Source organism: Henckelia pumila, chromosome 2 (assembly GCF_033568475.1).
Source record: "Henckelia pumila isolate YLH828 chromosome 2, ASM3356847v2, whole genome shotgun sequence".
NCBI classification, from domain to species: Eukaryota; Viridiplantae; Streptophyta; class Magnoliopsida; order Lamiales; family Gesneriaceae; genus Henckelia; species Henckelia pumila.
The window spans coordinates 16,192,301-16,264,118 of record NC_133121.1 but is presented as its reverse complement, the minus strand read 5'-3'; the positions used below and the strand labels follow the sequence as shown (position 1 = coordinate 16,264,118).

At 34.9% G+C, this 71,818-nt stretch overlaps 6 protein-coding genes across 10 annotated transcripts; 2 read left to right on the top strand and 4 right to left on the bottom strand.

Moving 5' to 3' along the window:
* The first annotated feature begins 40,666 nt into the window (after positions 1-40,666).
* Positions 40,667-41,238, top strand: LOC140877161 (uncharacterized). Its single transcript, XM_073280688.1, has one exon. It carries the CDS (start codon positions 40,693-40,695, stop codon positions 41,101-41,103), a length of 411 nt encoding a protein of 136 aa, XP_073136789.1. The 5' UTR covers positions 40,667-40,692; the 3' UTR covers positions 41,104-41,238.
* Positions 41,239-43,017: 1,779 nt separating this feature from the next.
* LOC140884031 (26S proteasome regulatory subunit 4 homolog A) lies at positions 43,018-46,238 on the bottom strand. The gene is made up of 6 exons (XM_073290699.1): positions 45,665-46,238; positions 45,095-45,340; positions 44,413-44,582; positions 44,108-44,324; positions 43,855-43,995; positions 43,018-43,338 (listed from the first exon to the last, which is right to left on the bottom strand). The coding sequence occupies exons 1-6, from the start codon at positions 46,139-46,141 to the stop codon at positions 43,255-43,257; spliced, it is 1,335 nt and encodes a 444-aa protein (XP_073146800.1). The 5' UTR covers positions 46,142-46,238; the 3' UTR covers positions 43,018-43,254.
* An 838-nt stretch (positions 46,239-47,076) lies between these two features.
* LOC140884030 (uncharacterized) lies at positions 47,077-55,049 on the bottom strand. Of its 4 annotated transcripts, none has more exons than XM_073290696.1 (19): positions 54,906-55,049; positions 54,721-54,797; positions 54,544-54,611; positions 54,289-54,400; positions 53,349-53,417; positions 53,102-53,263; positions 52,936-53,009; positions 52,546-52,648; positions 52,144-52,186; positions 51,238-51,300; positions 50,688-50,917; positions 49,616-49,736; positions 49,449-49,543; positions 48,624-48,734; positions 48,331-48,501; positions 48,103-48,246; positions 47,861-48,006; positions 47,591-47,756; positions 47,077-47,327 (listed from the first exon to the last, which is right to left on the bottom strand). In XM_073290696.1, exons 1-18 carry the CDS (start codon positions 54,912-54,914, stop codon positions 47,602-47,604), a joined length of 1,953 nt encoding a protein of 650 aa, XP_073146797.1. In that variant the 5' UTR covers positions 54,915-55,049; the 3' UTR covers positions 47,077-47,327; positions 47,591-47,601. The 4 variants fall into 4 exon arrangements, with proteins under 4 accessions (XP_073146797.1, XP_073146796.1, XP_073146798.1 ...); XM_073290695.1 differs by having other exon boundaries at positions 47,078-47,346; XM_073290697.1 differs by having other exon boundaries at positions 47,079-47,346; positions 54,544-54,609; positions 54,689-54,797; positions 54,906-54,991.
* A 1,483-nt stretch (positions 55,050-56,532) lies between these two features.
* Positions 56,533-58,732, top strand: LOC140882294 (tetraspanin-18-like). The gene is made up of 6 exons (XM_073288220.1): positions 56,533-56,756; positions 57,027-57,126; positions 57,693-57,773; positions 57,855-57,959; positions 58,264-58,452; positions 58,601-58,732. Exons 1-6 carry the CDS (start codon positions 56,533-56,535, stop codon positions 58,670-58,672), a joined length of 771 nt encoding a protein of 256 aa, XP_073144321.1. The 3' UTR covers positions 58,673-58,732.
* A 4,471-nt stretch (positions 58,733-63,203) lies between these two features.
* LOC140883122 (monothiol glutaredoxin-S10-like) lies at positions 63,204-65,859 on the bottom strand. 2 transcript variants are annotated; one of them, XM_073289466.1, is made up of 5 exons: positions 65,377-65,858; positions 65,154-65,227; positions 64,273-64,347; positions 63,869-63,895; positions 63,204-63,550 (listed from the first exon to the last, which is right to left on the bottom strand). In XM_073289466.1, the coding sequence occupies exons 1-5, from the start codon at positions 65,658-65,660 to the stop codon at positions 63,477-63,479; spliced, it is 534 nt and encodes a 177-aa protein (XP_073145567.1). In that variant the 5' UTR covers positions 65,661-65,858; the 3' UTR covers positions 63,204-63,476. The 2 variants fall into 2 exon arrangements, with proteins under 2 accessions (XP_073145567.1, XP_073145568.1); XM_073289467.1 differs by lacking the exon at positions 64,273-64,347 and having other exon boundaries at positions 65,377-65,859.
* An 818-nt stretch (positions 65,860-66,677) lies between these two features.
* Positions 66,678-68,212, bottom strand: LOC140877276 (probable indole-3-pyruvate monooxygenase YUCCA5). Its single transcript, XM_073280818.1, has 3 exons — positions 67,516-68,212; positions 67,042-67,413; positions 66,678-66,914 (listed from the first exon to the last, which is right to left on the bottom strand). Exons 1-3 carry the CDS (start codon positions 68,185-68,187, stop codon positions 66,678-66,680), a joined length of 1,281 nt encoding a protein of 426 aa, XP_073136919.1. The 5' UTR covers positions 68,188-68,212.
* Between the last annotated feature and the right edge of the window lie 3,606 nt (positions 68,213-71,818).

Genomic DNA, 71,818 nt, shown 5'->3' with positions numbered 1-71,818 from the left:
AACCACAATCCTTCGACTGCTTTCAATCTGTACAAGTTCAATGTGTACTATCATATGCTATATAGCACACAATTGTATCCATCATTCCAAAAGTTTCACCACACGATCAAATAATTAATAAACTCAAAATTCAAGTGTCGTTATTCTTTATATCTTTCGAATAAAATCTGAAGCTCCCAACTAAAAATCCTAAACCCAAGTTCCGAGCATTTACCCTTGAAGAAAATCAACACTATCAATGCTTATTTTACAAGTATATAAAACTTTATTGTGTGACTTAATATTATAATATATATATATATATATATATTTAGATTTAAAAAAATGTATATTTATTTTAAAATGTTTTTTAAAAAACCGCCACAATATTATTTTTTATAATGAGATATAAACATTACTTGTGATACGATCTGTCCATATATGTAATATTTTATTTAATGATATTATATATCTTTATTAAAATGTTGTGCATATATGCATACATTGAGTTAACAAATTTTAACTCAACAAATTTAATTGAGATAATTTCACAACTTCTTTTAACTAAAATTTTTTAATATCATTCATCTATCACATATAGTTCTAATTTTCGTAAAACATTTTAAATAAAATTGTTATTTCAGTTCTTTAAAAATGTATTGATTGAATTGTCATTCATTAGTAATATAACACATATAAATATTTTATTTATTGTATTTTTAAGAGAATTTTAATACAATGATTTTAAAGTTAAAATAAAAAATAAAAATTGTGGCCACATCCTATATATTGTAAATTCATCTTTATTTCAACAAAGTATGTTCTAAATTCTAATCATGTTATTTGCATTAATATTAATATTTTTTATTTGTCCACTCAAACTAAAACTAGATAAAGCCACATAAATTAAATGAACATATTCGTGAGCATCCGAAACGAGCCAAGACCAAGCTGGAGCTCGCGAGCCTCATAAACGAGCCGAGCTCGAGCCCACACCAGCGACCCTCCTAAACGAGCCGAGCCCGAGCCTATTAACAAACATGTTTGCGAGTTCACGAGCCGAACATCCTTAAACTCAAGCTCGGCTCGTGAAAATTTTCGAGCTCAAAATCAAGCTCGGGCTTGACTCGATAAGCTTACCGAACAAGCTCGAACGAGCTTTTTACCGAGCCGAGCTCCGAATAGATCGCAAACCGTTCGGTTCGTTTACATTCCTATCAGTGCACCCGTGCCCAAAACAACTCCGATTGCCTTGAAATTTTCTCGGTATCGTCTCAAAAATGCAAATCCAACGATGTATCATATGATACAAATTTCAATCTCGGTAGCTGAAATCATGAAAATGGCCGGGCCACACCCTAAGGTGTGGGGGATAAAAAATGTATATATATATATATATGACATAAATAATAACAATATTTGTAAAATAAATAAGATCATATAAGCACACAAGGCACTGCCCTTGGGGTGACGTGACATAGAACTTCCCGAAATACAAATACTTTTGGATGATTATTATTATTTTATTTTTTTGACTAAGATATTTATAATTTGACTTTCAAGTTTCAAGCGAAAATTCGTTTTTTTTTTCTAAAAATAAATATATGTGAAAAAGTAAAAATTTACGATAAAAAGTAAATACTCCAAAACTCAAAATATATCAAACTCTACACTTTATAATATTTTTCTCTCAACTCAATTGTATTTTTCATCACAAATGAAGACCTATTTATAGATCCACATTTGAGATTAGTCCAAAAATTAATACATCATCATCTACATCATCACACACTAATTTTCAACATTTTACAACTCATTATTCAACATTCAGTATTCAACAATAATAAAATAATATATTTTCAATACTCCTCCTTGTTATGATGATCGTCATATGATGATTGTATTTATTACGTGTTTTATGCTTCCTCGTTAAAAACCTTACTAGGAAAAACCTAGTGGGTTAAAAACCATAGCAAGAAAAAAAGAGTGCAGCCACGTAAACTCCCCCTCATGTTAACACAAGTGATTCTTCACATATTCCGTAGATTGCGCATCCCAATGTTATATATATGCTTTCTGAATATTGTCGTAGGAAGTGCCTTTGTGAAGAGATTTGATGAGTTCTCACTTGATTGAATGTAACAAATATCAATATCTTTGTTATTCTCAAGTTCTTGAGTGTAGGCAAAGAACTTTGGGGGGATATGTTTGGTTCTGTCACTTTTGATGCATCATTCTTTCATTTGAGCAATACATGCAACATTATCTTCATACAGCGTCACAGGCTTCTTGTCTACTGATAATCCACAAAAAATTTGGATATGTTGTGTCATTGATTTTAGCCAAACACATTCACGGCTTTCTTCATGTAGCGCAATAATCTCAGCGTGATTTGATGAAGTTGTTACGAGTGTTTGTTTCTGTGAACGCCAAGAAATTGTTGTGCCTCCACGAGTAAATACATATCCGGTTTGGGAACGTGCCTTATGTGGATCAGATAAATATCCAGCATCAGCATAACCAATGATACTTTGATTGGTGTCTTTTGAGTACAAAAGTCACAAATCTGTCATTTCTCGTAGATAACGGAATATATGTTTAATTCCGTTCCAGTGCCTCTTTGTTGGATATGAACTGAATCTTGCCAATAAATTTACAGCAAAAGATATATCAGGTCTAGTGCAATTTGAAAGATACATAAGGGCACTAATGACACTTAGATATGGTACTTCTGGACCAAGAATAACTTCATCATCTTCACATGGACGGAATGTATCATTTTCTATGTTTAATGATCTTACAACCATTGGAGTACTTAATGGATATGATTTATCCATATTAAAACGTTTAAGGATCTTTTTTGTATAATTTGTCTGGTGAACAAAAATTCCACATTCTTTTTGTTCGATTTGCAAACCCAGACAGTTTGGTTTTCCCAAGATCCTTCATTTTGAATTCTTCAAGTACATAATAAATTCTTGAATTTCTTTATTCGTTTCAATGATATTTAAATCATCAACATATACAACAATAATTACACATCTGGATGTTGTTTTCTTGATGAAAACACAAGGGCATATTGGATCATTTACATATTCCTTTTTCATCAAGTGCTCACTTAGCCGATTATATCACATTCGGCCGTATTGCTTCAACCCATATAATGATCTTTGCAATTTTACAGAATAAAATTATCTGGGTTTTGAACTTTGTGCTTCAGACATCTTAAATCCTTCAGGGATTTTCATGTATATATCACTATCAAGTGATCTGTATAAGTAAACTGTAACAATATCCATAAGACACATTTCCAAACTTTTATACACGGCCAAACTAATCAAATATCGAAACGTAATTGCATCCATAACAGAAGAATACGTTTCTTCATAATCAATTTCAGGCATTTGAGAAAAACTTTGTGCAACAAGTCTAGCTTTATATCTTGCTATTTCATTTTTCTCATTTTGCTTTCGAATAAAAACTCATTTATATCCAACAGATTTTACACCTTCAGGTGTGAGGACTATAGGTCCAAATGGATGGCATCTTTCCATTTGGCCCAATCATGACGAGTTTTACATTCACCAAAATATTTTGGTTCATGATCATCATTTTCATTTATGATGTCACAAGCCACATTATAAGAAAATATCTCACCAATATCTTTTATGTCTTTTCGGTTCCATATTTTTCCAGTATTAATATAATTGATAGAGATTTCACGATTCTCGTCAGTTTGTGGTTCTGACAGAACATTTTCATCATCAGGTGTTTCTTATGGAACACAATTTTCTATTTTATGATCATCGTGTTTCTCTATGCCTTTTTTTTCGAGGATTTTTATCCTTGGAACCGACTGGCCTTCCACGCTTCAAGCGTTTTATGACATCATGAGTGTCTTCAATTTGTTTCTTTGGAATTTCAATTCGAGCAGGGGCATTTACTACATGTATATATGATTTTGTTACCCCTTTTGTGTCTGCAAATGCATCTGGCATTTGATTTGCAATTCTTTGCAAGTGCACAATTTGCTGTACATATTTCTCACATTGTTTGATCCTTGGATCCAAATGTAACAATGATGGTACATACCATGTGATTTCTTTTTCGATGTGTTTCTTTTATCCCCTAACATTGGGAAGATTTTTTCATTAAAATGACAATCAACAAAACGTGTTGTAAACACATCTCCTGTCTGAGGCTCAAGATATCGAATGATTGATGGACTATCATAACTGATATAAATACCGATTTTTCTTTGAGGACCCATTTTTGATCGTTGAGGTGGTGCAATAGGGGCACGTACACCATATATCCAAAAATTTTCAGATGAGAAATATTTGGTTCTTTACCAAATGCAAGCTGCAATGGGGAGAATTTATGATATGCACTTGGTCTGATGCGAATTAATGCCGCAACATGTAAAATTGCATGTCCCCATATAGAAATAGGGAGTTTTGTTCTCATAATCATTGGTCTAGCAATCAGTTGTAGACATTTAATCAATGATTCAGCTAATCTATTCTGTGTATGAACATGAGCAACAAGATGATCAACAGTAATTCTCATTGACATACAATAGTCATTGAAATTTTGGGAAGTAAATTCTCCAGCATTATCAAGTCTTATTTTCATTGACATTTAATCATTGGTCTAGCAATCAGTTGTAGACATTTAATCAATGATTCAGCTAATCTATTCTGTGCATGAACATGAGCAACAAGATGATCAACAATAATTCTCATTGACATACAATAGTCATTGAAATTTTGGGAAGTAAATTCTCCAGCATTATCAAGTCTTATTTTCTTGATTGTATAATCGGGAAATTGATTTCGCAATTTTATTATTTAAGCCATTAATCTTGCAAATGCCACATTCCGAGTTGACAATAAGCATACATGTGACCATCTGCTAGAAGCATCGATCAATACCATAAAATATCGAAATGGTCCACATAGTGGATGAATTGGCCCACAAATATCACCCTGAATACGTTCAAGAAATATGGATGATTATGTTTGGATTTTAGCTGGCGATGGTCTTATAATAAGTTTTCTAAGAGAACATGCTTTACATTGAAACTTACTATTCTGATAGATCTTCTGGTCTTTCAATGGATGACCATGTGTATTTTCAATAATTCTTCGCATCATTATTGAATCAGGATGTCCTAATCGATCATGCCAATTGTTTAATATTGAAGAACTATTAACCACCATATTTGATTCTATTGGCCTTATATGTGTATAATGCAATCCAATAGGGAACATTGATAATTTTTCAACCACATATTTCTTTCCTGATTTATATGTGGTAAGACACATATATTTCTGATTTCCATCAGTTATCGTCTCAGTATCATACCCATGAGAATATATGTCATTGAAACTCAACAAATTTCTTTTTGATCCTGGTGAATATAAAACATCATTTATCAAAAATTTTGTACCATTAGGTAACAAAAAATGTGCTTTTCCACAACCTTCAATCAAGTCTACAGGACCTGATATTGTATTCACCATTGTTTTTGTTGGTTTTAATTACAAAAAATATCTTTTATCTCGGAGAATAGTGTGTGTTGTACCACTATCGGGTATGCAAACTTTCATGGGTTTATCTTTGCTCATAGCATTTTTCATACTTCAAAAAAATGCAATAAAGAAAATCAAGGATAATATATATATGCAAAGTATAGCATGTTTTATAAGAATGCATGAAAAATATAGCATGTTACATTTCAGTCCCACCAATATATTAATCAATATTCTCGAAATCATTTGAAAAAATCGGCAGCATTGAAATAAGTTGAACCACTTAAATGGTTATTGTTTTTCAACAAAATTGGTCTTTTTTTCTTTCCCCTTTATCGATACTTTAAAGAGCTTACATAAGTGCTCAGGGGTACGTGACCAATGTCTTGGAGTGCCACATTTATAACAAACACTCTCATATTTTTTTAGTGATTTTATTTTCACTCATATTTTCATGCTGCCTTTTTGGGTGGTTTGTGAAGTTCTTTTGAGATTAGTTATTGAAGTAACTATCTCGATTATTTTCATATACACGGACGTAACCACGACCGCAATCATTTCTACGTCCACGTTCATGACCACATCCTCGACCTCGACCTCGACCAAAATCTAGTTTATACCTTTGATTTTGGTTTTCATTTTTACTTCCGACATTTGCTTCTGGAAATGCCGTAGATACATTGGGTCGGGATTGATGATTTCTCATTAACAATTCTTTGTTCTTTTCTAGTGATATCGAGAGCAACAAATTTAAGTTTTGTCAAATTTGACATGGTGGTACTAGAAAAATAACAATGCATTTTATAAGTTAATTTCCATTAAAATGACAATACAAAATAATGGATAAACGACGAGTACAAGTATGTTTAAAAATTGATGAAAATTGTGCGGTAGATAATCGTCGGTGAGTACAAAACTCGTGAGCATGATGATCATAATCGTTATGAAAAATAGCCTTAGAAATACCATCATCTTCATCTTCAAAAAAACCGAGGAGAAAATATTTTGAGAGAAAGAGTGAATTTTGGTGTGATTGAAAATGAGTTTGAGTGAACATAATTATAGGCTAAAAACTAGCCGTTTTGTTATTGTTTGTTACCGTTGGGGGTAAGGAAAAAAATCGAGTATGTATTGAATAAAAATTCGTGATAATCATGTGATGTATATAATGATAATCATAATTAAATACTTATGTATATCATATCACATTATTATAAGGTCGGTGCTGTAGACATCCTTTTATATAATATTGTGAAATTATACAAATATAATTAGTATAAAGTCTGATATAGTATATCATATCACATTATTATAAGATCGGTGTCACAAACAGCCTTTTATATAATTTTGTGAAATTATACAAATATAGTTAGTATATATACATATATATATTAAATATATATCATATCACGTTATTGTTTAAAAACCTTAGAGGCTTTTATACTTGTCGTATCCCTTACTGGGAGTGTGGGATGTCGTCTTAACATCCTCCCAGGATTTATAACAAGTTTTTAAAAACTAATTTTTTTTGATCATTTCTGATAATAACATGATATTATATATTAAATATATACATAACAAATAAATAAATAATAAAATAAATATTCTTACTTTTGTTACCTTTTTCTTGTGTTTTGGAGCTTGGAAAAATATGGAGGACTTTTAGAACTTCGTGCTGATAACGTGTTGTGAAAAATTAAAAAATTACGGTAAAAAGTAAATACTCCAAAACTCAAAATATATCAAACTCTACACTTTATAATATTTTTCTCTCAACTCAATTGTATTTTTCATCACAAATGAAGACATATTTATAGATCCACATTTGAGATTATTCCAAAAATTAATACATCATCATCTACATCATCACACACTAATTTTTAACTTTTTACAACTCAATATTCGACAACAATAAAATAATATATTTTCAATAATATACATATTATGGAGACTACGAATTATTTTGATGGACTTTTTGTCCTTAATCAGTAGTAGTAAATGTTTTTGTCTTTTTTCCGTAACATCTAAAAAAACACATATTCAATATATTTGTTTACACCAAAACCCAATTCAATGTCGTTATAAAAAAAAACAAATAAAAAATTATTCAATCTCACATATCAATTTTGTGAAATGACTTTCTCACCATTGAAAAATATTATTTTTATGTTATGAACATTATTTTTCACTACAAATATGGATCGGATCAATCTATCTCAAATATATAGATTATTGTGACCGTCTTACAAGAAACCAATTCAAATAATAATTGTCTTTCAAAGAGAAGAAAACATCATGTGAGCAGATCAAGAAAACATTGAACATTGCCGTCAAGTAGGTGTCTAAATTGATGAAGTACTAGGTGAGCATTTAACCAGATGTCAAAAATTCGATTTTCTTTGTCAACATCGTCTTGGAATACTCTGTCACATTAGCTAAACATGTCTAATGCGGTTTATCTGGCTAACGTATTTACAGACATCATTTAAAACAAAGCAAAACAAAACCATCGAACATTTAGTAGATTTCATTGTTTTATTATATGTGATTTATATTTTCTGTTTTCACGTCATTCATTTTAGTTTTTCATAAAATCTTCGTTGCTATGTTGTATTATTTAATTTTAAATAAAGTTGAACTTAAAATGAAATTTTAATATTAAATTAATTGGACTCGTCATTACAAACTGCCATTAATATCAAAATATATACACAAATTCAATATGAAATAAAAAATAGTTATCGAAAAATTAATAAATTTAATTAATTTAATTAAAGGTAAACTTAAAAACAAATATATTTATTTATTTATTCAAATTTCAAGGAATGGACCGAGGTGAGGGGTCACGTAGATTTAGGTGCAGATGCTTCGAGTATATTGGTTGATCAAACGGCGAGCCTATAACATGTTATTAAAACAATATGCTAACGTGTTACTTTTCTATATAATTTTTATTTGTTACGATATACGTCATTAAAACGGCGAGTCAAAATAAAATAAATTTATTATCTTAGCTCTCTGCAAATTTTTCGTCATTATTTATCTGCATATACGTACAACTGATGCTTTGTTTACTGATACCGAGAGACAGATAAGTTAGGGCTTGGCTTTATTTTTAGTATGCTTTTGGAGGTGTATTTTCAAATTATGGGGATAATATGAATTTTTTTGTACATAATTGCTTTTGGAGTAAAATTATTTTTGTTGCAAAACTATGGACATTTATATTGAAAATATGTGTAATGATTATTTGATAATGCGCGAATTTTTAATTTCTATTATGCAACTATGTAAAATATATTTATATTTTATTGTTGTTGGTTTGGGAGAGAGGATAATATTAATGGAGTCTCTAACTTGAAGCTTATCTCAAATTTAGGACTTTGAATACCGTATAAAGTGTAATTTGTTGTGAGATATGAGTAATATTGATTTATTTAGTGAGATCGAATAATTATTGTCATCTTTAATCCTTCCTGCAGAGAATCATGATCTTTACTTGATTGAAAATTTGAAAGGTTTAAAAATAAGAACTGTATTTAGGTACGGTCAAAAAGAGTTAAGCATAACACTAGAGTTTATGAACTCTTGGTCAGAGATTATGAGTTCAATTACACTTATCAACATTTTTCTTTGACTAGTCTGTCACACAGGGTTTAACTAGTGTGATTTACCTGACTAATGTAGTCTGCAGGCTTTGCGTTAGTCCGGGATTACCCAGTGCGCATCGAAAGGTAGCGACTGCGGATTTCCACGTCATAAAAAATAATAATAATACACAAAAAAATTTATGAAATGGATCTCATATTTGATCCAATTCAAAAAAAAACATTTTATTTTTTTATTATAAATATATCCTTCTCATAGACCTACTCATTATATATATATATATATATATATTCTCGATATCCTACTTTAAAGGTTCGTTTGGAGTGAGTGATAAAATAAATAATATAGAGATAAGTAATATATTGTAATAAAAAATAAATAAAAAATGATAGTTAATATAAGATTTGATTTGATTGATAGATTATGGTTTGTTTGATTTGATTGATTATATTTTATATAAAAATAGTAAATTACCATTTTATTATTTTAATAATTAATAAAATATAAATAATATTATTTATAATGATAATATAATAATTTAAATTCAATGATTTGATTGATGTAAGATAAATAATTAATGATTTGATTGATGTGACATAAATAATTGAAAGATGGATAAATAAATAGCAAAAAAAACATGAAACTAGATAAGATTATTTATACATAGATTAATAATATGTAACTTCAAACGGACTATTTTTGTTATTTTTAAAAAGTTTACTCAAAAAGTAATACATTCCAATCCTTCTGATTACAGAAATGAGACATCTGATTCCATAGAGTATGTTAAAAAAATTGTAATTAGCCATTTTGGTAAGACAAAAACAAGATTTATATAAATGATAAAGATTAATGTTATGCATGGGTAAAATCTATGTGTATATATATATATATACACACACGTGGGCCTCTGACTCATGTGGGATGGGGTCCCCTTCGGGGTCAACCCTTTTTTTTTTTTTTTTTTTTTAAAAAAAAAATGGAATGTCATTTGGACAAATTTAATGGGCAATTTAGGAAGAGAGAAATTTTTGGGCCTATATTGGCCCATTGGACTTTTTATTAGATCGGGATTTTTATACTACTAGGGTCAATGCAGCAGGATCCATTGTTCTCTTTCACCTTAATTTTTTATTTTATTTTTTGAAAAGTCTGTCACCTTAATTTTTACTATGAGCTGATTTTATATATTTTTTAAAACAAAGTGGTTCCACAGTATCCCTATATTTAGAAGTTTTTAAATGAAAACACCAACTTGTGCGATAATATTCTGTATGTTTATTTGGGGTTATTAGAATGAGATAATATTATTAGTTTTTAAATGAAAACACCAACTTGTGCGATAATATTATGTATGTTTATTTGGGGTTATTAGAATGAGATAATATTATTAGTTTTAAATAATCCTGACATGATTGATTCGGGTGTCGTAAACTGCTTTTTCGATGAGATCGGTTTGGGTGAGAATGCAAATTTCTCAAACTGATTGGCACTGTAGCAGTTGACTCCAGAATCTTTTAAATTGAGTTCAGTTGAAGTTGGTCAACTGAACAATTTTCTTTTCACGTGTGTCGATGTTAATTGACAAACAAAAATATTATGTGTAGAATGATGTTGATTAAAAGATTAGAACTAATGATCAAATGTCTTGATTTGAGGAGTGAGTTAGTGAGAGTGCTCGACTTAAAGTAAAACAATAAATAAAATGTGCAAGTGTTTGTTTCTAGATGTTCGGAGCTAAATCTCCTACGTCACTCCTTCTTTCACCTCGAAAGGATTCACTTTAGAAGAATTTGACTATTACAACACTTTACAACAGCCCACTTCAAGACTAGGACTTACACACTATTGCCTATCCCAGAACTCTTAGACTAAAAAACTCAGCCCTCGACTGATTATTGTTACAAGAAGGTTTGCAGCACCTCAACTGATAAACACAAATACAATACTTATATTACAACTCAACACTTAAGCATAAAGTGATCCAAATGATCTAATGCAATGATATGCTTTCTTCTGTTCTTCGGTTCTGGATGTATACTTTTGAAGTAAGCTTTGAACTGCTTGACTGTTCGTATGTGAGTAAACTGAAAGTGTTCAGTTTACCTCTGATAGCTTGAATATATGCGTGATTTCTTTTCTAACGAGCCGGATGCTTTTTCAAGTATTCCTTGATATATATTTATACTTGACGGGCAACGAATCTTTCATATTCAAACTAAGGCCGTTAACTTGTCTTTTCCTCGTACATTCTCTGACATGATAGTACACTGTTCTGCTCTGGATTTGCAGCGTTAGCTGTGTACGGAAAAGTCTATCCACGAGAGTTAGTTTGAGTCTGTCTTGATTACGCAGTCTCTTGGATGGTTTAGTGGCTCAATTTTTTAGTCTGGGTAACTCGGTTTTGGCTTTAAAGCAGTTTGGCTTTCGGACAGTTTGGCCTTGAGAGAGACTGATTTAGTTTAGCTCCTAAACTGAATGCAGTTTACAAAGTGAACTTAGTTTGACTCGACTGCTTGATGATTTTATTCAGGCTCTGATCAAAGTCATCTTAGTTTATCTATGTAGTTTTTCTTGAAAGCTTGTTCAATCTTCTTCTTCAGTCTTGCTCGTGTAGTTTCGACAACATCAAAACTACTTGTACTCAAACAATTTCCCTCTTTTTGATATTGTTGAAACTTTTGTTATGTATCTTTTTTTTTTGTGAATATAGCATTATCTCTCATTTAATGCTGTCCCTTAACGCTTTAGTTAGGAATGATGGACTTGATGGAATCAGTTTGGCTCGTCATCTTTTCCTGAGTTGAATCTCGATTGTCATTATTTGTGGGAGTTGATCTACTCATTTTGCCTTTATCAGTTGACCACTTCAACGCGTCTTCATTCCCGTCAGATAATGATTTCACTGTAAAAGTTATGTTGAGAATCGTGTTGTATCTTCGTATTCTTAAGAGTACCTGAAGTGTTCATAAGAAAATGTGAACATGTGTGCGACTCTTCGTATGCTAAAAAATATCTATAAAATAGATATCAAAAATATTTTATTTCATTTAAGATGTAAGCAAAAATGGAAGTACAAAAGAAGAAATATGAAGAATATGTCTCTGTTAAGACGAAATTTGTAAGAGCTAAGGTGAAGTCATTGCAGTCAGTTGCTACACCTCTTCCGCAAGAAGAGGACAAATGACTTGAAAAGTACAAGCAACGAATTGGTACTTCCAAGTGTGAAGATGTCTTCATCTCTGAAGGTGTCTTCCTCCTGATGTTCATGAAATAACTTCAGATTCTGAATAAGATAAATGCTACTACGGAGTTCCAAGAAACATCTACCGGTGAACTGGGAACCTTGATGGGCTTGTGGATGATGACAATAGAATGGAAAATAGATATTGTACAATATCATCTATAAATAAAATATATTTCTATTTACTCTATTGTTCCATTTATTTCAATTCATGCAAAATACTTTCATATGATCGAAACTGACTTTGCACAACCATCTTAGCTGTTGTGAAGCAAACTGAATTAATAAATCTAACTAATTCTTAAAATTTAAAAGATAAGGAAAAGAAAGCTTAGTTTTGAATCAAGATATGTGATTCGGTTGCTGTCTTCAAGATTTAAGTAATCCTCTCAGGATTTGTGTGACTGAAGTTCCCCTTTACTTCAGTTTTCCTCTAAAACTGATTTTTTTTTTAGTTTCTATTTACTTCAGTTTGGAAAACGATATCATTATACCTCTTTGATTTCTCAATATTTTTATGCCCAAAATGATTTCATGAGTCCTTCTGTACCTCTCACCTGTAAACACAAAATCGAACAGTACTATGGTACCCAAGTCTACGTGGGTCCTCGATTAATTAGTTTTTTACGAATCCATACTATGATTAACCGAACTGGCCTATCATTGAATTTATCCCATAAGGTTTGTGATTTTAAATAATGTGTATCAAACTATGAGTGATAGATAAGTGCATTTTGTATGCATTAGTTTGTGATATTTTTATGTCTATTTTTTGTGCATTCATATTGTTTTTATGTGTTTTTATGTGTTTTAGTGCATGTGTTTGTATTTCACTCTCCCGGTTGATTTTGTAGAAAAATGGATTTTTGAAGAATGAATTGCGGAGCATCTTTGGTCCAAAAATCATTTTTAGTTTTAGAGAATTCCAAATTCAATCTCCACCTTTCAGATTATAAAACAAGATGTTTTAAAGCTGCTTTCCAAATTTCAGCTCGATCCAACGGCTAAACTCGAGATATGAATTTTTAAAAATTATCGCTTGCAGCAGAAATTGTGTGGCGCGCGAGCAAAAATTGAACTCGAGCGCGCGCGAGTTACATCTCCATAAACCTGTTTTTCATTGCACGCGCGAGCGAGAATTTCACTTGCTCGAGCGCGGGTTCCGGCATCAGATTGTTCCGAAAGGTCCTTGTGTTGGAAGAAAATTAATTGGTATGGGTTTCAGACCATATAAATAAAAGATATATCATATTTTTAGGGTTCCGAAGTTCCAGAACGCAGACAACGCAAGGGAGGCGGCTACAAGGCTTGGGAGAGAAGATTTCTCTTTTCTTTTCTTCGTCTTCTTTATTTTATTTTTGAATTCTAGTTTTAATTATTGAGTAATTTATTTTCAACCAAGAGGGCGTGATTGTGCCAAACAAATTCATGTAAAAAACTTGGATGTTTGTTTGGGATTTTTCAGAGTTGATTTTATTTTATTGATTGTCAGATGTATATTTGTCTTGTGAATAGTCTGATCAACTGTTTGCTTGAATGTTAATCGATTCCAAGTTGACAGAGGAGGTATTGATTTCGATCACTCTGATAATTAACACATGATAAAACCGACTAGAAATATAATTCGGTTTCAGTGTGCGGTTTAGGTGAAACTGAATTTTCACAAATATTTAATGCATTCAAATTTGATTAGAATTACAAAAGATTAATCCGTCAATATTTGAGTAGGTTTGATTGTTCTAAAAATAAACCTTTGAACAAGTTAGGAGAATTCCCGTAATCTAAGATTAAATCTGAGTCTAGAATCGACTATATGTTACATGATTTGTTTGGTACCTGCGTGTGTTTTGGTTGTCTCTATTTAATTTAATTTATTTTTTTTCTATTTTAATTCTTATTATTTTTAGTAATCAAATTTTTATTTAATTCGTTGCATCCTTCTTTATTATTTTTGTTAGATTAAGTAAAATAATTAAATCTTGAGAATTGACAACAGTCCCTGTGGGATCGATACTTGGACTCTCTGTTCACTTTCTTATTACTTGACATAGTGTACTTGCTAATAAATACCGAATTAAGCGGTCAAGTTTTTGGTGCCGTTTCCGGGGACTGTTTAGTTAATATCAAGATAGATTATTTGTTTGAGACTAGAAATTTTTTTTTTGTTATTTATTTATTAATTTTAATTTTTTTTTATTGTGAGGTACTTGGAGATGAATCATCGACAAGTGTTCACATGGTTTGGCCAACAATACTCAGAGCCATTCTATGCTGCTTGGGGGAGATTATGATTTGGCTAACAGGTTTCGATGTCATGATTTTTCGAACTACACTCTAACTCAAATTTTTTATGGTGGGTTAGATGAGCTAACAAGAAGTTTGATAGATTATGGAGCTTGGGCAACTGGCATAGGGCGTTTTGAGGATCATATGGCTCAGTTGGAGAGCTTTGTGCGACAGCATACAGAGATAAATCAGAAGTTCTTAGAAAGCCACAACAACTCTTTGAGTTTCTTGGATGAGCAGATCGCGCTTCTCATGGAATCAGTTCCTGTTACTCGCCAAGAGAATGAAGTGATTTGCTTTGATCAATTAGTAGAAACTTCATGGGAAAGTGATCCTGCAGCAGAACTTGAGCCAGATCAAGAGAAAATATTTTTTGAGGAATCTTCATGTGAAGATGAGCTAAAAGTGACAGTGGAGGAGGAAGAAACATTCAAGGCGGAGGACTTAAACTCTTTAATGGTCTTTACATGTGCACCATTAGAAGATCTGTTCTTTCCATTGACGCCAACTCCACAGTATTTCATCCTCTATGAGCTTCAGCCTAGAATTGGAGTCTCACTCCATAATAATCAATTTATGCCGAGTATTGTTGGACCGATGAGCTTTCAATGCATATATCACGCCAAGCTTGAGGGCGTAGAAAATCAAGATCCATACGTAGAGTCCTATGATTCTTACTATGGGCGGTAGCCGCTCTTTGATGACTGCTTTTGCATAGTCGGGCTGTAGAATATAAACTTAGCGCTAACTGGGAGGCAACCCAGTATTCTTTCCCTTGATCTTTTAGTTTAATTTTTGGTTTTTGTTTATTTATATTTGATTTTTGTTCTTTCCCATGCCAGTTTGCCGTGAATGCCGATTCACCCAGTCTGCTACTGTCACCTCAAAAGATGTCGCTGCTAGAGTGTGAAGAGGAAGAGAACGATGGAGATTCCAGCGAATTAACCAGGGGAGTTTCAGTTTTCAGTTTCATTCTGTTTTTGTTGTTCGTCTTGCATTTGTTCTTTGTTTGTGCATACTGGTTGTGTTTCTAGAGCATTGAGGGCAATGCTTTGGATAAGTATGGGGAGGGGGGTAGATTAGTTTGTTTATTTTGTTGTTTTGCATTCATTTGGTCTAGTTTATTGCATATAGTTCGTATTCATGCATATCATTATATTTTGTGTTTGTGTTTGTGTTGTGTGAATAAATATAATGATGACTGTTGGCCTATGGTGATGGAATTGTTAAAAAAAAAATTAATGTTGCTTTTGATTAAACATGAGAAAATGTTGGTTGAATCGTGAATCATTTTTAAGCACGCATGTTAGACTGGTGTAGTGTAGCGAAGTAATTGATGAAGTTCGTGTTTATTTGACCATTGCATGACAATAGGTGTTTGTTGATCATGATAGTGTTTTTGGATTCCCGATGATTGTTAGACATTGCATGTATGATCTTGGGTGCACCTAGAAAATTTTTGAAATATTTTGGTAGAAACATAAGTTAAATCCATCCGGGTTACGAGTAAGGGATTGGAATCCTAATCCTTGTTCTTGACTAAGTATGCGAATTTAATGGGGTTTAAAAAATTTTGAATTTTTTTTAAAAATAATAATTCAATCCGGGCTTGGAAAATGGTTGAAATTCTAATCAATTCTTCCATGGCTAAGTTTGCGGGTTTAATGGGATTGTAGCTCCATCCGGGCTATAGACGAGGGGATTGAAATTCGAATCCTATATTAGTTATAGTTAAGTTTGCGAGTAATTGTTGGGGCTTAAAAAAAACCGGGTGCAAAATCCGATGGTGCGTAATTAATTTAAAAAAAGTGCATGTTTTTGTTTGAGATTGTTGGGATGAAGGAGTGCTAGATTGTGACACTTTCACTGAACTGTCATAGGTCGCTAAGCATTCTTAAGACATATTCTTTTGAAGTTGCATGAAACTAGAATAATATGACGCGCACACACGTTTACGTTAAACTGACAGTGTATTGTGGTCAATTAGAATTTTGTGGTTTTTAGTTGTTGAAGTTGAAACTTATCGGAGGCTATGTTATTCATGATTCATTCTTACTTATGTCGTTGTTTTCATATTGCTTGTTGCATTGTTTGTCTTGCTCGAGGACGAACAAGGTTTAAGTATGGGGGTGTTGATAAGTGCATTTTGTATGCATTAGTTTGTGATATTTTTATTTCTATTTTTTGTGCATTCATATTATTTTTATGTGTTTTTATGTGTTTTAGTGCATGTTTTGTATTTCACTCTCCCGGTTGATTTTGTAGGAAAATGGATTTTTGAAAAATGAATTACTGAGCATCTTTGGTCGAAAAATCATTTTTAATTTTAGAGAAATCGAAATCCAATCTTCATCGTTTATATTATAAATCAAGATGTTTTCAAGCTGCTGTCCAAATTTCAGCTCGATCCGACGGCTATAACTCGATATATGAATTTTTCAAAATCATCGCTCGCAGTAGAAATTGTGTGGCGCGCGAGCGAGAACTGAACTCGCGCGCGCGCGAGTTACAACTCCAGAAACCTGCTTTTCATTGCGTGCGCGAGCAAGAATTCCACTTGCTCGAGTGCGGGTTCCGACGTCAGACTGTTTCGAAAAGTCCTTATGTTGGAAGAAATTTAATTGGTATGGGTTTCAGACCATATAAATAGGATATATATCATATTTTTTAGGGTTCCGAAGTTCCATAACGCAGACAATGCAAGGGAGGCGGTTACAAGGCTTGGGAGAGAAGATTTCTCTTTTCTTTTCTTTGTCTTCTTTATTTTATTTTTGAATTCTAGTTTTAATTGAGTAGTTTATTTTCAACCAAGACGGTGTGATTGGGCCAAACAAATTCATGTAAAAAACTTGGATGTTTGTTTGGAATTTTTCAGAGTTGATTTTATTTTATTGATTGTCAGATTTATATTTGTCTTGTGAATAGTCTGATCAACTGTTTGCTTGCATGTTCATCGATTCCAAGTCGACAGAGGAGGTATTGATTTCGATCACTCTGATAATTAACACATGGTAAAACCGACTAGAAATAGAATTCGGTTTCAGTGTGCGGTTTAGGTGAAAACTAAATTTTCACAAATATTTAATGCATTCAAATTTGTTTAGAATTACCAAAAATTAATCCGTCAATATTTGAGTAGGTTTGATTGTTCTAGAAATAGACCTTTGAACAAGTTAGGAGAATTCCTGTAATCTAAGATTAAATCTGAGTCCTGAGTCGACTATATGTTACATAATTTGTTCTATACCTCCGTGTGTCTTGATTGTCTCTATTTAATTTAATTTATTATTTTTCTATTTTAATTCTTATTATTTTTAGTAATCAAATTTTTATTTAATTCGTTGCATCCTTCTTTATTATTTTTGTCCAGATTAAGTAAAATAATTAAATATTGAGAATTGACAACAGTCCCAGTGGGATCGATACTTGAACTCTCTGTCCACTTTACTATTACTTGACGTAGTGCACTTGCTAGTAAATACCGAATTAAGCGATCAGTGATGTGTATAATGATGAGCATTGTGATGTGGGTGATGTGTTCTTGAATATGCTTGTGATTAGTGTGTGATTTCATCTTTCCCTCATCATGAATCTTTCTATATATTTTTGGATCAAGACTTCTGCAGGGTCTATGGTTGCCTTTTTCCTTCATCGAGATGTGTTTGAATTGACTGGATTTTCAGTCTTGCTTCACGCAAGAGCTCTTTGGCGCATATTCAATTCCAAACTTTCGGACATTGTTCTAAGTTCAACAATTTCATCATTCTGTTGAGCAATACTACTCTAATCATGCGCCAAACTGGGTTTGACAAAGTTAATATACTTTCTATTGCACATATTCTGTTTTGGTTTAGCACTTGTCTCAGTTGGCATGCATTCCATGTCACTAAACTCGAGACCAGCTTTGTCTGCAATAGGCTTTTGTGACTCTTTCAATTCTGTCAACAAAACTGAGGACTTATTCGAAGTTTGAATCAGCTCAGTCATCCTCATATTCTCTAATTTTAACTGTCGACTCTCAACTTGTAGGTTATCATTCTTAGACTTGAGCTTAGCAATCTCTGCCTCTAGACTAATCTTGTCAACTGACACCTCCTAGTCGGGTTCAGTTGAGCAGAGTGGCAAGTCATTTGGCTTTGCTTTGACTTTCTCAAATTCTAAGCACAGTCTTTGATACTCGTTAGCCATTTCATGCAGTGCTTCAGCTAACTTCTCTCATGTAAAATTATTGGAGTTAAAATCAAATACATGTCCACTCATGGAAGGTTGCTCTGGTGCTTGGTTAATGATGGTTGGTTGATCATCATGAGCCATGAAGCAACTTTCTTCATTTATGTTCGTGACTTTAATTGAGCAGCAGAACATGCTTCAGCAATCTTGGCGGTGAAGTTGTCAACAGTTGTGTTCCAGAAGCTCTTAGCGTTTTCTCCGAATACGTCCATTTGATATAAGTTCAGAAACGAGAAGGAGCCTCGCTCTGATACCACTTGACAATATCAATTGGGGTGTCGTAAACTTATTTCTCGATGGGATCGGTTTTGGTGAGAATGCAAATTTCCAAAAGTGATTGGCACTGTAGAGTTGACTCCTGAATCTTCTAAATTGAGTTCAGTTGAGGTTGATCAAATGAACAATTTTTTTCACGCGTGTCGATGTTAATTGGCAAAAAAATATTATGTGCGGAATGATGTCAATTAACATATTATAACTAATGATCAAATGTCTTGATTTGAGTAGTGAGTTAGTGAGAGTGCTCGATTGAAAGTAAAACAATAAATAAAATGGGCAAGTGTTTGTTTCTGGATGTTCGGAGCTAAATATTCTACGTCACCTCTTCTTTCACCTCGGAAGGGTTCACTCTAGAAGACTTTGACTATTAAAACACTTTGAAACTTCCCACTCCAAGACTAGGAGTTATATTCTACTGCCTATCCTAGAACTCCTAGGCTCAAGAACTCAGTCCTCGACTGAGTCTTACTACAACGTGGTTTGCAGCATCTCAACTGATAAACACAAATACAATACTTGTATTACAACTCAACACTTAAGCATAAAGTGATACAACTGATCTAATGCAATGATATTCTTGCTTGTGTTCTTCGGATTTGGATGTATACTTTTTAAGTAAGCTTTGAACTGCTTGACTGTTCGTATGTGAGTAAACTGAAGTGTTCAGTTTTACCTCTGATAACTTGAATATATGTGTGAGTTCTTTTCTAAGGAGCCGGATATTTTTTCAAGCATTCTTTGATATGTATTTATACTTGGCAGACAACAACTTTTCATATTCTATTTAAGGTTGTTAACTTGTTTTTTTCTCGTACATTCTCTGACATGATAGTACGATATTGTGCTCTGGCTTTGCGGAACATCAGTGTCGAGAGAGTGACCTCTACAGACAATATCGCTGATCCGCTTACTAAGCCCTTGCCAGGACCATTGTTTGACAAACATCGCGAAGCAATGAGATTACGTAGTATGACTAGTTGGCTTTAGGGCAAGTGGGAGATTGAAAGAGTGGGTGCCCGGTTAGCCCTACTTGTGGCTAAGGGCTTTTATGACTCTATGTAAAACAATCTTTTGTTTAATATAATTTACACTTTTATAATGGCATTGACTTTATCTTTCTTCATATTGTTATATTATGATATACTATTGTTGTTTTGATAAAGACCTTGAATATACTATAGTGTATGTAAGATGTGGTAGCACATGGGGATGGCTATCATGAAACACATCTTATAGTCACTGTATATTTTAAACAGTTCCTAGTCAATTGAGCCGTTCGCAAATAAGGATAAGGATCGCTCGAGATTGAGACTAGCATTTGCAATGTCGAGTACTACGTTTCATTGGTATGGAACATAGAGATGTTCAAAGCATGCAAATGGATATTCATATGATGAATGATCGAACTACCCTATTCGGAATTTCCAAGTGGTTATCACTTATCGAGTGGATAAAGTCCGCGGTTTTGGTTGTACACCATTAGTCCTTATTACTTGAAACATCATTGAGACTCTATATGCTAGTACTGTACTTTGACTCGTTTACCAACTCTATTACGGTCATCAGGTGTCGGGATTGGGTATAGTTACGACACATATAGGAGTCGATGCTTTGTTGTCAAGGATTCACCACATACTTGCGAGTGTGGATATCCTATGCGATCTGAGGAGATATTAGTGTGACGAATCTCTGGCCAGAGTACATGATGTGTTTTAGGTTACTTGGTGTTCCTAGTAACATATGCGATGTCACTAATAGATCTCCAAGATGTTATGCATAGTTATCGAATCTCGAACGACTCTCGATGCACCAATGGTTGTTGATTCGATCGGGATATTTGGTTGAAGGGACCGTACTGTACGCTAACCAAAATCTACTGGTTCTTGCAGGCACTATCAGTAATACCTAGGGAATCATGGGGCGATGTTGCTAGGCGCTCTTACCATGATTCGATGGGTAAGTCGGAAATTGTTGTTCCGAGTCACAAGGAGTTGTGAGCCCACGGCTAGCTGTATTCCTGAACCATTGAGGGTTACACAAGTAATGGATTACTAAAACCCCGTAGAGATAGTTAAATTTAAAGAGTTAAATTTAATGAAAGAGAAGTTGGACTTTTTAACTAAAGGGAGTGGGATTTCCTAAAATGACATAGGGATGAGCATTTTTGGAAATCACTGAATTCGGATTCAGAAAAATTATCTTGACTCTAAAAGATGCATAAATGGTTTCTGTGGACATTGGTGAAATCAGTTTATCAATCGGAGTCACGATGAATTTTATATTAATTTCTATAACAACAGGCTTGGCTTGTTGGGCTTAAGTTATGGATTGTGGGCTTTAAGGAGTTAGAGTCCTGATACAATTATAACTAGAAATTATCTATAAATAGAGGTGTTGGGTTCGAAAATTACACACATTGTATATTGCAATTTTTGAAAATACACTCTAGAATTTTCAAGGGGATTTTCGAAATCCTCTGTCCCTTTTGGAGAAAATTCGACTTGTGATTTTTGTGAAAAATTACAAATCGAATTAACAGATCATATCTGTTTATTCTCTACGTAAAACTTCTGATTGATTTCTAGTGCAGTAAATCAGAGGGTTTCTGTTTTTCATTCGTGGACCTAATTCCGGAGTTAGATCGTGACTGTCATCGGTTCTCGGGATTTACAAGAAGAGCAGATTAAATTCTGTTGGAGTCCACGATCAAGCCTTTGCTTGACGAGGTAAAAATTTAACTGTGTTTTATTTTTACTTGAACAAATTTAATCGTAAAAGTTTTGATACCCATATATGGAATCGTTCCATATAATAAAATAAAATTTTAAACTTCCGCTGCACCTGGTATCAATTCTTAATTGATCTGAACATCGTTTTCCAACAGTGGTATCAGAGACAGATTGCTCAGATCAAACGATTAAATTAATCGATTGTACAAAATTTTTAAGCCTCGGTTTTTGAAACAAAACAAAAATTTAAAATTGAATTTTAATGGGCAAATCGGGCAGCGATTGTCGCTGCCCGGGGCAGCGAGCGGATCGCTGCCCAGCCCGGGCCCCTTTTTGGGGCGCGGGCTGCCCGGGATTGTCTCGGGCAGCCCGAAAAAATTATTTTTAATTTTTAATTACAATTTTAATTTTTTGAAATTCTAGTTTTTGATCCGATCGAAAATTGTTTTTGATTGGTTTACGAGGCATCGGATCGAATTGTTCGAGTCCGAAAATTTTAAAATTGATTTTTGGATAAATTTGAATTTTTGGAAAATTTATAAATTTTATCCGTTAAATTAAATTTTATAAAATTAATTATTTTGGTACAATTGATGATGTTATAGCAGGTAACTGTTTGATTTTTGGTCATTCTGCTCATGTTTTGATAGATACAGGTGCTTTCCATTCCTTTATCTCTGAGAAATTCGTATTATTGCATACTTTGCCAACTGAGTTGTTGCCTACAGTAGTAGCTGTTACTTCACCTTTGGGTGGAGGAATTGTTTCTGTCAGATTAGTCAGGAACTGTGAACTGTGTTTTGAAGGAAATTTGTTAAAATTCGACTGTATTGTACTTGGACTGTCGGATTTTGATTATATTGTCGGGATAGATGCTTTAACCAAGTACAGGGCGACAGTCGATTGTTTCCAGAAAGTTGTCAGGTTCAGACCGTAAATGGCAGACGAGTGGAAATTCTTTGGTAAGGGTTCACGATCTAGAATTCCTTTGATTTCAGTGTTATCTATGACTCGTTTGCTACAGAAAGGTGCAGAAGGATTTGGTGTATGCAGTTGATGTACTGAAATCTAGCCCAGCTTTGGTCGATATACCAGTGGTTAGAGATTTTGCGGATGTGTTTCCGGAAGATGTTCCTGGATTGCCGCCTATTTGAGAATTCGAATTCAGTATTGACTTAGTGCCAGGTACTCAACCAATTTCAAAAGCTCCTTATCGTATGGCACTTGTTGAATTGAGAGAGTTGAAGGAGCAGCTTGAGGATTTGATTGCCAAGGGATACATCAGACCTAGTGTATCGCCTTGGGGTGCTCCTGTGCTTTTTGTTCGGAAGAAGGATGGTTCTATGCGACTCTGTATCGACTACCGCCAATTGAATCAGGCTACAGTTAAGAACAGGTTTCCTTTACCCCGAATAGATGACTTGTTTGATCAGCTGCAGGGTTCTTCTGTCTACTCTAAGATTGATCTGAGGTCAGGTTATCACCAGTTGAGAGTGCGAGAGGAAGACGTTCCTAAGACCGCATTCAGGACGAGGTATGGTCACTTTGAGTTTATAGTCATGTCGTTCGGTTTGACTAATGCCCTAGCGGTTTTTATGGGTTTGATGAACCGTATCTTTCAGCGTTATTTAGATGAGTTCGTCATTATCTTTATCGATGATATTCTTATCTACTCGAAGAACCGTACTGACCATGCAGAGCACTTGAGGACCGTACTGCAGATTTTGCGAGTTGAGCAGTTGTTTGCCAAGCTGTCTAAGTGTGAATTCTGGTTAGATCGAGTTGTCTTTCTCGGTCATATTATTTCTGAAGATGGGATTTCTGTCGATCCCAGCAAGATCGAAGCGGTTATGAATTGGCCTAGACCTACTTCAGTGCCGGAGATCCGAAGCTTCATGGGTTTAGCTGGTTATTACCGTCGTTTCATCGAGGGTTTCTCGTCTATTGCCAAGCCTATTACCCAGATGACTCAGAAGAATGCGCCTTTTGTTTGGACTCCAGATTGTGAGGCTAGCTTTGTTGATCTGAAGAGGAGACTGACCAGTGCTCCAATTCTTTCTATTCCGAAGGGTACTGGAGGTTTCACAGTCTATTGTGATGCTTCTAACCGAGGCTTGGGTTGTGTTCTTATGCAGCATAAGCATGTGATAGCGTATGCATCGAGGCAGCTGAAACCGCACGAGACTCGTTACCTGGTCCATGATCTTGAACTAGCTGCGATCGTCTTTGCTCTGAAGATCTGGCGTCACTATCTTTATGGTGAGTCTTTCGAGATCTTTTCTGACCATAAGAGCCTTAAGTACTTGTTTTCACAGGCAGAGCTAAATATGAGACAGAGAAGATGGTTAGATCTGTTGAAGGATTTTGACTGTGAAATCAAGTACTATCCGGGGAAGTCTAATGCAGTTGCAGATGCCTTGAGCCGAAAGCTTTGTTTTTTACCTCTTTCTACTATGGGTGTTTCCCAGTTGATCGATGATTGTTGCACTTCTGGTTTAGAGTTTGAAACAGATAGGGAGACTATCAGAGTGTTTGCTATTCAAGCCGAGCCAGAGTTGTTTGTTGCAATCAGAGAAGCACAGAAGTCTGAGCCGAGCATCCAGATTTCAGTAGAGAAAGTCAGATCGGGTCATCAGTCTGAATTCCAGGTTAGAGATGATGTTTTGTTCGTGAATAACCGTATTGTTGTGCCTGATATTTCGGAGTTGAGACAGCGTATTCTCCGAGAGGCTCATTGCAGTCGGTTTAGTATTCATCCTGGAGGTCGTAATATGTACAACGATCTGAAGAACCAGTTTTGGTGGAAGAGAATAAAGAGCGACGTAGCGAGGTTTGTATCTCGGTGTTTGAATTGTCAACAGGTGAAAGCAGAACGGAAGCGACCAGGAGGTCTGTTGCACAGTCTATCTATTCCTGAATGGAAGTGGGATCACATTTCCATGGATTTCGTCACGAAGCTACCACAATCCGTTCGAGGATGCGATGCCATTTGGGTAGTGATCGATCGATTGACGAAGTCTGCGTGTTTTATTCCGTACAGGATGACGTATCGTCATGATCAGATGGCTGAGTTGTATGTTAGCAATGTTGTGAGATTGCATGGTGTGCCAAAGTCGATCGTTTCAGACAGAGATCCTAGATTCACTTCTCACTTTTGGCACAGTCTTCAGGGGGCACTTGGTACTCGATTGCATCTGAGTACAGCTTATCATCCTCAGACCGATGGACAGTCAGAGCGGACTATCCAGACGTTAGAGGATATGCTGCGAGCGGTAGTGCTAGACTTTGGCACTAGTTGGCAGGATTCTTTGCCTCTTGTCGAATTCTCTTACAACAACATCTTCCAAGAAAGTATCGGTATGGTGCCTTTTGAGGCATTGTATGGTAAGAAATGCCGATCTCCGTTGTTTTGGGATGATTTGTCCGAGTCACCAGATTTGGGACCGGATATGCTTAGAGATATGGCAGAGCAGGTTAAGATCATTCAGACCAGAATGAAGTCAGCTCAAGATAGACAGGCGAAGTATGCGAACGTCAGACGTAGACCTCTGAGTTTTGAGCAGGGAGACCGCGTTTTTCTTAAGATTTTTCCATTCAGAGGCACTGTCAGATTCGGTAAGAGAGGGAAGTTATCTCCGAGATTCATCGGGCCGTACGAGATTCTTGAGAAGATAGGCGATCTTGCCTACAGACTTGCACTTCCTCCGTCTTTATCTGGTATTCACGACGTTTTTCACGTATCTATGCTGCAAAAGTATCATCCAGATCCTACTCACATCCTTCAGCCTGACGAAGCCGAGTTAGACGAGACTCTGAGATATTTTGAACGACCGATTCAGATCCTTGATCGGAAAGAGAAGCAACTCAGAACCAAGTTGATTTCATTAGTGAAAGTACAGTGGAGCTGTCACGGAGTCGAGGAAGCGACTTGGGAGACAGAGTCTGACATGAGACAACGTTTTCCAGAGTTATTCAGTTGACGTGAGTTCTTCTTACTGTCTTTAGTTCTTTATTCTATCTTATGAGTTGTGGTTCTCGTTGATTTCGAGGACGAAATCTCTTCTTAGTGGGGAAGAATTGTAAAGCCCCGTTTTTATCTTAATTGGGCTTATTTGAGATAATCAGAGTTTCCAGAGTTAACGAGCCGACTTGATTTTGATCAGGGTCTATTTTGCAAAAATTGGATTTTTCAGGGACTAAAACGCAAATATTGAAATTGTTATAATATCTAGCAAGGGTTGACTATTCTTGGCACTCTATCTTCCTCCTCTAGCCGTGCTCCACCATTGAAGACGCCTTCAAGCTTTTCCAAGCTTCCAGATTTCCTCCCGAGCTCGATCCGGCCGTTAGAAATTATTTCTGAAGGCAGATTAGTAATCACTGCAGTGAGAGCTCCGTTATACCGTAAGTATTTCTCCGATCAGATATGTTTTGTTTTTCGGAGGTTGTTAGAATCGATCTAGATTCTAGTATGTTGTTCTTGGCGGGGTTCTGATCGTTTATTATCTGTCGGTTTTAAATTAGAGCGACGTTCGGAATTGTTATGATTTTTGGAAGCTATTTTCGAAAATGTGAGTTTTGAGATTTGTTGGGTTTGTCTTGTTGTTGTTGTATTATCATTGAATTGAGTTGATATCGCTATTGAACTGCTGTCTGCGTTGTCGGTTTGTTCAGTTTATAGCCGTTATGCCGTCGGTTTGAGTTTTGAGGATTTGGAACCGTTTTTGAGTTGTTGGAACTTGGCTTAAGTTGATCTTGGTTATTGATCATTCATTTGTCTCCGTACAGATTCGTGTGGAGGTATCAAGCCCAGAGTTAGCAACTGTTTGATCGTTTCCGAGATTTGAACAAAGAACGGTATAGAGAATTTCCTTGAACCGTTGCCTTGTTGTTGTTAGATTGTATAGTTGTTGATACAGTCTCTTTTGTAGCGTATCCAGAGTTGGAAGCTACTGCATTGAAAGGTAAAAGCAGTCATCGTAGCGGGATAGCATACTCGGGACTGTGGTTCTCGAGTTTTCCCTTTGAAATCATATACTTGCATTTACACTTGTTCTAGCATGAGGAACTTGTGTCTTGTTTGATTTTATTGGCTTTTGTTAAATAACTTATGTGTTATGTTTATGTTATGCATTCATCTTGAGCCAATCTTGTTTTCAGCGGGCAGAACCGCCCTTTTTGTTTAGACGTTTGGGAACTATGATTGAGTGGCCTAGGTCGTAGTCGTTTCGCCTAGTGCTAGCATACTCATTATAGTTGCTCAAAGTCTAGAGGAGTGAGATACGTGGCACCACCTCGATTGGGAGAGTCGGTGAGTTGTTACGTGATCTTATCCTCGGGATCCCAAAAGCACAGCAGCAATCCCTCGTTTATCAGATTGATATCCCGGTTTAAAATACATGCATTCATTATGTTGTTATTAATTTAATTGTTGTATTGAAAGCATGTTGATTGTTGTATTAATTGTTATGTTGCTTTGACTGGGAATGTCGTTCTCACCGATTATCCGGCTGTTGCTTTGTTTTGTATGTGTACTTGGCAACAGGTGGGGCAGGATCAAGTCAGAAGAGGCATGGTTAGCTCCAAGAGAAAGTTGTAGCTGTGAGACTCGGTTTAGAAGTCGTGTCAGCATGTCTACCTAGTGTTGTTAGAACATGTTTAGATAACGAACTTCATTATTATGTTGTATTGTCATGCAAGCTTTGCCGTGTTGTTATCATGGCATGTTCTATTTTGGAGTAGTTGTTAAACTCTAGAACTTCATGTATTAATCGGAGGAACTGCATTTATAATGTATGTGTTGATTTGGATTACATTGGAATAGTTTTAGATGGAATTGCAAAGCATGTTTTCTGCTGTTCTGTTTTTGCTGTAGGGGGCGCCCGAGCTGCAATTTTTAGCAGCCTGAGCGCACCCCACTCTGAGAACTCAGTAGCGCCTCTGTCCAGGGCACGCTCGAGCGGCGGTTTTTGGCCGCCCGAGCGCGGCCCTCTTTAAAATTTTTTTTTTTTCCTTTGCTTTGCTTTGCTTTTAGTTCTTAGATCTTGGATGCTTAATTATTGTTTACTCCTTAATTAGATGTTTAGAACCGATGTCTCACAGGATGTCAATAGGTAAATGATAAGACTGATCTCGAAAGGGATATGAGACAACACCAACAGTGAGACACGCCCTCTCTAAACTCATGAGCTCAACAACCCAACTCGTCTGTGATGCCACGAGTATAAGAAAATTAAGTTGTGTCTTGAATAACAGCTATAGTTTTTGTCCTAGTGGTAAGCGCTTGATCCTAACAACTGGTATCAGATATAAGATCATGAGTTCGAGTCTCCTAAGAAGCATATAACTATACTTATTGTGGGGGTGGAGGGGGGTGGAGGGGGGTGTTGGGTTAAACGTGCAAAGGTGAGAGTAGTACTAGGATGAGTGACCTCTTGGGAAGCTCTAGTGTGTCAAGTTTTTGACGTTGCGCTGCTTGATCAGATTGGCTAGGTGGGTCGTAAAATAGGGATACCAGATCTTAACGGATAATACTGTCCATGTTGGGGATATGACTTATAGTAGAGAAATGATAAGACTGATCTCGAAAAGGATATAAAACAGCACCAGCAGTAAGTGTAACGCACGAAAATACGTTACGTAAACTCGCATGCATAACTAGGGGATTTAATGATTTAAAAATAAGTTAAAAAGGGGTTAAATGATTTTTATGTGTCATTATGTGAATTATGTGATTTATTTGCATGTTTTAAACTTTATTATAGCATTCAAACCGTTATTATGAAATTTATGAATTTTTTTGAGAAAATTTATGTTGCGATTGCATAGACGGGACTGTGGACGAACGAAATGGATATTTTTCATCGGAAACTTAGACTAAGATTTTTAAGAGCTGTAAATTATTATTTTAAGATTTTATTTTTAAAAAATAGAGTTTTATGTATATATATATATATGTCCATTTTCACCAAAAATAAGCCATTTTATGGGCATTTTAGACACTTTAAAAAAACCTTAATTTGTTATTAAGAAAATTTTAAGTTTTAAATCCGATATAATGGTGGGCTTTAATATTTTAAACCTGGATTAATTATTTAATTAAGTCCCAACCCATTATACCAACAAAAATATGTCATGTTTTTAACCCCAAAACCTTCCCTTCATTCACGTTTCCCCCTCCAGCTGCCTTCCATCTGATCAGAAGCCTCCATCAACACCTTCAAACACACTTTCACGTCTAGATTGAGAGAAACTTGAAGGATTGAAGCCTCGTTCGTCCTGGACTACGATCTATGCGACTGTAACGTAAATATGAGCGTAAATAACGCAAAGGCACGTCTCGAATCTATTCTTGGCCACAATTTAGATCATATTACACTTTTTTAAGATTAATGATATGATAATGCATGAGTTTTCAGTTTTGAATGAAGTTCTTCACATGTTCATGCAAATTCACGTTTTATGGTGGATAGTCACGTTTTCTGCATACCTGCTAATCTAAGGCTGTTCGAGGGGTTGACCAATGGTTTGAGGGCTGAGTTAGGGTCCATAGGGTTGTGGTTGGATGGTGGTTCAGGCTGCTTGGTCACTGGTTTAGGCTGGAGACTCCATGGATGCAGCTGGTCGCGCAAATTGAGCAGTTTTAGTGTAAGGGTTAGTTCCAGGGCTATAGGTCGAGTTAGGGTCTGTTTTTTGGTTTCTTATAACCCAAAGACCTTGGGGAAGGTCCTCACGATGATTCTTCGGCCGGTGGTGGCCGGAGCTGGGTGGTCAAAAGGCCTGAAGTTGGGGGTCGTGTTCTATGCACGTGATCAAAAGAGGGGTTGTGTTGTTTTGGTCCGCTCTCCTTCTATAGGGCACGGTTTGGGGTCAAATTTGTAGGGTTAGGACCGCCTGGGTTTTGGATAAGTTTGGGCGGTGGTTTTACGACCAAAGGTGGCCGGAGCAGGCAGCACGAACGGATTTGCTGCAACTGCTCAGGGCTGCGCGCGAGTTGGGCTTAGGGAAGGAAGGTTTGGTTCGGTTCGGGCAGCGGTCAGGGGCTAGGGCAGGGGTATTCTCAGGTCGGATCAGAATATTTTATGGGTCAAGTAAGTGGGTCCAGGTCCGGGTTATGTTAGATCGAGCTTGGGTATTTTAATTAATTGGTTTAGAGTCTAATTTATGAATTAATGGGCTTGAGTTGAGTTAATTAATTAAATGGTCTTAAATAATATTTTAAGTGATCCCATTAGTTTTTCATGGAACTGGGGGTCCATGAGACTTATTGGGCTAAATGCTTAATGGGCCAGTTTAGGAATTTATGGGTTTAAGTCTAAGTGGTCAGCAGCTCGAACAAATCCTAAAGAATAAATAGTCCATAAATATATATTTAATCCATGCATGTATTTGATATATATAAGTATGATTTTATGAAATTATTAAATTAAATATATATTTACGAGCAAATTTTCATGAAATAAATAAATAATAAAAATTTTTAAGTTCATGCATCATGTAAAAATTTAATGTGAATTTTAAGGGCATGTTAAGAAAAATATAGTTTTTAAGGAAGTTGAAGTGAAGGTGGAAAGTGATGTGGTTGGAGGTCGGGATGCTTGGGCTTGGTGGCCTTCCTGTTTAAGAATAAGATGAGCTTATGGATCCAGCATTGAGTGTTGGTGAAGTGGCAGCATAGAGGTCGAAACCCCACCGCCACGTACGTTGGTTTTTATGATTGATCAATCGTTAAGTTTTAGGCTGTCGACATGGATACAACCTGTTGAGTTTTAAGAATTTAAGATATGTCATATTATGAGATGTATTAAGTATAATGTTTATGATAAAGTATGATGATAATGTTTATGATTAAGCAATATATGTATATATGCACATGTTTTTAAGATCATGCACGTATAAGTATATTCACGATATTTCATGTGATATGTGCTTGCTTTCATATTGTTATATAAGGATAGAACGTGTTGAGCCTTTAGGCTTACTAGATTTGAATGGTGCAGGTGAGTATGAGTATATTAATCAAGATGTAGTCCCAACTAACGGTGAATGCGTATGTGCGTCCGAGCAGCTATCAGCCCGTGACCATTGGATGATGCAGTTTTGAGGAAATCATGTTTTAAACAATATTTTATTTTTCGCACATGTTATAATTTATTCATGTTTTAATTTCATGATTTGCATGAGTATGGAATATTTTAAGTATGCTTGAATTTTGGATCTTACGAATTTATGTTTAAGTTTGCATGAGATTTACATATGCATGGGAGTTTTGAAGATATATGATTTTACGTATTTATATTAAGGATTTTGCATGCATGTATTATATTAAGTTTAAGTATATAATTTAATTTGATTTTATTTAAGTGAATGTGATGTATTTTTATTATGTATAATATTTTATGAAAAATTATTTTAAGTATAGTATAGTATATATATATATATATATATATATATATATATATATATATATATATATAGTATTATTATTATTTTGAAGTAAAGAAATAGAATAAAGTATTTTTAAAAAAAAATCAGTAGTAGTTTGGTTCGTTTCAGTAAGACATGCCCTCCCTAGACTAATGAACTTAACAACCCGACTCATCTGCATTGTCACAATTATAATAAAATAAAGTTGTGTCATAACTAACAACTATATATTTTGGCTTGGTGGTAAGAGCTTGTCCCTAACAACTTTTGTATTAGAGAAAAGGGCATGAGTTTGAGTCTCCCAAGAAGCATATAATTATACTTCTTGGAGGGGGAGGGGGTGGGGGTGGGGGGGGGAGAGAATTTGGGTTAAGCGTGCAAGAGCGGGAGTAGTTTTAGGATGAGTGACCTCCTGGGAAGCTCTAGTGTGTCAAACTTTTGAAGTTGCGCTGCTTGATCTGGTTGGCTAAGTGAGCCATAAAATAGAGATACACGATCTTAATAGGTAATATTGTCTCTGAAGGGGATAGGGATGGCAGTAGAGAAAAGATAAGACTGATCTCGAAAGAGATATGAGACAATTCCGGCAGTAAAACATGCCCTACCTATACTCATGGGCTTAACAACATGTTTCATCTGTGCTGCCATAAGTATAAGGAAATAAAGTTGTGTCTTGACTAACAGCTTTAGCTTTTGGCCTAGTGGTGAGCGCTTGATCTGAACATTGCGATTGTGGTGGTGTCTTTCCAAAGTGGTAATACCTAATCCGAAGAGGGTAAAAGTAAGACCAAAAACTATTGATTGCCTTTTCATTGGATATGTACAAAATGGTAGAGCTTATCATTTTCTTGTGTATAAATATCAAATACCTGATATCTATAAGAATATGATAATGGAAACAAGAAATTCCTCGTTCTTTTAACATGTGTTGTCATGCAAGTCAAAATAAGAATCAAGTTCTTCTAAAAGATCATATGAGATGATGGGACAATAAAATGAAGTTGACTATGATGTTGAACCCAGACGTAGCAAGAGAGCTAGGGTAGAAAAATCATTTGGTCCATATTTTATTACTTTCATGTTAGAAAGTTAACCTCAAAGCTTTAAAGAGGTTGTTAATTCATCAGAGGGACCTCAATGGAAAGAGATGATTAATTATGAAATTGAATCCATTTTTCAAAATCATACATGAGAATTAGTGATCTTTCATCATGAAGCAATCCACTATGTTATAAATGGATTTTCAAGCGAAAAATGAAATCAGATGGAACAATAGATAGGTATAACCCGATTGGTAATTAAAGGATACCTTAAAAAAAGGCTTGATTACTTTGACACGTATTCTTTGATAACAAGAATAACTTCAATTCGAGTGATACTTGCAATTACCGCTTTACGGAATCTTGAGGTACACCAAATCGATGTATAAGTAGCTTTTCTAAAGGGGATTTAGAAGAGAAAATTTACATGGAACAACTCAAAGGATTTTCTGCACCTGGGCAGGAAACAAAGTATATAAATTTGTGAAGTATATGTATGGATTAAAGCAAGCACCAAAACAATGACACGAAATTTTTTGATAAAGTCATGATAGAAAGTTGATTCAAAGTCAATGAATATGACAAATGCGTATATGTTAAAGACACTGAGAAAGGATATTTTATTTTACGTCTTTTTGTAGATGACATGCTTATCATCGAAAGAAATGATAAGATAATTAAGTCCATTAAAAATTTGTTGAACTCAAGATTTTACATGATCAAAGACATGGGCTTATCTGATGTAATTCTTGGAAATAAAATCCAAGAACATTAGAAGGGGTTGTTCTGATTCAGACACATTATGTTGACAAAATTTTTGAGAAATTAAACAAGGATGATTTTGCGTTGGCTAGAAATCTTATAGATATGAGTCCAAATCTATTGAAGAATCGAAACGAGAGTATATCTCAATTAGAATACTCTTGAATCATTGGAATTCTGATGTACTTATCGAGTTATACAAGACCAGACATAGACTATGCAGTAAAAAAATTGAGTAAATTCATGAGTAATCCAAGAGTTGAATACGGGAAAGAAATTGTGAGATTGCTTAGGTATTTAAGGTATACTCGTGACCATGAACTACATTATACCAGATATCCTACTGTTATTGAAGGATATAGTGATGCGAACTGGATATCTGATATGAAAGACTCGAAGTCTATTAGTGAATATGTATTCACACTAGGAGGTGCTGCAATTGCATGAAAATCTTCTAAACAGACAATAATAGTCAGATCTACGATGAAATCTGAATTATAGCCCTTAACAAATGTGGTGAAGAGGCTGAGTGAATGCATCTATTTTTAAAAGATATTCCAAAATGACTGAAAATGTGACAACTATTTGTATTCATTGTGATAGCCAATATGCGATTGGAATAGCAAATAACAATATGTATAATTGTAAGTCGAGACATATACATCATAGACACAATACTATAGGACAACTGCTATCAACTAGAGTTATCTATGTTGATTACATGAAGTCAAAGGATAATCTAGCGGATATGCTAACCAAAGGATTAAATAGAGAGCTAGTTGCAAAATCATCAATGAAACTTAATCCTAATGAATAAATTGGTGCGAATAAAAACCCAACTTATGCTGAATGGATATCCCAATAACCAGTTTCAATGGGAAAACCTACTTTCCCTGATCCATTGTCCATTCATATGGTGAAATAGTGAAAATGGAGGATGAGCATACGAATTTTAATGATTCTTATGCGTTAGAAAATTAGCAAAATCAGGTAAGTTTTTCTTACCAAGAATCACCTAGCTATGTGAGAGAGAAGTGTGTCCGTTTTAAAAAAAATGCACGGCTCAATTTTAGATCCTCTCATACAACCAGACGAGTGTTCATGGCCAAAGCGAACACAATCATGAGAACAAAAGTGTATCAAGAAGAATCTTGTGTGAGGTATGTCAAAATTTTAGACAAACAACAGAACATTTCAAAGACATCGTCTCTACTAATCAGCCAGTAAAGTAATATACTATCACAAAGAAAGGTTCAAAGGGTAACACTTACCTATCATATGCAAGATTCAACTCTTGAACATAATCACACCCATTTTTTTTTCTTGATCAATTTTAATTCATGTGGGGGATTGTTAGAATACATGATTTACAGTTTTGAATTGAAATTGATTGTGGTGACCCTTACCTGGATCACCTACTAAACAGAACTTAGGCATGCAATTATCTTAATTAAACGAATATCAGAATAAAACTGCGGAAACCATAAACATTATACAATCCCAAGGCAAGGAATCTGTAAATACCCAAATATTATACAACCATATCGAACAGCTGTATTAATCCAAATAACAACAGAATAAAACCTAGGCGAAGCTCCAGCTGGCCAACAACTGCCTAGCCCCTCTTGGATCCACCCCCTCATCCAATCGCAAACCTGCCCCATGGAATTAGAGCTGTCAAACGGGCCAACCCATGGCGGGGCGGGCCGGCCCACCAAAAACCTACTTTTTGGCAGGTTGATGGCGGGCCGACCCACCATCTTGGCGGGCTGAAAATTCTCAACCCAACCCAACCCAAGGTGGGTTGCGGGTTAGGTGGGCCGGCCCGCGGATTGGCTCATGACAAATAAAAATAAATAAATAATATTATAATTAATTATAAATATCATTTCATAAATAAATATTAATAGAAACATATTAATAAAAATTTTAATTATTGATTTCATGTGTGTAAATTTTATGTAAAGTAATTAATACAAAAAAAAATTCACAACTTTTATTAAAAAATACATCTATCACAATAAAAATTAAAATAAATTATTAATTCTCCAGGCCCGCGAGCCAACCCAGGCCCGCGGCGGGCCAACCCGCGCGGGTCGCGGGCCTAGGCGGGTTGGCCCATCTATGCCCACCTTTTGTTGGGTTGAAAAAATTTCAACCCAACCCACTTAAATTATGTGGCGGGCCGGGCCGGGCCGACCCGACGGGCCTTACCCAAATTGATGGCTCTACATGGAATAGGGTATCCAGAAACACAGAGTACGAGACGTGAGCATAAAATGCTCAGTACGAGAGTATGAGTATACATGCATGCAAAGTGAACTCCCTATAAACTCGAGGTCAAGGATCAGATAACAGAGACAGACTGGGCCCTGGTATGTAGCACGCTGTGCCGTCGCTTCAGGAGGTGGCTCCCATACCAAATACCAGTGGATATGCCGGACCCAAAGCCATGGAAGTCCATCCACTAACAGGATAGGAAAAAACCTTACTAACAGATATCTCGAAGGAGATAGCTCAGTATGCAGATGAATGCAGCATAAATCAATGACATATAAACCATGCAGTCACATAATACATGCATACTCAGTCAGGATATCTCGAACAGTACTTTCATACCTCAAATCAGTGCAAGCTCTACCAACTCTAGGTCCACGCCTATAGTCTGTTCTACACTGCCAAATGATACTACTATCATTATAGTGCTCTAAAAGCCTTAATTAAGCTATTGCATACTCCTAAATATTTATAGGAAGCAAAAGCTATACCTTCGTCCGTCGTTAGCCCTTTGATGTCGAGTGCCTCAAAACTAGGCCACAGCTCCGCTATGACGCCTGGATCGCTATGCCACTTCCGGATTCCCCACGGGACGCCTAGAATTCCCTAGATCTGAGTTAGAAGGCTAAGGAATTGAGAGAGAAGAGAGAAATTGGTGCACTCAAATGTGAGCTCGGCATCCCCTATTTATAGACGACGATCGGAACCTCCGTTCCTCGATCGGAACGTCCGATTCCGACATCGGAGCTTTCGATCTCGCTTATCTGCCACGTGTCAAAATCTCACTGGTTGACTTCGGATAGGGGTGATCGGAACTTCCGATCCTGCCACACGTCTTGCCTGACGTAATTCGATCGGAGCTTCCGATCGCTCCTTCGGAGCTTCCGATCCTGTTCGGAGCTTCCGAACTCACCTTCGGAGCTTCCGATCTTGTTCTGAGCTTCCGATCCTGCCTTCGGAGCTTCCGAACCCTTCCCAAGTAATTATGATTAATTACTTAATCACTGATTTTGGTTACGGGCTACTACATTGATGCTTGCTTTAATTGTAAATGAGTTAATGATGATTTCATGCAACATACTTCATGAGTTAAAACAAATTTATTTAATTATGTCGAAACCATGTAATTAGATGAAACGTAGTAAACTTTAGTGGTCTCAAGTAGGTCTGGCAAAATTCCTGAAATCTCGACTATTCCCGAATCTCGTCCCGAAAAAATCCTAACTCGACATTTTTTCGACCTGAATTTTTGAGATTTTTCCCGTCCCAATTAATAACGGGAGAGGGAAGGGGATTAAAACATTATCTCGACTAGATTTCCGACCCGTCTCGAAATAATTTTATAATATATTTTATTAATATTTTTATTAATAGATTGAGCTAAATATTATTGGGCTTCAACTCATATAACAATTAATTATGGATTTAATTCTCATAATTATTTATTGTTGGAACGATCTAATAGTAGAATCACGAACTTATATTTTATTTTTGTGTATTTTTTTTAAAAATTAATTAAAAATTTAATTAATTTATATTTATAATTATTCAATTTGAACAAATATGCAGAACAAATGATGCAATTTTAAAATGTATTTATAAAACTTTATATATTCATTTGTAACCGAATATTTTATTACTAATTATCTGATGCACAGTATGATATTATTTTATTGACAAAACATTGAAGCATTATCCGAAATATTTTATTATAGATTATAAGTTGAATATTTATTTTTGGGAAAATAATTTTTTTGATCCATTAACTTGTCCATGTTTTGGGATGACGTGGACCAATCAGAAGGTCACATGTATGCAGTTGGACAAAAAAAATACTGAAAATGCAAATTTAGTGTATCAAAACCCACATCAAAAAAGTTAATGGACCAAAACCCAAAAGGGATAAAGTTATTGGACTAAAAAACTTATTTTTTCTTTATTTTTTTGTAAAAATATAAGTTCTAAAACAGTATTTTTAAAAAAATAATCACATTTTTTTAAACGAAATCTTAAACATGAAAAAATATTTCAAGATTTTCTCACACTACTAGACAGGATCCCGAATATTCAGGACTCGAAATATGTCGGGTACGAGATCGGGAGAAAAAAAATTCTCGATTTTTTTCGGAACGAGAATTGAATAAGAGGGTTACGGGTAGAGATGTCAATTTGGGTTGAGTCTGTCGGGCCAACCCGCCCGGCCATTAAAAATGATGGGTTGGGTTGAAGAATTGGCAGCCCGTTTAGGGGCGGGTCGAAACGGGCTGGGCCGTTTGGGCCGCGGGCCATGGCTGGGCGGGCCGCCAATTTTTTATTTTTTAAAATTTATATTATAATTAATATTTTAAATATTTTATATATCTTACTATAGTATATTATTCCCTCTAATTAACAAACTTTCAATTAATTGGTGAAACTTGATTTGAAATTATCATTATCTCATAACTTAATTTTCAATAAAACCAAAATTATTGGGCAAAATAGTCATTTTATACAGTTTCCTCTTTTCTAGTCATTAAAAGCTCACTTTGTGCCCTTTGATATTATTTTATTTACAAATATGACACTCACTTTATAAGATATATATTTTTTGTGAATATTTGTTTAGGAAAACATTATATTTTTATTATTTTTTTAATTTCACAATTTATTATTTATTGTTTTATTATTCTTTAATTTTACAATTTATTATTTATTGTATTTTTTAAAAAAACGAAATTTACGAGAACGCAACACGTGCAGCGGAATACTAGTGATTGATAAGTTTTGAACGATTTATATTGTTTGAAATGTTTTATATATGATTATAAGTTCTAAATAACTTATATAATTTATTATAATTTATGTTTAATTGATAAATTTTAAAATTTATATTATTTATAATGATTTATTTATTTTGAATGAATTTTTAAATATGTATATCATTTATAATTGTTTATGTTTGATTTCTTTAATTTATTTTTATTTTTTAAATATTTTTTGAATTTTTTTATTTTTTTGTGGGCCAATCCCATGACGGGTTGGGCTGGGCTGGGATATTCCCAACCCGCCATAAATTCGGGTCGGGCTGGGAAGTATATTTATATGCATCTAATTATCTCAACTAAAAAATGTTTCAAGATATCATCTAAAAGATTTTGGTTTTATGTTGCGGTTTCTTCGTTTATTTTAAGGTTGATTACGATCAGGTATGATTTCTGTTCGTCGGAGTAACAAGATTGTGTTTATTTGTTACGGGTACTACCGTGGTTTTATCATGGGAGACAGAAGCCTATATGATCCTCAAAACACATCGACGAGGGAGCAAATCTGTTTTAAGGAAACTGTGTTCTCCACAGGCCTCGATCACCTACTTGTTCAATACACTGCAACCTACCACAATTTTATTTAGTATAATCATTTTTATTGTTGAAATTAATATTTTATTTCTTATAGATTTATTCCTCCCTTCATATCCGAACTAACAATTAATTAATAACAAGACCTCGTGCCCTTAAGGGGATCTTCAAGTTGGTGGAGTAGGTGAACTTTTGGCCAGAGGTCAGGAGTTCGATTCCCCCTACCAACACCTTCTTGGACTAGCCTGTCACAAAGAGCGTGTCTAGTGTGGTTTACCTGACTAACGTAGTTTGCAGGCTATTGCGTTAGTCCGGTGGTTTACCCAGTGCGCACCGAAGGTAGCGGCTGCGGGTTCTCACGTTACAAAAAAAAAAAATAATAACAAGACCTCGTGTTAGTTAGATACAAAACTCAAAAATTAAAACTGATAATCTAAATCATAGCATGCCAAACCAAACCGAAATTGAGCTTGGTTTGGTTTGATTATTAGTATGTTATACTTTGAAATTTTGTAAAACCGATAACATATGATTTGGTTCGAAATTTTATCTATCAGACCAAACAAATAGAGTTGAGCACTCATTGCCTATAGATCATTGTCGGGATATTCTATGTTACATCGGCAGAAATATTCTTCCTTTGTGTTTTTGTCCATATATTCGCACTGACATCAAGTTGAAAGAAAAATATGTAAAACCCATCATTATTTTTTTTTTGTTTTTTAACGTACGTAATTTTCACACGAAAGTCTAAAAAAAATGTATTTCACCATATAACATAAAATCTCCCGATCATTGATCGGGTACGAGTGGGTAATAGACTAATAGTACATTGCCTGCTGGTAATAGTGCATTTGACGATTCATTGAATTAATCCTGTTGGAATTAAGAGAAAAGGAGAGGAAAAATATTTTATTTTTCCGTTCATTTCCATCCACATTTGGAAGGAAAATTTTACTCTAAATATGTAACTCATTTTCCTTTCTTTTTCTTTCATTTAAAATCTCCCAAACAATTATCAAAGTTTTAAATTTTCCTTTCCAATCTTTTTCTTTCCGAATCTCATGAACTCCCAAACTAAGCGTAATTATAATCTAATACTGTACAGTATCTACAATGAAATATTTCTAGGTGCTAATTAACTCGTATAGCTGTTCGATACATTTTTTTGATTTAAATGACATTAATTGGTCGCAAAAATTAAAACAGTTTGGCTATTATAAGATGGAAAATATTTATGGAATCAACCCACTGACATTAATTTATGTGTACGTACATCACATTGCTCACTCTACATTAACCATGTCAAGAATTGGTTAGTTGGTAGCTGCACCAACTATTGTCTATTATTTATTTGACAATATTTTTTAAAAATATTATCAAATTATTTCAACTAAATACCATTATCTATTATTCGTAGTAAATTTTGAATTAATAACGGAGGCAGATGTTCGAACTTTGTCAAAGGCTATATTTGAAAGATATTAAATTTATCAATATTTAATTTGAGACTAAAATTTAATCTAATTCTGACCCCTCTCGTACCCGAATTATAGGTAAATTTAATTTCCTATTAATCCATGCAAATAATTCTCAGCCAAAAATATTTACTAAGTTGGTTGAGTGGGCTGGCATATGACAGTAATTAAATTATTTTTATTTATTTTTCAATGTATATTTCAAAAAAAAAATACCGATCGTTACTAACTTACTACACGCCTCCTCGAATTAAAAGCCTAACAATATAGCATCGTAATTATAATCATTAATATGGGGATCGCCCTATATTTTATAGATTTATTATATGAATACACAAGATTTTGATTTTTGTGCTTCAAAGTTGAAGTCTAATTTCGAGGCCTATAAATAGGGGTCGCCACTTCACACGATTTCAGGTGCAAACTTAAGTGTTACAAGAGTTGTAGAGAAAACATATCTCTGCAAGAGAAGATATTAAATATGGCTAAATGGGGTTTCATGCTTCTTCTTGTTCTTCTTGTTTCTCACCGGATCGCGGCTAGGTTTTTGCCTAGTGACGCTGGTTACGGGGACCAAAAGAACTTCGTCGCCTTCAACGGCCTCGGCGGCTACTCTGGCGTCGGGAGTAACGGGATTCCGTTCGGCGGAGTAGGTGGCGGAGTGGGGGCCGGCGGAAACATAGGTGGAGTGAATGCATTCGGTGGGATTGGTGGTGTCATTGGGACTCTACCTGCTGGAGGCGGGTTTGGCGGCGGCGCTGGTGGGCTAGGAGGAGCTGGTGGGGGATTCGGCGGCGGCGCTGGTGGGCTAGGAGGAGCTGGTGGGGGATTTGGAGGTGGTGCCGGTGGCGGCGCCGTCGGTGGTGGTGGTGCTGTTGTGCCTCAGCCTTGAAGTTTTATTGATGGCTATTTTTACGTGCATGCATGCATGCTGAGTAATATAATATTTATGTTTGACGTTGTTAGATTCTGAGGTTTAATTATCTTCATTATATTGTGTAATTGTTTACTAATTTAGGGTGAGTTGTGAGAGTTGTTGGGGTTTATGTGACATTATCATTTATTCTATGGTTGATTTTCTAATTATATGAAAGTTTCCTTTCAAGTTTAATATTTGTGTTCCTTAATTTTAATTATTTTAAAAAAAATGATATATATATCCTTGTTCCATATCTACATACATACATATATATAATAGTAAGGAAATATAATTAAAGACTTGTAACAAATTAATCAGTTCTATAATATGAGTTTGGATGCAATTATCATATGCGAGAAACTTTTTAACATTTGGTAAAGGAGGTGTTATTTTCAGTCAAAAGACATTAATATCATATTAACTTTAGGTTTTTTTAATAAACTAAGTAATTCTTTTTTAAAAAAAAAAAAATCTACGTTAAATTTTACAATTGACCCCTAAGTAATATGTCGTCGATTGTCATAATAATATTTATCAAATTTGATCTTAATCCTACAAAGACCCACGTACAATCGAGTTACTATTTTTTTTATACCAATTATATAAATCGAATAAGTAAAATGATAATTTTCATCTGATTAACCTTAATATCGCCCCATGCTTTTATAATTTATTATGGGTTAAGAGAGCAATATTTAATTTTAGCAGAACATTTTATGATTGTAAGTAGTTTTATACCAATATATTTATTTGTGGTATAAATTATTAAGAGAATGGATTTTGACGTTAACAGCTTGTGTATTATATTATATATGCACAAAAACTTGCGTGAGACGATGTCATGGATAAATTTTAATAATAATGGATAACGATGGAAAAATTTTTATACATTAAATCGAGTTAATAAATTTAACCATGCAGTCTAATAAGTAGAAATAAATAAAATTATAATACTAAGACTAATAATTTAGAGAATAAAATAGAAAACATGAAACTTTATTAGACGAATTTGACAATTTTCCCCACTTAAAAAATTTTAGACTGGCTAATATAAATTTTATTTTTTCTTTGAAAAATTATATATATTTTGGGAAACTTTTCGATTATATTCTTAATGATTAATTCTCAAAGGCAAAACTATTGGGTATCGACACAAAAAAGAAAAATGATTTGCTTGTATCTATTATAATATCCTTATCGAAAATACACATTCCGCTTGTCCCATTATTTGCGACTAGTAACGCTACCACACGAGATGCATATCTATAATAAAAATAATAAATTCCATAAATTTTTATAAAACAATGCAATCGATTGTATTTTATGTTTGAAATTTTTTTGTTCGGAATGATTTTGTATGAGAAGAGAGAGATGAAGTGTTGTTGATTAACTAACTGATCAGTTAAATTATTTTGTTAATCATGACCGAGAAAAAAAATTGGGAAATTATTTTTTAAAAACTTAAGTTAGATGTTTAAAAAAAATAAAAACAATTTGAGCATATTAAAAAAATATTGCACCAAAAATTAGTTATTAGAAATCCTGATTTATTAGCAGTATAAATAGTTTCACACGTACTCAATATCCTTTTTCCTGAAAAAGAAAAAAAAAAATCAACATAATTAATGAAATATTTTTAGTACTAAGATGATCACATTTATAATCACGAAAGCAAATAATCAGTTCAAATTAAAGTTATGAGACAACATTACTACAACATCCACAAACTATCAATGGCTAATATTTAATTAAATAATTTAAATATAATTTTACCACAATTTCACTTAAATACATTAATTGGATCATGTAATAGTAATGCACAAGAAGTATGTTGTGTGAATGAAGTGAAAAACGAAAATAATCTGAGAAACAAAATAGAATGGACCCTTATAAAACCGTTGGTAAATTTACTGAAAATGAACATTATCCTCGTCGCCACAGAATCTCATAGTTTCTGACTTTCTTCCGTTCCCCATTTATAACAAGAACTTTGAAAAAACATGTCAATAACAGAGGTGTGCTAAGTATAATCTCCCAGTTTGTCATAACTAGTTCTCACAAAGCTTTTAAACCAAGTATTCGTGAGTTTCATGTCCCTCTCGCTCTCTGCGAACTCCAGAATCATCACATGTAAAGCCCCTCCGGAACGCCTTCTTTCTTTTTGAACATAACCTTGTCTTTCGCTTTCTTGAAATCTGCATGCATTACCTGTTAAAAAAAAACCAATATCAATAAGCCATATGTGTCCAGATGCATCGGAACATAAGAAATTTCAGAAGGAGCTGAATTCCCGAGCCCTTTTCATAGAGTTTCTTGATTATTGACTTGATTAAACATAAAACATAGTAAGTGCTTAGTATGAATATTTGAACACAAATCACGTATTACATTTGCTTCATTTCAAGAAAACAATAAATTCCAGAGGATTTCAATATCCATTTCCAGGAAATAAAGTAGATTGATAAATGCTTATTTTGCTAAACATGTCACAATCATTGTAATTCATTGGCTTCAGCATCCGAATAAGCAGTGAGCATTGGAAGGTGATGATCAGAAGCATCGTAGAACTACCATCTTAAAGTATATTTTTCTCATTATACATGAAGTCTCAGTCTCTATTTCCAGACTATTATTAATGCACATGGCACAGTTCAATTACACCTTCGCCCTTCCATTACCAATTAAGAGATACTTATATAGTTTTGGTCAAAGGTTTTGCCTAACCTTCATTCGGCGCTCTCTCAAAGCAAGTAAACCAGCTTCAGTGCATATGGCCTTGATATCAGCTCCAGAAAACTCATCTTTTGTCATGACAAATTCTTCAAGGTTTACATCATCAGCCAATGTCATCTTTGATGTATGTATCTAAACGTCAACAAGGGGATTATTGATCGAGGAAGACAGTCGTTGGAACATGAAAGATATTGCACCAAATGCCGATGCATACTACTTAAGATCATAAATCATTAATACATACCTGGAAAATACGCCTCCTTGTTTTGATATCTGGAAGAGGGAATTCAATCTTTCGGTCTATTCTACCTGGCCGAAGGAGGGCAGGATCAAGACTTTCAATTTTATTTGTTGCAAGAATAACTTTAACATCTCCTCTAGAATCAAAGCCATCTAACTGGTTCAGCAATTCTAACATAGTCCTCTGAATTTCACGTTCACCGCCTGAGTGGGCATCATACCTGCAGGAAACATTCACTAAATAAGTACCCACCCACATTTTTTGACCTATTTATGGCCGATTGGCCCCATTAATCATATCAACATCACCTTTTTGTACCCACTGCATCAATTTCATCAATAAAAACGATAGACGGAGAGAGATCATCAGCAACTCTAAACAGTTCTCTAACCAATTTAGGGCCATCTCCGAGATACTTCTGAATCAATTCACTACCAACAACTCGCAAGAAAGTTGCCGATGTAGAGTTTGCAACAGCCTGGAGAAAATAAATAGAACGAGAGGATGACAAGATATAAACCCTTCGGCCTATGAGGCTTTCAGAATATCATCTAACAGATAACCACACCAAACATAAATATAGCAATCACTTGATCAAACACATGAGCAGGAAAAAGACAGAGAATTAGACCTTCATGCAAAGCTTAAACAAACTCCCTGCACATGGCGCAATACTTTTGACTCAGTTCATGAAGCCCTAAGCAATAAAATGCATAAAAATTAATCAACTAGAGAGAACTTTGACACTACTAATATTGAATAGTAACTGCGAATTAATTTCAGCAAATTGGTCTTTATTTAATTCCCTGTCATGGGACAAACTAGAGACTATTAAGAATTGAAAAACAAACAAGAGATGCTAATGGCAAAGTCCCCATTCGATGATATCCCATCATCCATCTCTCTTACAGAGGATATGATTTATGAATCTTGAAAATAAATGACATCATTAGCTGGAAACTATGGAACAGAACGTAAAACCACACAAACCTTTGCAAGCAGGGTTTTCCCAGTCCCAGGCTCTCCATAAAGTATGACACCCTTGGGAGGTTTAATACCGATATCCTCATATAATTCAGGGTGAGTTAGTGGAAGCTCAACCGCCTCTTTAATCTCCTGGATCTGGGCGTCCAGTCCACCAATATCTGCGTAAGATTCCAATGGAGCTTTCTCAACCTTCATAACTGATACCATAGGGTCGACTTCGTCTTGAAGCAGTCCAACAACAGAAAGAACCTGTAACATTAACATAATTTCCAATTATTAAATTCATTAAACATTTGAAAAGGTGAAGCTAATTGTATTCCATTCAGCAAAAACGAAAAGATATGAAGACTCCAATCCTCCTCTTCCGCGTTGTCAAGTATTATTATAGATTTACTCCTAGTTACTTTGAGATTTACAGCACCAAAAATCTCAGCGCCTAAAATTTCTACCTAGAAATTCGCAACATCGCAAACCAAGCATCATTCAAATGGAGCAACTCTGACAACATTTCCAACTGAACTCCAGTTCCCAAAACCCACAGTTCAAAATTCTATTTCAAACAATAATCAATACCTTATTGTGCATGAGAATAGCGCATCCAGGTTCGAGCTGATCCTTATCCACAAACGACAAGATCCCCACATAGTACTCCGGGCCAACGGACGAGGAAACAATGGCATGATTCTCGTCAATCAACTCCTCCAAATTCCCAACACTCATGGGTGACCCACGCAGATCATCGACCTTGGACCGATCCTCCTCGGTCTTCTCCTCCTGCGGCTTCAGCCTCTCCTGATTAGCTACAAACTCTTCTTCCATCAGAAGATAGTCTTTGATTCGCTCCATCTTCAAAAGCCGCAGCTTGCACTTCGTCAGAGGCGTTACCACAGGCAGCCGAGCTGCAGCCTCAGGACCCTTCTGCTTGCGCTGCTTGCGTCCCACGCGAGCCGGCGGCGCCGCCGGTTCGAATTTCTTCTCCTTCTTGTCGCCGTCGTTCTTCCTGTCGCCCGGGGGTTGCCTATTCAGACCACCTGGCGTGCCCTGACCCATAATTTTCAATCCAAATAGAAAATCGAGATTAGGGTTCTTCTCTATATTACACAGTGGGAGTGGAGTTGCCTTTCCCTTCAAGAAAGAGATTTTGCAAATTATAATAATAATAATCGTGCATCAATTTTCGTTCCTTTTTCTTTAATTTTAAAAATTTACCCAATTAACTATAATTGTTATATAATAATAACTATTGTTTCATTTGCAACACTGCTACGAAGAATCGAATATATGCTCATTAGTTAAATATTTTAGTAATATCTTATTTTTTTAATAAAAATTATAATGAGTGGTATCGATGTAATATACAACAACTCGAGAGTCACTATAAAAATAAATTCAGTAGAGTTCTATAAACTATAAAACAATAAATTCGATTGTGATTTTTGGTGAATTTTTTCTGTTTCGTATGACTTTTTGAATCACGATTCACGACAATAAAAAAGCAAATTGGAAAATGATTTACACCAGAACCAGAAGATAAAAATAAGTGTTAAAAAAACAAATTAAGTACAATTTGGAAATATTGGTTGTAGGTGTATTTGGGGGGGAAAAATTGGTGACATGTCACATGAGAGAGCAAAATTAATTATTATTCATGCTTCATCATCATAAAATATTTGGGACTTTGCTAATAAATTATGGTATCAAATGTTAATAAGGGCTCTTAGCCTAAATATTCCAATTTAAGACAAGATCTTGATCTTGAAACATATATAAACTCGATCGTTTATGAGTTTTCTTGATCAAATCAGACAATCGTTCCGATTAAAATTTGAATTAGAACGATGTTCAACTATTTTTTTTAAAAAAAAAAATAGTTTGTTTAACGCTAAAATTGTTTTTTTTGTTTTTTTTTTTTTTGTTAAATTTGCAAATTTTAATAAATATAACAAGAAGAATAAAATAAAATTCACGAACTCAAATGATAATTCAAATGATTTATTAATCATCATCGATAATAAATATCACAACAAACGAATCAAGCCCAAAATGATCGGTTTTGTCAATTTTAAGCCAACTCAAGAAAATCACAACTCAAATATTAAAATGTAAATATTTGGATAAATAATAGTTATTCAAAAACCTCCTCGACCAAATTTCCGAATCTGCCCCTCCCCGAGCTCCAATGCGGCGACAGTGCTTTCCTTGGCATGATATACAAGGCCATGCAGAATTGCAGATGCTACACAATAAACAACAGCCTGAAATCCCACGCAAAATGAATAAAATGAAAATGGATCTCGAATGTAAAGCACAGATAAACTTGTTACATGTTTAAAGCTCATAATGCATGCAAAAATCGGCATAACGCCAAAAAACCAGGAAGACGATCGATGGGGCAAATTTATAGTTCAAGCTCAAAAGCATGTCATAGAGCTTTCACATTTTGGCTACTTTGAAGTATAATGTTGCAGCTGTAAAGATTAGTTTAGTTGAGAAACATACCAATGGAGCAGCTAAGGATCGTTGTCATAGGGAACATTTCGAGCAGCTGATCCTGAAAGATTCAGGGCAAGCTTCCCCTGGGCATGAAATTCCGCCAGGAGTGGCAAATAAATAAGAATATCATCAGAAAAACAGTTTCCAGAGAAGTCCATATGCTCCATTGTTCCTGTAGAAGTTGGGAGGAAGAAAAACTCAAGTGTCGTATGGAGGATAAGTGGATAACTTCTATATTTCTCAAACATCGGTCAAAAATATCTGGAGATCAGGAACCTTTTGTGGCTTTCAAGCCAGATGAAATTACTGATACAGATTCAACAGGCATTGAGTTGTATCGTGCATCAACTGCAATAAGTTCTCGCGCTGATGACATGATCCTTGCTATGAATTTTGCGGATTCAAACCCCCCTTGGTTATTGCTGCACCAATTAAATTGATATTTCAAGTTATGTTGAAAAGACAAAAAGCTGAACTTATCTCCCAGCCAAGACAGATACAGGTGAAATAATGTGGACCTTATATTCAGGTACACAAGCTTTAACTCCTCGCATATTTCCTCAAGTGCTAGCATAAAACCAGAAGATCCAAGTCCAGTGTCTTCAACATCGAGGCCACGAACGCCCGTGCACATAAACTTTCCTAATACTGCCCCAATTTTGCTGGAGGAAAGCAAAGATTACGGAAATTCAACGGCAAGGAAACATCAGAATTCTTAAAAGCATAATATAAATATCGCGGCATACCTGCCAAGGTGATTGCCTTTAATTGAAAGCATGTTGACTGGTGTCTTCATAGTTGAAAGTACTTGTAAGAGTTGAGTTGCATGGTTGCATGTAAGCTCACAGTTTTCAAGCTTCAAATCAGCAAAAGGCAAGTCTCTACAGGAGATCTCCGTAAAATATGAGAGAAGACTCCTGGAAGAAGTATTTAATTTTGTTTGATAAGATTTTTTTAATTTGGTGAATGAAGCAGATATACAATGCACGTAGATCAAAAGGGAAAAACAAGGATATCCTGAGATTAACATCTCTTTAACCTGATTCCATCTTCAATGGGATTGTCACTTAAATCAAGATTCTGTAAATTAGGCATGTGTACCAGAGCCCGTCTGAGACTGTTGGCATCATCTTTTGCTAAATTATTATTCCTGAAATATAAACATTAACTTTTATTCAATGGGCACAAAATTTTAAAATTAATCTACTCAACATGACGAGCATCAAGTCATTTGACAATTAGTTATGCACATATTTAGCACTTGCGAACCATTTGTTCACCCCCATGTGACCAAGGTTTGGCAGTTCATATGAAAGCACGTCGTGGGAATTGGGAAAGGTAGAAGAAAAGGGGGGAAATTTAAAAGGGATGGACAGATATCGTTTTTGGGTTTTCCCAACTATTTCTTTCCCTTTCATTTTCAGTAAAGACAACGATTTATGTTCATGGACAACAGCAGACCTTTTCAGAAACAACTTTTGAGAAATACAGTCATTCATGGATTTCTAGAGTTCAATCAGCAGGGGTACCTAGCGGCACAATCTTATACGCTACAGATTGAAAACATATTATCATTCATTTGCGACAACCAGTTCTGTGCTACTGTAATCATGGACTTCCAACCTAATGCTCCCTTGTTTATTAACAAGCTGCCCACTAAAATTATTTTCAGAGATGCTATGTATTTTTTTTGGACAAACTACATCCTTACTTTACTGGGCACTATGGATTCAGACATTCCTACAAGCAAGGAACAAAGCAAGTATGGAATAACAGTATATGACCAAAAATACATTTAAAATATAAGCCGCTTTAAAAAGATTTGGACCGACTCTTGAGCGTTTTGTAATGATTTTAAAGTCACCTTAAGTTAAGCACTCGTAATGATTGCAAAGACTTGCCTAATCCAAGAGAGCAACTCGTTGATTTCCACCGAAACTGAGAAAGAAAACCTGAAATCTGCAAAGGCATACAAATATTGTTTCCGTAGAAATAAAAATGAAAACTTAATCGTGCACAAGTCCAACTTACATTATTTTCTGAAAGGTCTAGAATGTATATACTAGCAGAAGAATCAAGAAGGGTACTGAATACCACTCTTGCAAAGTTCGGCCCCAGATGGTCATCACATAAGGTTAATGAACGCAATGACCTGCCAAGAATGACGTATCCGAAACCAAAAATAAAATATCATCAGATGTAGAATTTTCATGCAAGGAAAAAAGAAAATTAAAACAGTGCACATGGAGCTGAAAGTAACAGAACCCTGATAACATAGCAACTGCGATACAGTTTCAAGCCCATCATTAAGGAATCGACAAGTTAGAGATGGTGATGTTAAAGTTCACCATTGGGACTAGAGCTGTCAAACGGGCCAACCCATGGCGGGGCGGGCCGGCCCACCAAAAACCCACCTTTTGGCAGGTCAATGGCGGGCCGACCCACCATCCTGGCGGGCTGAAAATCCTCAAGCCAACCCAACCCAAGGTGGGTTGCGGGTTAGGCGGGCCGGCCCGCGGGTTGGATCACGACAAATAAAAATAAATAAAAAATATTATAATTAATTATAAATATCATTTCATAAATAAATATTAATAGAAACATATTAATAAAAAATTTAATTATTGATTTTATGTGTGTAAATTTTATATAAAGTAATTAATACAAAAAAAATCACAATTTTTATTAAAAAAAATGCATATATAACAATAAAAATAAAAATAAAATATTAATTTTTCAGGCCCGCGGGCCAAGGCGGGTTGGCCCAAATTTCAACCCAACCCACTTAAATTGTGTGGCGGGTCGAGCCAACCCGGCGGGCCTAACCCAAATTGACGGCTCTAATTGGGACGCAAAGTTTTACGATCATTCTAAAATAAACAAGAAAGAAATACTTCGTCCAATATTTGTTCGAACAAAAGTGAAAAACCACCTTGTACGATATTCAGAGACTTAGACAATGAAGGATAGTAAGAAAACACAAGGTATTTGATGAAGTAGTAAATCCTGAGATTTCTTCCCAAAAAAAATCCTGAGATATTTGTTTCATTTAGAATGGAATCATTTTAGATTATATCTGCATGAATAACGTAATTGAGCATACCTCCCGGATGTTAAGAAAGGTGTCAATCCCACCGGCATGGGAGATGAATCAGTCTGTAGGAAGCTCGATCTCTTGATCGAGAAACACTCAATTCCATGTGTTTTAAGTCCCTTAATGTACAGTGAGTCCCAAATTTTATCGACAAAATTTGAAGAAAGCTTGCAATGGATAAAATCAACAGACTTTAGAGTTTCACTATTCTGCTTCAGAAGTTCACATAATCCCTCAACCTGTGAAGCAAATTGTCACAAATTAGAATGCATCAACCAAGTAAAAAGATCATAGTAATTACAAATTTTCTTTCTGTGATGTTGACCTCAAATATCAGACAAGGAAATAGCGCACATTGAGAATAAAGGAAAGGTAAGGGATGGAGTTTTGTTCAAACATGGGCTCAGAAGGACCGGCAGAGTACTTCATTTTGTTGCATATGCAGAGAAGCATAAAGGCGCACCTTGTTGACTGGTCCTCTTTCAAGTTTAACAATTCTCTCTTTTTTTTAATTGAAAATATCTCTGAGATAAAAGAAGTGAAAAACCACTGAACTTACATGGTCAGCAGATTTAATCCACTGAAGTTCCAGTCTTTCTAACTTACTAGTTTGTAACAGGTGCTGCAACAAATAAATCAAATAAAAGTCAAACATCCATCATAAAGTACACCTACATTACTTTTCTTCGAAATTCCTTGATCTATGAAAGATCAGATTATTGGAGCAAAAATTCCTTGAAATACAGAAACGAGACAAACCAGTTGGAACAGAAAAGGCAAACAAAAAAATGTTACATCTTTGGGATGCAAACAACAGGGCTCTTTCATAATGCGAGAGTTGGAGATGCCATGAAAACACCAAACTATGACCATGAGGGAACAAACACAATGCAGCTTATTCTAGAGTAGATATCCCACCAAACAATAACAATTTAAGTGACATGGAGAATGAAAAGGCAGAAACACGTAGATCCACTTACTGGGGATATAGAAATCATTAAATTATAAAAGAATCAGTCAGCTGCTAACTGTAAGTATGCACATGCAACTCTGGCATAGACATGAAGTAAATAGTCTGATGCATTTTGTAGATAATTAGAAAGACTTAGGAAGGCTAATACGAATTAGATCTAAATAGTTTAGTCAATGATTTTGGCCGCTTCAGAGAAAGAATTGCCAAAGGATTGTGCAACGGATGCAGACAAATGGAAAGGGGTAAATCCCATAAAGTGGATTGAGCAACAAAACTTATAGTGAAAATCCTTGAGCAGAAAAATAGCATATAATATGTTGTATAACTGCAAACATTCCATAGAAGGGAACCATGTGCTATCAGCCTTTCCACTAGTGATAGAATTTCATGATTCCTGGAGTGATAGCAAACTTCAATAACAATAAGCAATCGACGGCAGATGTCTACTATAACTGAGACCGAATATCATTTTATCTAACAACAATAACTTACACAGGTTTCTGCAACACATAGGACATTCGGAAGCCTCAGAGATCTGCAACAGAAACAACACTATTTCAACAAGAACCAGTTTCCTAATACTATTACACATAAAAAGAAGAAGAGACTTGTTCTGCATAGAGTTAACATAAATTGCTGGCTGATTATGATGGGACAGGACATTTTTAGCTATAAAATGTACACTAAATCTGCCGAAGTTGAGAAACGACAGATTTACAGGCTTAAAGTGGAAAGAAAATAATATTATATTATTCTGAGTAAATAAATAAGACAAGGTTTAAACATTTCGTCTATGGTGCCCAGATCCATCGCATGTGCAGAGAAAGAGAGGGACAGGTTCTGACATTCTTCTTGTTTTTTTTGTTTTGTTTTTAAGTTTCCATAAAATCTTACCGGGCATAAATGCCAAATTGTTGGCAATGATCAGAGAATTTCAAATTGCAGCATGCTGACTTAATCAGGTGATCCCGGCCAACAATGTATTGTAGTATAGAATCTGCATGGAGGAAGAGACACTCAACTGCTTCACATTAAGTTCTTGGCACATGATATTCTTAATTTCTATGTTTATCAACAGAAAATTTAAATAGAAAGAGATGAGTGGTAGGATGTGTGGGCAACACGGGTAAAGAAAAAAAACATAAGCAAAAATGGGAATAATGGAAAAATGATAATATACTTCCATACAGTTTCTCCCTCTTTTTGCAAGTGAGAAAGCATGAGGCAAACTGGGTATTGGGGAGGAAATTTATAAAACTTTGGGTCAAAAACTAATCGTCTGACCTGGAATTTGTATTTCCCCAATAGAACCATCATAAGAAGGGAGAAGAGCAGTCTCTACAACAGCATCCACACAGCTGGTCATAAGATGACAGTAAAATCTTATTTATTGGAATAGTAACAACTAGAGAAAAAATCAAATCATTTAATTTGTGGAGCCGTGGCATACTCTTGCAAATGTTTCTCCCAATATATCTGTTGCCAAGCATCCGTTAAAACAGTCTTTGCTTCACCATGTTTATCCAGCCAAGATACAGCCCGGGTTGGATGATCATGACCAGGCCATCGAAGTTTGAGCAATGCCCACCATGCTCTATCCAAAACCCCACACCTGTCCAAATTTTGCCAAACACTATCAAAATTTCTGCAGATTTCTCTTTAGTCTTTCCCATACACTCAAATATGAAATTCTCAACCTTTTGCGTTTTCGACAACCTTCATGGTATTCACCAGCAGGTTCAAAGTCATTTCTGAAGTCTAATGGCCTGGAACAAGACAAAACAAAGTTAAGATGGCCGTTGTGATGGAATATGGAGCTTCTCCATACCAATAAGATCAAACAATTTTCATGTGAACCACAAAGTACAATCCTCCTCTAGTCAGCACTTCACGTATGATGACTGAAGAAAGGACGCTGTTCTAATACATAACTGCTGAATCGAGAAATTCCATGGCCGAAAAGCAAACATAGCAATGTCATAGGACTCGTTACCTCCAGTCCTCAAGTTCCACAAAGTACTAGCTGGGCTATGGCACGGAAGAAACAAAAGATGAAAATGCAAAATGACATTCAGTGGGGCTGATGTACTTGCAGTCTTGCACAATGGCAGACAAAAACATGCTCCCCACCTTTTATGAGCCAAAATACTTGTGCCTTCAGTTTAAACACAGGTACATTAAGAAATGTTTAACACTAGTTTTGAATGAAAAAAGACTTCTTTAAAGCATCATAATCTAACAATGGACATAATTTGCACATGCAGCGAGCTATTATGAATCAGTTGCAGGGCAATACCTGAACTTCAAGAAACTTTTCAAATAAAAAAGGATAGGCGCTCAAAAAGTCGAAACAAAAACCAGGAACCCCAAATTCCATGTAAAAGGTTTGCCCCACACTTGTTAAAAGTCATTATATGAATTTTTTAAAATAATACATCTACTTGAGAGGAGGGTTGAAATGACTTGGGAACCAACCTATTATTAGTAAAGAAGTTTGACTTAAATTTCCCATCACATAACGAGCATAAATGGTGAACACAACACTAACTGACAGAGTACCACAACCTATCCTAATTCCATGTAAACTTCAAGATCAAAAACGGAAAATAACTAATTCATAAAGGCTTTAAAACTCACAAGTTCTCGTTCAGCTTCTGTAATGCCAATGGAGGTAACAATGGCAACAAACCATCGAATAACTCCGATGGAAGCTCATAAATAACAGATGACAGTTTATTATCATCATCCCCTACAAATATGAGCAAAATGAGCGTTCGAGAGCAGCACCAAGGAAATATAAAATTCATTAAGAAATAAAATACTAACCACAATTCTCACCGCTCCCATAAAGGAAATCAAAAAGATTAATATAACTAGTACAGTAATAGTTACCGATGAGAAGTTCATCTATTATGTTTTCCATGCATAAATCAACTAATCTTGGAACTTCTCCCATTCCTGAAACCATTTATGAATGTTGAAAAACTCCAAGAATTATATTGAAAGGAAATACAAATCAATGATATGTGAGATTCACTCTGGTGAACCAACTATATAAAACTCGCAACTTTCTTGCAACTTCTCAAATAATGACGGAGGTAATCAAAGCGCCAAGATGTCGAACAACTCCGATCATCATCGCCCACCTACAACGGCAATTAATTCCCACAATTATGTACAACAAAATTCACCTTTACCCAAAAAAAGAAAAAAAAAACAGCAGCAGAAATAGAATAAGACGGTATAATTCGAACCTCTGGCATGACAATTCTTTCAAAGCATGTATGTATACACCAATCTCCGGATTTCCCACTCCTCAAATCTCTTGGAAATTTTTCAGGGTTTTCAAGCGAAAAACTACAGTATACATGTATGTGTGTGTATAAAATAAACAAATATATGTTATTTGATAATAATAAGGGAATTCTCGTCGATTTTGCCAAATAGAGGTTTCAGGTCTTATTTTAAAAATAAGTTGTGATGGTGTTCGAATGAACTTATTTTAAAAAATTTAAAGATGTTGATGTGTTTAGTATTATAAAATCTTTTTAATTGTTGAAATTACCTAAAAGGAAAACATACTATAAAAATAATTTAAATAGTAACATACATTTAAAAATAGTTTTAAATTTATTATAAATATTAAACATATATAAAAAATAAAACTATTTTTAATTTTAATTTAGAAAAAAAATTTGATAAATTATGTATAAAAAATAGACAGAGGACGTTGTGAAAATTTAATAAAATATATAAGGATAATATGATGAAGTAAAATATCAAAATAAGAACTTATGTCAAACAAACTTAAAGAGCTCATAAACTCTGAAATTTTTAAGTTGTATGACCTTACTTTTTTAAAACACAATCTTATTTTAAAATTTTAATTCTCCAAAATAGTCCTCTATATTTCCATAAATCTTCGTCATATCCTCAATTTATAAAATATTAAATATTTTTTAAAAATAAAATTTCCAAATAATATCAATTAAATTTCCATAAATCTCCATCATATTCTCCACACCATTAAATATTAAATATTATTTTTTAAAAAAATTCCAAATCACATAAATTTTTCTAAAATAAAATATTATAACAATTTTATTTTTTAATATATGTTTATTCTAAAACTATTTTCATATATGTATAACTCGAAACATTATTTTCATATAATTATACCATTTTTGGTAATTTCGACGATAAAAAGGTCTTATAATACCAAACACATCAACATCTTTAAGTTATTTAAAATAAGTTTATCCAAACACTTTAACAGCTTATTTTTAAAATAAGTTCTAACAGCTTATAAGCTCGTAAAACAGTTTTTAAGCTCTAGGAGCTTATAAGCTCTTTTTAATAAGTTTAGCCAAACGCCCTCTTATACAACAAAAAGGAAAGATGGAGTGTAACTATAAAAATCTAATACATTTTAACATATAAATTTTTTAAAAAAACCGATTTTTTTAAAAAAAACTAATCTATCGATTCGAACTTGTCCAATTCGCCGGATCACCGCACACCCATAAATCATAACCGGACTGATCGTTAAGAAGTCCGATCACGATTTTGGGTCAAACCCGTTTAACCAAGTATCCGATCCGTTGGCCAAGGGCCGGTTTCAGGTTGGGTCAAGATTTGACCCGGTCCTTGGCCATGTCTGTTCAATTCAAAACGATAAATATTTGAATGCAAAAGCAACAAGTTTGTACAACTGTACATTAAAAAATGTCACCCCTGTTCAAAAAAAAGAAACAAAACGTAACCTTAAAACCAAATTTTTTGTCGTAACTTGTAGATTCCAACTGGGTTCCTCATAATCTCTTTAATTTGATTTTTTTTTTTGGCGAATTTCGAGCGAAGAAAAAAGAAAAGAAATCAGATATGCGAACCCCGTGTTGCCATACATTTCTGGCATTAATCCTGAAATTCTTGAATTTTTTGCAGACATTCATCGGTGTCTCAATGATAATATACTCAGCTTACATGCTTAATCAATGGCACAGCCACCATGAAGACGTTAGTTTCCCAAATTTCCCGCCTCCGCCGACCGTTGTTTCGTTTAACCATAATGCTGGCCTTGATTCCCAGTCCCTTCCAGCTACATGGTACCGATTATTTTCTCATTTTCTTAATATCGATGAGTTTTCCTGCATTGATCGTAGCAAGTTATTGAGGTTTCTGATTCGATCCTGAAATGGGTTTTCATTTCTAGTTGATTTCGCTGTGTTTTTTGAGATTTATAAGGTGAAATCGGTATGATTTGTCGATTGAAGGTGGCGGAGATCAAGAATGAATGTGATCGTGTAATTGAAAAAAATAATAAATTGTTCAGCAATTATACAATGGTTATATATCCATATCTTTAATTTGGGCAGGTTCATTTATGGATTCATGGGAGTTGGGATTTTGATGTGTTGCATTACTTGCATCGGCCACTTCGCAGCTGAAGCAATCAATGGCTGTTGCCTTTGCTTTGTATCCTTTTTTCGCAGACCTACCATATACTACACATTTAGGCATGGACAAAACCGAGAAAAAAATTGATCATTTTATATCTGCAGATGTTCTTTGCTACAGATTTTGAACTAAACTCTTAAGATTATTGAATGTGAAGCACGGTGAATCTCATATGCACGGTGCTTGTAGTTTCTTACACCACTTCGTTGGTAACATTATTTGATTGAAATAGAATCATATTATGGATTGAATGAAACAGAGAGGTGGGGAGATTTCAAAGTTCTCATTGTAAAAAAGATGGCCGGGTATTAGATTATGGATGGTCGGTGCTTTTAACAGAGAAAGGATGGAGCTTTTACTGTTGGCGTGAAGTATGTGGATTGCTGAGAAATATGAATGCACTTTTGTCTCTATGAATGTTTGAGAGTAGGAGAGATTAAATTAAGTATCTTTTGGAGGTAAAGATAAAATCTAGTTATCTTGCTTTATTTCTGGCACGATACTGCTGCATAACCTGAAGTTTGTGAGCTTTTGTGAACTTGTCATACCATGTATATATATCCTTGACCACATAATCCTTCCAGTATGCTTTGCTTAGTACAGTATTTATTCTACTGGAAGTGAGTTTAGTGGCTTTTATTTCACTCAATCACCAATGGCAGAAGGTAGGTGATCGATGTTTTGATGCTGGTGTGCTTGTGTTCTTTTACCTTTTTTGCTTTTCTTTAAAACACAATCTTTTCCAGGAGCTTCCTTTCGACCCCACTGGAGAATTTGAAAGTCTATGTGCCTTCATCAAAAGCAACGTGGACGTGTCCAAGTGTGTTGGCATCGCTATTGTTACGATACAGGCATGTTTTTGTCCATGTTCTACATTTGACATGTAAAAGATATACAAAGTCTGCAGCAAAATTTGACTGCTCATGTATATCGAACTCGTTGGGATTATAATACTTGTTACAGTTGAATCATTGCATGTTAGTATGTTTGGACATTCCGTTCTCTGTGATTGATTTTGATACACTTCTTGCTAGTTTAAGAAAAGGGAAATATGTTAAAACAAAACTGTTACCTGTCACAGTTTAAGCTTGCACTTGTTAATCATATTCAATGTACTTTGACATCATATGAATGAATATTTCTTTTCCTTTTCAGGTACTGTCCATACTTTTTGCCATAATACTCAGATCATCAGTTTCGAGTCAGAGAGATGATGACGACATCGAGGAAGATTATGATTTTAGGGGTAGAACAAGGGAACCTCTTTTACATTCACATTCTGGCAAAGCATCCGCGTCGCCCAGAGGCGATTCTGATATATGGAGTTCTAGGATGAGAGAAAAGGTATATATTTGAGTTTTTTTTTTCCTTTGCCATGATCAAACCATAATGTAGTTATTTTTGTTCATATGCTTCTAAGTAATTCGTTTTTCTGTACTTATAATTATTTTTGGGTAAATATTTTAAACTTTTAATGAACTTCTTGTCGCAGTATGGCTTGAATGGTGGTGATGCGAAGCCTAGTTTACTAAACCAAAACTCATTCTCTGATTCGAGGCAGTGAGTGATTCTATGTTTGCCAGATGTGTACCAGTGTTACAAAACATCATTCTTTTATTTATCTTGTGCTGAAAGTTATTATTTTTGTACTTGTTGATATTAAATGTGAATATTAGACAGGTATTGTGAATTTCCGCTAAATTGATTGAGAGAGAGTTTTTGTATAGTCAAAATTATTAGATGTATACAAATATATTTGGATTTCAAATCCGAAATATACTTTAGACATGATCAGTTCAATTATCGAAAAAATTGATCTTATTGAAAAGATGATACCAAACAAACCTTTTAATTAAACAAAATAATTTCTTAAAATATGTATATATATAAATAAAAAAAACCCAAACATTTATCTACGATTATTTTTTAAAAAATTTACATTGCCAAGATTCTCTTTGAACAAGTACTTATAAAAATATTTTATTAATGAAAAAAATTTAAAATATATGCTTGAACAAAATTTTGTAAAACATTTTTAAACTTTTTTTTATAAAAAAAAATGGTTCTTCAAATATAATTTTTAAACCACAATTAAGAAATATTTTTAAAATAAACGATAATGATAAAAATCGAAACACGTTACTTTTAAAATGTTACAGTAAAGTTGTTCCAGTACACATTTATTCTTGCAACTATTTTTAAAATATTTTATAAAAAATTTAAAAACACTTTCATAAATATGTCCCTAAAATATATGTCCAAAGTCCAAACTGAGCTCAAACATTTCACGTGTGCATGTAATTTTACCAATATAAATTTGGTCGAGTGTTTTACAAAACAAAATCACACAAAAGTGGAGATGCCAAACAGGCTAGCGAGTCTGTCCCGTTGACATTTGAGTCGATTAGAAAATTTTCAACCCAACCTGGCTATTTTGCTGGGTAGGCAGCCAGGCCGACGAGCCTATCTAGTTTCCAGTTATATTAGGATAGGCATGAGAGAGCAAGCTGACCTGGAATTTGGGTGGATTTGGAAATTGCCAACCTAACACCCACTTATTTGGCTGGAGGGACGAGCCAACCCGTAGGGATTCACCCATTTTGATAGCTCTATCTAGAAGGTAATTTTTCTTGCATATCAAACAAGCCCCCACCGGTATGAATCCGATTAACGAAGAAAAGGAGATTGTGGGTGACTAGGATTCTCAACCCAGCGATCCAAATCCAAATTAAACTACACAAATAAGATCTGGATGCTCACTGCATTTTCAAGAAACAATTTAAAGTTTAAACAAAATGAAGCAAAATCATTATACGACTTGAACAACCCGCAGCTTGACATCTTCTGCATCTGGGATTTATGGTGGCACCAAATGTAACATCTGGTGCACAATTAAGATTTAGTGAACCACAAGAGATATATATAAAATTATCATTGTTGGAAGTTTTAAGAGGGTCGTATCGACCTGTTCTGATACCATGATAAATGATGAATAGTAACAATGCAGTGAAATGGTAGGGGAAAAAGAAAGGCAAAGGACTAAGGAGTAATGCTGTAACATGATTTGTCCCTAGCATATGTCCATGAACAAATGCTTCAAAAACAACACTTCTTTTTGTACATGAATTTTGAACAGTTTCAATATCTATTTATACATACACAAGAAAATTTTTAGGAACATAAATGAGGAAATGACCACAACAAACTCATACTAATTGCAGATTTATGGTATCAAATACCATTCTTACGAATCAAATTTGAATTTCTAAGAAATACATAGCTACAAACCTGTACCAAGTATCGAAACAATCGCCGCCTTGTATAAAAATTAAGAATCTTGACATGATCATGGCCTGAACTAGATGATATAGTATGATGCATTTACTGGTAAAAGAACAAAAATTCGTAAATCGCAATAATTTTAATATCAATTCATATAACAAGATAAACAATTAATACAACAAGAAATGATAGGATGATATTCCAGTTTAGTGTAAAGAATGTACCTTAACCACATTGGTCAACTGATTTTTCTTCTTGGCTGGAGAAGTACAAAGATTTTGTGAACCTTGTAGAACATACACAGATCTTCATTATATCAACATCTTAGCTTTTGAGGCTTCTTCTACCAGTGAAGAATAGAAGACCACCACAGAAGGATCCAAATAGACGCTAAAGATTAATGAAACATAAGGAGTACATTTAAACGGCACAAGCTGTTCGGTGGTGTTATGGACTAGAGCTTCATGGGCTTTCTTATGAGTTTTGATAGATTGGATTGAGGCCCAAGAGTCTCAAGTCCATAGAAGAATCTAGATGCGTGAATGAAGAGGAATAAAACGTGGGAGTTGTAATTGGTTAGATGATTCGGTTATTATTCTGGATTTGTAACTAGCTTTGGCTAGGGGTTTACTAGCAATTATGCTAGGGTTTACAGAGCTTGCTCTGGGATTTATATATTTTATATTGAATTCTTCATATAATTTGGGTTCATAACATTGGTTCGACCTGCCGGATTTCGAGGAGCGCCGATTCATGATGGCCAGCAGAGGAGCAGATGCGAAGTTTGAAGCTATGGAGCGATCGGTGTGGGGGTTGCAGGAGAGCATGTTGCAGGTGCAGGGTAGGCTAGATAGAATCGATCAAGCTCTCGGAGGCCTTAGTGATCTGAAGGTGTTGATGGAACGGTGGATCAAGGGACATGGAAAATTCAGGATTGCAACAGACCAACGAGATAATATCAAGGGTTTGATGGAGAAATTGGTGAATAAAAAATTTAGAGATGAAGCAAACCAACAAGGTGCCACCAGTGAACCAGTGGTGAAGCTAAATCATGAGTTGCTCGATCAAGAACAAAACGCGGAAGGAAAAGGGACTTACGAAGAAGTGCATTCTGACGCAATTGATGAGATTAAGCAAGCGGCAGAGGGAAACAATGACCCAGGCGAACTCTCAAAAAGCCGACGACCAAATACTGAAGTAAAGCTACCTTGGCCAGAAGACTATATGGCGGTGCCTGGATTGAAATCGGAGGCACAGAGCTCCAATTTCTTTATGGAGTTGAAGGCTGACATCACACTGAAGAGGATGCCTAACTTCACGGCAAACATTAACACGATGAGCCCGAGATTCCTTGCGACATCATGAGGTCAAACGAAACTTCTGGAGAAGAATGACGAGCGACTTACCATGGAATTGATTAAACGTTACAGTGGCCGAAAAGCCATGACTGATGGACACGCAACGTTGGACGCAAGAGAGTAGGGTTGCAAATCGAGAAAACTGAGAAGTTGATAGCGCAAGAGTGGGCTCAAGAACATTGCATGGGTCAGGTGATTGATGGGCCCGAAGAAACTTTGAGCTGGACGAGAAATCAAAGTCCGATTAAAGTTATCAAAGTTGAGAAATTGTGTTTTGAATCTTTTGACGGTCAAGTAACCTTAAAAGAAGAGTTGTTGTGTTCTGTCCATATTGAGATTGGGCTTGATAATAATGGGCTTGTTTACTACTGGCCTAATAGCTGCAATATGGGTTGGGCCCAATCCTGGTTGGCTTTAAATTTGAGCGAGACAAGTCCATCAGCTAGATGCCACACTAATGGGAAAAGGAAGAAACACTCTAGGGAGTCCTCGTTTCACCAGAGGATGGAAGCGTTGTAGCGGCTGGGCCACTGTGGTCAATAATCGAAGCCTAGGGACAAGGAATCGGGAAAGCCTAACCGTTTTGCAAAAGGGGATTGAAGAAAAGGAAGACAAGCGTTCAGGGCATCAAGAATTTGAAAATAACCTCGTTGATCAAAGACAGAAAGAGATTAAGGAGGAAGAATGGGCCTTTAGCCCACCTACAAGCTTCCGTGCTCAGAAAACTCTTGTGGAGGGTTTGTCCAGAAGATATAGGATGATTTTGTGGCTGTTTTATCGAGTGGCTTATGTGCATACGTGGTCAATTACTCTGGATGAAAGAGAAAATCTTGTTTCTGGTGTTATGAATTGTTGGGAACGAAACCATGGTGTTGCTGCCCAGGAAGTAGCTGTAGTAAAGGGATGTTACAACAGAGTCAGTAAATCCGGGATAACTAACGAGTGGGTTGAACAATATCCTTTTAATTTCTTCTATTTTGGTAATGAGTTTTTTGAACTTGGTTTTGCGATAGTTGTCTTCGATGTTGGGTGGAAGATTGCTGAATTCGGAAGAAGGTTACTGAATTCAGAGAAGAGGTTGCTGATCTCAGCCTTGAGGCCAAGGCTGATTTTCGAGAGGGTTGTATTGTTATGGACTAGAGCTTAATGGGCTTTCTTATGAGTTTTGATAGATTGGATTGAGGCCCAAGAGTCTCAAGTCCATAGAAAAATCTAGATGCGTGAATGAAGAGGAATAAAACGTGGGAGTTGTAACTGGTTAGGATGATTCGGTTATTATTCTGGATTTGTAACTAGCTTTGGCTAGGGGTTTACTAACAATTATGCTAGGGTTTACAGAGCTTGCTCTGGGATTTATATATTTTATATTGAATTTCTTCATATAATTTGGGTTCATAACAGGTGGTACCGTGGTACTGGATGATTGAAGAATAGCCTTATGAACATGGAGCGTAATTGAAAAAGAGGTCATCAATAGCTCCAACAAACGTGGAAAAATAATTACAAGTAGTTTACAGCGTATCCATCAGAAAAAGAATTAACTTGTCATTTAAGCAGACACAAATCCTGAAAAGATAAAAGAATTTCATAGTTTTGAAATTTGGACACAAACTTAATAGTACATTTTTTTATTGAAACAAGGAGAAACGGTGGTATATCTTCTTGTAGAACTACTAAAATTCTCAATGCACGAGTAGAACTGGTACACATAACAACTATATCAAGATGCTACTCTGACTTTTTGGCACCAGCTTCGGCCAACAAAGACTCGAGTTTTCCTTCTTGATGCAGCTTGACAGTATCTGACCAAAATAGAATAAGGAAAAAATTTCAGGGGTCATATACATTTGTTTTAGGAAATTATAATGGGCATTAACAATAAGGAAAAAAATTCAGGGGTCATAAACATTTGTTTTAGGAAATTATAATTGGCATTAACTGTCAATCACGCCATAAGATTTAGAAGTCCTTGCTATTTCAGTGATTACCCTATGTATAATTATTTTATTTTCTTCACCAGTAAACATAACTTAGGAATTATGTTTCAAATTTTATACTCAGGAAGTATCTACAAATTCAGCCAAAGTGCAACCATCAACTTAATGTTCATAACAGGATACCTGTACAGCCACCAATATGCTTGCCCCCTGGGAAAGAAAAAGAAATATACAAGTTATAGAAAAACTTCGATAATCGCATAAACAAGGATAACCAAATTCAAAAATGATGCAACTCCACAATGGATTCAAGAATCGAATAAGATGATTACTCTTTATCAATCATTCCTTGCCATATTAGTTACAAGATAGATGAACAATCAAATATAATTCATTAATCTTTCCGAAAGTAATGAATTATTGGTCGAAAAGGCACTTCTTGTTCTTTCATCTAAATATAGCTAATAGCTAGTATTTAGCATTAAAACACAATGATACACCACAAACTGAAATAAACACTTTTGAATTGCAACTGTCACATCATAAACAAAAATTTTGAAAGCTTGTTAATTGTTGATAATTCTTACCTATAAAAACATTGGGAACAGTGGACTGTCCAGTTAGCTTTTCCAAAGCCTTTTGTAGGTCTTGTCCTTGAGGGCCTGAACAATAGAAAACCTTCATGTAACACCACCAGTTATTTGGGTCACATCTAACATCAACTTTCTTGATACAGGATTCATTTTTGCACTCTCACCCTAAGATCTTTTGAGGTTGGGCGATTCGTTCCTCTTTACTTAATGAAGAATACAACAAATGCCTTAGGAAATTTTACATGAGATTGTTTTATAGGTCGACTGAACTTAACTGATTGATTAAGGCCTATTGGATTAAATCAGTTGCCAATTACGTTCTTTAGGCAAACAAATTGAACTAAAATTCCAAGAAATAGGTCAAGGCAAATCATGTCAGCTCCATCTCACTTGTTTGGAAGCATGCCTTTAAAAACATTATGTACTCAAAAAATAAATAAAAGAATTGACTAAGGACTTCATTGTGAAGTGAAACACTCAAAATTATGCTGATTGGAATTACTTAAAGTCATCCACATTTATTAACTATTTTTCACATGTAACAGGTGTTCAAAAATCATTAAAATTGTTTTCAAGCAAATGTAAGCAAAATAAAAATGAAATCGCGAAGCACCCCACACAGATTAAGTGTTAACCAAAGCCGACACACATTTAGTCTTCTAAGGTACATTTTAGTGTGGATGATAAAATAATAATTAATTGCATGATTCACACTCAACCTGTACACCAAACATCAATCATGTAATTAATTACAGTATTACGCTACATAAATTAACTTATGTCTAATCCTTTGTACTTCACATTCTACATATCAAACAGGACCTACAAGACCCAAGTAATAAGCTTTAAGAGAAACGAGAAGGCATGAGTAATACCTAATTGATCCAATTCAATAACAAATGGCTCGACGCCAACACTCTTGAACAAATACTTCACCTCCGATGAGAACCTTCCACAATAAAATTCAAAAAGCCCAATTACAAAATCGAAGAGTAGTATCGACAAAAGTTTTTCATGAAAATCACAGATTATACTGTAAAATCCAAATGAAATATGTTCTCAGCAGAAAAATCAATACTAATCGAAGTGGACACTTACGAGCACCAAGTTTTGGAGTAAACGACAACTGGGTTTCCTCCGACGGTCTTCTTGACGGTGTCTTCCGTCCCCTGTCCGAATGACGCAGAACACATCGGCCGCGTCTTGATGGGCTGCGAATCTCTTGAAATGCTTTTGCAAAGTTTAACATAATTTCCCGAGTAAAAGGTTGAAACAACATTTGGGAGGCAAGAAAGAGTGGCGAATTGGATGCGAAAAGGAGGAGCGGAAGAGAGGGAATCGAAGCCCCTTGCGAGCTGAGACGCCCCGGACATTGACGCCATTATCAGGAAATTCTGCCAAAATTGGCCAAATATTTTAGGTCCCCTTGCGTCTTTGTCACGCAAATCGAAATTCTAGAGCTTCGGGTGTATATAATTATCGAATTGATATGCAAAATTTGGGGAATTAGGGTTTAATGACACGCGGAGGAAGAAAGAAGAACGCTGTGAGATCATTTATTTTTATTTTTTTTAGATTTGAGTTATCAATAATTTAATACCATATTGAAAGCATTATCATCAAAATTATTGTTTTATTAAGCGAAAAACTTTGTCATTAATAATTATTATTGTTCTATGTTTCCATGAAACGATGGTATCCAATTTTCTTGATATACCTATCATGAATTTACATGATTAAATTAAATGCAAACGAAAATCTTTATTTGATTTGCACTTAGAAAATGATAGTATTTACTTTGTTGTGAATTTTTTTCACGACCATTGTTATTCTTAAATGTTTACGGATTAAAACCTTCAAACTAATACAATAACTTGCAAATTAAGTTATTATAAAACAAGCTCAGTCAAAAATTCACACTTGTAGAAGAGTGTTATCATTTTATCAGATATAATATATTTAAAACCGTTGGGTGTGATAGAAAGATGGAATTAAATATTAATCGACTTTTGTTAAATTAATGGGTAAAACTAAACAAATAAATTGTTCAATTTTGTAAATGGATAAAAGATGCCATCTTTCGTCGACTTATTATACGAAAATACCATCATACAACCATGCAAGTCCCTCGGGAGTGGAAATGTCAAGACAAAAGGCCTGGTGACCTTAATTCCTAGCTATGCAATATGCCAACGATTCAAAAGTAGGGAATTTGATTGATATAATATACGGTTTCTATTATCTGAAAATCTTCACAAATATTTGGTTTTACATTACCTATAGTCTTGTTATAATACTTCTCAAAATTTTTATTTGTTCTATACAACCTTTCAAGGATTTAATTTGGCAAAAAAAATTGAGTGAAAAATGGGAGCCAAAGAAAAGAGTTTCAAGGCCCCTTAATTCGATTGAAAGGTTGTAATGCAACTTCTGTGGATAGGCATTTTTTGCTTCTTATAATGCTTCAGATTATGTCTCCAAAGACTGCCGATATCTTGAGCGATTTTCACGGCGTCGGAGGACGCACCGGATAGCCCTCTCCTTGTGAATCCCACGGCGTAGAGTCCATCTTTTCCTTTCCATCCATCTGGGAATGGAGATTTTGGAAACCCATTATTGGAGAAGAATTCAGTGTCCTGCACCAAACAAGTACAAGAAACTTGAGAAAACATGCTCTAGCTAATTGTGTCCCAAGAATAAATAATGGTAAATACAAACAATTAGCATGTATTTATGGGTTCTGATCTTAATTATTTGTCTCACCTGCAGCCAAAAGGGGACGTTGCTGCAGTATCCAGTTGCCAAAATAACCGAGTCTATCTCAAGTTTATCGCCGTTGAGAAGCTCGACCGAGCCGCGCGTAAACTTCTTGATACCGGGGACTACTTGGATATCCCCTGTTTTGATCCGCTCGAGTGCACCAATGTCTAGAACTGGAGTCTTCCCTTGAGTGTTCTTGAGCTCCAATGGTCCGGTAGATGGTCTTTTCAGCCCGTATTTTTCGACGTTTCCGAGTATCATCCATGCCAGAACCAGCAAAATCTTGTCCACCAACCACAATGGCAGCCATTTTAGCATCAACATTGCAAGCTCAAATGATGACTTCCCAAATATCTCCCTCGGCAGCACATGAACCTAAAATACATAAGAAATAGTTGGTGAAACATACTTCTTATATATATAAAGTGCTATTTCAAAACTTTATTTTTAAATTTCTGTATAATTATATATGCTTACCGAGCTGCGAACAACCATTGAAGGCTTGGCGCCATGGTTGCAAAGATCAAGAGAAACCTCCATGCCAGAGTTCCCACAGCCCACAACAACCACATTCTTCCCCCTGAAACTCTCCCCACTCTTGTAATCACAGGCGTGGATCACTTCCCCTCCGAACTCCTTCAAACCTTGGATATCCGGCACCAATCGCTCCGCATTCTCCCCGGTCGCCACCACCAGCCACCGGCAGATATACTCCACCTCATGACCCCGGCCGCCGGCAGAGACTCCTCCTCTAGTACTCACCCTCCACAACCCGCAAGTATCGTCGTACCTCGCCGCCTCCACGCACTCGTTGAACCGCGGTTTTATGTCGAAACTCCTGGCGTACATCTCCAGGTATTCGATGAACTGGTTCTTGGTCGGGTACTCGGGGTAGTGATGGGGAAATGGGAGATTCGGCAACTGGCAGAACTGTTTCGGGAGATGAAGCTTCAAGCGATTGTAAGTCCTCTTCTGCCAGAGAGAGGCTATGCAATCCGATCGTTCGACGATCACGAACGGGACGCCTTGCTGCCTCAGGCCGGCCGCCGTCGCCAGCCCCGACGGCCCCGCTCCGACGATCACGGGGCCGTTAACCCACACACATCTGATGGGGGGCAACGAATCATGTTTCTCTGTGTGATCACACATTCTCGATATTTGTAGTTTAATTTTGTCAAGTGAATTCAGTGTTTTGGAATGAGAAGAGAAGATGGATGGTGGAGGGGTTTAAATAGGTAGAAAGAAGTGGACATTATTACATGTGAAAGTGAAGAGGATATATATTTCTTTTTGTTTAAAACGATGTTTCGATTTTGACTATATATATCTATATATATGTCTATTATTGATTAATATTATATATATATCATTTTGTCCACAAATATTTTGTTGTTTTTTAAATGGGAGTAAAGTATATAAAATATTGTCACCCTAGCTATAAGTATAATTTTAAAACAAAACAAAAAAACAATCGTATTTGAATAAGATAAAGAGGCATATATATTCATATCATAAATATAAAACATAAAAAGTGGCTATATAGATTATTCTCAATAGTCAATACTCTTTTAAGCTTACATCGAACGAGTTGAAGAGAATAAAATAACTTGAATTGGAATATGTAGTTTCATGCGTGATATATAAAATAAAGTATGAAAAATATGTTAAAACTTCAGAATTTACATGTGTTCTAGTTTTTGGCCTTTTGACCTTTATAATACTAAAAATAGAGATAGCGATAGCAGATTTTCACGTCATAAAAAAATCATTTTTTGTTAACTTATTTCATCGTTTGATAATACTAAATTTTGGTATAACATCACCCCTTCACAAATTTTTCTACATAATCCTCCCATCATGATATCATCCTTCGTTAATTTAGAGGGGCGCTATTATGATTATAATTAGGCAAAACCCCTTGAGCGGGAGAATTGAAAGATGTGTGAAAATTAGTACACTTAAACTCATCGATACGATGACAAATGATTTATAATATAATGATGATAAATCAACATGCTTGCATAAAAAAATGGTTCTTGACATTTATCATTTATAAAACTTGAACCATGCATCGAACAAAATAAAAATAAGTAATCACTCAATTTCATCGAATATGTCTTTTGTGAGATGATGTCGTAGATTTATATATGTACGAGAAGAGTAGACTCGACCATATCTATGATGAAACGTAATACGTTTTGCATAAAAATAAATAATTTTTATGGGTCGATCAATTAAGCGATCTTGTCAAAAAATTGATTTGTGAGATCATCTCATAGAAGTTTTTGTATTTTTATCTTGCACACCAAACAGTGACTTAGTATTATAAATGTAAGTTGTAAGGAAATATATATAGACTATATAAGTAGATAATTTTATTGGTTAATTGCATATATTCTTGTGAAATTTCGAGATTGCTAAAAACTCATATGAAAAAAAAAATTAATCTATTAACTTTATCTGTTTTCAAAATTTTAGCACATATATCGATATATTTTCAAATTTTGGGCATTCACCCCTTTGTCTGTATGTGTTTTCAGGGGTGTTTATGCTCAAAATTTTAAAACACGTAAAATAAACTGTTATAAGAAATTTTCAGCAATCTTGTGAATTCATAGGGATAATGCATGTTGTTACCACTAATTTTATAAAATAATTGAAGTGGATGCTCATTCTATATATATATATATATATATATATATATATATATTTATATATATATATATGAAGTATCAATCTACTTTTCCTCAAGAAAAATACAACTAAAAGCAAAGCTACAATTAACAAGTGCAAGTTGATTCAAGAAATCATTACATGCATGGACATTAGCAATTATTGCCAATAATCAGAAAAACCAACGTTGTTTTAAGGATCGAAAATCTAACAAATTAATAATGTGACAAAAAAAATATATAAACAATTATTATTATTTATAAATAGCTGGACACGATAATTTCATGCCGACAAAGTCTACTTCCAATGATTCTACGAGGCCCACTTGTCACCCAATGAGAAGTTAGGAAAATATCTAAATATTCTGACCTGGCAGTAGGGAAAATCTGACTACGATAATAGAATTGATGCCCACGTGGAGAGGAAGCTCCAAATCTGGTGGGGACGACCAACTTCACCCACTCCTTACTGGACCCCCACATTCGGATCTTGACCCATAACTTGTCGGCCCACGAAGCCCATACCTGAGAAACGATGCTACACGATGCCTACGACTCGTTTTGTTCCCTACCGTCACGTTGCCAATTTGCCAATCAAAATATCTTTGTTCTCTGCATTAATTATAACTATCTAAGGATGCACACGTAATTCTCCGCATAATATATAGAACCGTTTTTAAAAAAATTGAAGGTCCTAAGTTAATTTTAAGAATAATCGTATAAATTTTTTCTTATTAAATATCGATATAATATTTCATCTAATAATAAAAATTTCATATTTTGACAAATAAAAATAATGACATAATTGCATTGAAAGATGGAAAAAACCTACTACTACAAAAGAATTCGGTGAACTGTACCTACTCTTACGAGTTAGAGATGAATCAATGTATAATAAAAATAGATTAAGAATCACTAAACTAATGAAGTGTAGATAATTTATTTTGTTGCAAAACAAACCTAGCAATACAGATACATATTCTGATTTTTTTTTGAATGAAGATACATATTCTAATTTAAATACTAATACATGCAAGGCATATTTATGATTAAGTGAGTAACAATCGGTCTAAGGATCTAATAAACATATTATAAGATTCTAGTAACTCGGAGACCAAAGCCAAATCAATCAATTAAACAAAAAAATGGGTGAATTGGTGTTCAGTCCCTAAATCCAAAAGCAAATTAAGAATCAGTCCCTTGTCAGAAAAAATTTGTTGCACTCCCTGGGCCCACATTATTTTTCTCGGATAAAATTAAGTACAAAACATTGAAAATATGGTACAAATATAAGATATTTGAGCACTAATTGTTCAAGATCGAGTACAAAAAATATAATTTTGAGTATAAAATCTAAACATCTTTATTAATGTGAACTTGCAACATGTGTTTGAGTACTCAAAAATCATATATTTGTACCAGATCTAACACATTGGGTACTCAAAAATCACATATGCGTACCATATTTTCAATGTTTTGTACCGATTTTCATCCAAATAAGATAAATGTGTTATTAATATCAATATTTTTTAGTACTCGAAAATCATATATTTATACTAGATCTAACACATTTGATATTCAAATATCATGTATTTGTACCATATTTTTCATGTTTTGTACCAAATTTTATCCGAAACAAAACATGTGGGCCCAGGGAGTTTAAACAAAGTTTTTTCTGACAGGGACTGATTACCAATTTAAGTTTAGATCTAGGGACTGAATTATAAATTACCCAAAAAAATACCAACTGCAAGACGTACACACACAGATAATAAAATCACATCCAATGAAAAAAATGGCACGTTTAGTTTACCAAATTTGAACAATGTAACTCACCTAAATGAAGAAATTTTAACAAAGAAAGAGAGTTTTTTTTTCCCGCAAAGAAAAGGATGAGCAAACGTACAATAGTTGATTCCTGTTTCAAATTTCCAACAAAATAATTGAGAGACGAAAATTTTTAAATGGAGAAACAAAAAAAATTAACAAAAAGGATGCATGCCCCAGCCAGGAAAACCCTAGGCAGCCCTCTAGGGTGTTTCCCCCTAGAGCCTTCTGTGATAATGTAGTACATGAATTTTAATATAACACGTGAATATTTTATAGTT

Coding starts and splice junctions, on each gene's coding strand:
- LOC140877161 (XM_073280688.1), top strand. CDS start 40,693: ATGGCTAAATGGGGTTTCATGCTTCTTCTTGTTCTTCTTGTTTCTCAC.
- LOC140884031 (XM_073290699.1), bottom strand. CDS start 46,141: ATGGGTCAGGGCACGCCAGGTGGTCTGAATAGGCAACCCCCGGGCGAC. Junction 44,583..45,094: donor GGAAAACCCTGCTTGCAAAG/GTTTGTGTGGTT, acceptor TATTTTCTCCAG/GCTGTTGCAAACTCTACATC. Junction 43,996..44,107: donor CAAGGAGGCGTATTTTCCAG/GTATGTATTAAT, acceptor GTTGACGTTTAG/ATACATACATCAAAGATGAC.
- LOC140884030 (XM_073290696.1), bottom strand. Junction 53,010..53,101: donor TGGGAGAAACATTTGCAAGA/GTATGCCACGGC, acceptor TCTTATGACCAG/CTGTGTGGATGCTGTTGTAG. Junction 48,247..48,330: donor AAAGGCAATCACCTTGGCAG/GTATGCCGCGAT, acceptor GCTTTCCTCCAG/CAAAATTGGGGCAGTATTAG.
- LOC140882294 (XM_073288220.1), top strand. CDS start 56,533: ATGCGAACCCCGTGTTGCCATACATTTCTGGCATTAATCCTGAAATTC. Junction 57,127..57,692: donor ATGGCTGTTGCCTTTGCTTT/GTATCCTTTTTT, acceptor TAATCCTTCCAG/TATGCTTTGCTTAGTACAGT. Junction 57,774..57,854: donor TCAATCACCAATGGCAGAAG/GTAGGTGATCGA, acceptor AATCTTTTCCAG/GAGCTTCCTTTCGACCCCAC.
- LOC140883122 (XM_073289466.1), bottom strand. CDS start 65,660: ATGGCGTCAATGTCCGGGGCGTCTCAGCTCGCAAGGGGCTTCGATTCC. Junction 65,228..65,376: donor TACTCCAAAACTTGGTGCTC/GTAAGTGTCCAC, acceptor TTATTGTGGAAG/GTTCTCATCGGAGGTGAAGT. Junction 63,551..63,868: donor GCATATTGGTGGCTGTACAG/GTATCCTGTTAT, acceptor TATTTTGGTCAG/ATACTGTCAAGCTGCATCAA.
- LOC140877276 (XM_073280818.1), bottom strand. CDS start 68,187: ATGTGTGATCACACAGAGAAACATGATTCGTTGCCCCCCATCAGATGT. Junction 67,414..67,515: donor CAATGGTTGTTCGCAGCTCG/GTAAGCATATAT, acceptor TATGTATTTTAG/GTTCATGTGCTGCCGAGGGA. Junction 66,915..67,041: donor ACGTCCCCTTTTGGCTGCAG/GTGAGACAAATA, acceptor TGTTTGGTGCAG/GACACTGAATTCTTCTCCAA.